At 38.7% G+C, this 69,364-nt stretch overlaps 1 protein-coding gene and 1 long non-coding RNA gene across 8 annotated transcripts; one reads left to right on the top strand and one right to left on the bottom strand.

Moving 5' to 3' along the window:
* Positions 1–10,050: 10,050 nt before the first annotated feature.
* SPART (spartin) lies at positions 10,051–40,362 on the bottom strand. Of its 6 annotated transcripts, none has more exons than XM_035003541.1 (10): positions 39,869–40,060; positions 39,250–39,349; positions 35,608–36,419; positions 30,215–30,412; positions 28,078–28,254; positions 24,344–24,467; positions 19,467–19,661; positions 18,294–18,452; positions 18,126–18,216; positions 10,052–11,554 (listed from the first exon to the last, which is right to left on the bottom strand). In XM_035003541.1, the coding sequence occupies exons 2-10, from the start codon at positions 39,308–39,310 to the stop codon at positions 11,287–11,289; spliced, it is 2,085 nt and encodes a 694-aa protein (XP_034859432.1). In that variant the 5' UTR covers positions 39,311–39,349; positions 39,869–40,060; the 3' UTR covers positions 10,052–11,286. The 6 variants fall into 6 exon arrangements, with proteins under 6 accessions (XP_034859436.1, XP_034859432.1, XP_034859433.1 ...); XM_035003542.1 differs by having other exon boundaries at positions 28,087–28,254; XM_035003545.1 differs by lacking the exons at positions 39,250–39,349; positions 39,869–40,060 and adding an exon at positions 38,089–38,131 and having other exon boundaries at positions 10,051–11,554.
* A 69-nt stretch (positions 40,363–40,431) lies between these two features.
* On the top strand, positions 40,432–68,415 carry LOC118009509. Of its 2 annotated transcripts, XR_004678955.1 has the most exons (5): positions 40,432–40,590; positions 54,195–54,283; positions 65,509–65,635; positions 68,034–68,084; positions 68,248–68,415. It is a non-coding gene; the product is annotated as an uncharacterized LOC118009509 (long non-coding RNA). The 2 variants fall into 2 exon arrangements; XR_004678954.1 differs by lacking the exons at positions 68,034–68,084; positions 68,248–68,415 and having other exon boundaries at positions 65,509–67,546.
* The last annotated feature ends 949 nt before the right edge of the window (positions 68,416–69,364 follow it).

The raw sequence follows: 69,364 nt of genomic DNA, 5'->3' as shown, positions 1-69,364 counted from the left end.
ATTTTTTGTGTATAAGTGGTTCAGTTACATTCTTTTGTATTGTAGCTGTCCAATTTTCCCAGCACAATTTGTTGAAGAGACTGTTCTTTTCCCCATTGCATATACTTGCTTCGTTTGTCAAATATTGCCCGTGTAATCATGAGTTTATTTCTGGGCTCTCAATTCTATGCCACTGAGTTATGTGTCTGTTTTTGTGCCAGTACCATACTATTTTGATTATTACAACTTTGTAGTATATCTTGAAATCTGAGACTGTGATACCAGTTTTCTTTTTCAAGGTTGCTTGGCTATTTAGGGTTTTTTGTGGTTCCATACAAACTTTACGATTATTTGTTCTAGTTCTGTGAAAAATGCTGTTGGTATTTTGATAGGGATTGCATCAGATCTGTAGATTTCTTTGGGTAGTATGGACATTTTAACAGTATTTGTTCTTCCAATCCATGAGCATGGAATATCTTTCCATTTGTTTGTGTCATCTTCAATTTCTTTCAATGTTACAGTTTTCAGAGTACAGATCTTTCACCTCCTTGGTTAAGTATATTCCTAGGTATTTTATTTTTGGTGCAATTATAAATGGCATGCATTCCTGATGTAACAACTCTCCTTGTTTCTACCTAGAGAGCTCACAGTCATTCCTTGTCTATGAACTTGGACATTAAAAGTGCTCTTTCCACTGAAAGTTGTGCCCATAACCGTGCCCTTCAACTTGCAACTCTCATCGCTTTAATCTCCATTCCACTTTCACGGCTATAAATACCCTGAGTCCTGTCACCAGAGTGGCTTTAGCTCAGAAAACTTCAGTTCAAAAACTGCCCTCTACCAAAACATCATTCTTTCAGCTCCCAATTCAGTTACTCCCTAAACAGCAATGTTTTATTAACTATTAAGCAATGTTTTATGTGGAGCTTCTTAAACCTGCAAAGGCTGGGAACCTATCCCCCCCCTTTTTTTTTAAATTTGGAAATATGTCTTTATATTTTTTAATGAACATATAATGTATTATTTGTTTCAGTTGTACAGGTCTGTGACTAATCGGTCTTACACAATTCACAGCGCTCACCAGAGCACATACCCTCCCCAGTGTCCATCACCCAACCACCCCATCCCTCCCCCACCCTCCACTCCAGCAACCCTCAGTTTGTTTCCTGAGATTAAGAGTCTCTTATGGTTTGTCTCCCTCCCTGGTTTTATCTTGTTTCATTTTTCCCTCCCTTCCCCTATGATCCTCTGTCTTGTTTCTCAAATTCCTCATATCAGTGAGATCATATGATACTTGTCTTTCTCTGATTGACTTATTTCACTTAGCATAATACCCTCCAGTTCTATCCACGTCATTGCAAATGGCAAGATTTCATTTTTTCATGGCTGCATAATATTCCATTGTGTGTGTATATATATATATATATATATATATACCATATCTTCTTTATCCATTTATCTGTTGATGGACATCTTGGCTCTTTCCATAGTTTGGCTATTGTGAACATTGCTGCTATAAACATTGGGGTGCATGTGCCCCTTCAGATCACTACATTTGTATCTTTGGGGTAAATACCCAGTAGTGCAACTGCTGGATCGTAGGGTAGCTCTATTTTCAACTTTTTGAGGAAACTCCATACTATTTTTCAGAGTGGCTGTGCCAGCTTGCATTCCCACCAACAATGTAGGAGGGTTCCCCTTTCTCTGCATCCTCGCCAACATCTGTCATTTCCTGACTTGTTAATTTTAGCCATTCTGACTGGTGTGAGGTGGTATCTCATTGAGGTTTTGATGGATTTCCCTGATGCTGAGTGATGTTGAGCACTTTTTCATGTGGCTATTGGCCATTTGGATGTTTTCTTTGCAGAAATGTCTGTTCATGTCTTCTGACCATTTCTTGATTGGATTATTTGTTCTTTGGGTGTTGAGTTTGATAAGTTCTTTATAGATTTTGGATACTAGCCCTTTATCTGATATGTCATTCGCAAATATCTTCTCCCATTCTATCGGCTGTCTTTTGGTTTTGTTGACTGTTTCCTTTGCTTTGCAAAAGCTTTTTATCTTGATGAAGTCCCAAGAGTTCATTTTTGCCCTTGCTTCCCTTGCCTTCGGCAATGTTTCTAGGAAGAAGTTGCTGCAGCTGAGGTCGAAGAGGTTGCTGCCTGTGTTCTCCTTCAGGATTTTGATGGATTCCTGTCTCACATTTAGGTCTTTCAACCATTTTGAGTCTATTTTTGTGTGTGGTGTAAAGAAATGGTCCAGTTTCATTCTTCAGCATGTGGCAGGCCAATTTTCCCAACACCATTTGTTGAAGAGACTGTCTTTTTTCCATTGGACATTCTTTCCTGCTCTGTCAAAGATGGTTGACCATAGAGTTGAGGGTCCATTTCTGGGCTCTCTATTCTGTTCCATTGATCTATGTGTCTGTTTTTGTGCCAGTACCATACTGTCTTGATGATGACAGCTTTGTAATAGAGCTGGAAGTCTGGAATTGTGATGCCGCCAGCTTTGCTTTTCTTTTTCAATATTCCTCTGGCTATGCGGGATCTTTTCTGGTTCCATACAAATTTTAGGATTATTTGTTCCATTTCTTTGAAAAAAGTGGATGGTATTTTGATGGGGATTGCATTGAATGTGTAGATTGCTCTAGGTAGCATTGACATCTTCACAATATTTGTTCTTCCAATCCATGAGCATGGAACGTTTTTCCATTTCTTTGTGTCTTCCTCAATTTCATTCGTAAGTATTCTATAGTTTTCTGAGTACAGATCCTTTGCCTCTTTGGTTAGATTTATTCCTAGGTATTGTATGGTTTTGGGTGCAATTGTAAATGGGATCAACTCCTTAATTTCTCTTTCTTCTGTCTTGTTGTTGGTGTATAGGAATGCCACTGATTTCTGTGCATTGATTTTATATCCTGCCACTTTACTGAATTCCTCCTGTATGAGTTCTAGCAGTTTTGAGGTGGAGTCTTTTGGGTTTTCCACATAAAGTATCATATCACCTGCAAACAGTGAGAGTTTGACTTCTTCTTTGCCAATTCAGATGCCTTTTATTTCTTTTTTGTTGTCTGATTGCTGAGGCTAGGACTTCTAGTACTATGTTGAACAGCAGTGGTGATAGTGGACATCCCTGCCACGTTCCTGACCTTAGGGGAAAAGCTCTCAGTTTTTCCCCTTGAGAATGATATTCGCTGTGGGTTTTTCATAGATGGCTTTTATGATATTGAGGTATGTGCCCTCTATCCCTACACTCTGAAAAGTTTAATGAAGAAAGGATGCTGTATTTTATCAAATACTTTTTCTGCATCTATTGAGAGGATCATATGGTTCTTGTTCTTTCTTTTTTAATGTATTGTATCACATTGATTTGCAGATGTTGAACCAACCTTGCAGCCTAGGAATAAATCCCACTTGGTCGTGGTGAATAATCCTTTTAATGTACTGTTGGATCCTATTGGCTAGTATTTTGGCGAGAATTTTTGCATCCATGTTCATCAGGGATATTGGTCTGTAGTTCTCCTTTTTGATGGGGTCTTTGGTTTTGGGATCAAGGTAATGCTGGCCTCGTAAAATGAGTTTGGAAATTTTCCTTCCATTTCTATTCTTTGAAACAGCTTCAGTAGAATAGGTATTAATTCTTCTTTAAATGTTTGGTAGAATTCTGCTGGGAAGCCATCTGGCGCTGGGCTCTTGTTTGTTGGGAGATTTTGATTATTGCTTCAATTTCCTTACTGGTTATGGGTCTGTTCAGGTTTTCTATTTCTTCCTGGTTCAGTTTTGGTAGTTTATATGTCTCTAGGAATGCATCCATTTCTTCCAAATTATCTAATTTGCTGGCATTTAGTTGCTCATTTTATGTTCTTATAATTGTTTGTATTTCTTTGGTGTTGGCTGTGATCTCTCCTCTTTCATTCATGATTTTATTTATTTGGGTCTTTTCTCTTTTCTATTTCATAAGTCTGGGCAGCGGTTTATCAATCTTATTTATTCTTTCAAAGAAGCAACTCCTATTTTCATTATCTGTTTTACTGTTCTGTTGGTTTCTATTTCATTGATTTTTGCTCTGATATTTATTATTTCTCTTTTCCTGCTGGGTTTAGGCTTTATTTGCTGTTCTTTCTCCAGCTCCTTTAGGTGTAGGGTTAGGTTCTGTATTTGAGGCCTTTGTTTCTTCAAAAAGGCTTGTATTGCTATATACTTTCCTCTTAGGACTGCCTTTGCTGCATCCCAAAGATTTTGAACAGTTGTGTTTTCATTTCCCTTTGTTTCCATGAATTTTTAAAATTCTTCTTTGATTTTCTGATTGACCCATTCATTCTTTAGTAGGATGGTTTTTACCCTCCATGTATTTTAGTTCTTTCCGACTTTCCTCTTGTGATTGCATTCTAGTTTCAAAACATTGTGGCCCAAAAATATGCAAGGAATAATCCCAATCTTTTGGTACCAGTTGAGACCTGATTTGTGACCCAGGATGTGATCTATTCTGGAAAATATTCCATGGGCACTAGAGAAGAATGTGTATTCTGTTGCTTTGGGATGGAATGTTCTGAATATATCTGTGAAGTCCATTTGGTCCAATGTGTCATTTAAAGCCTTTATTTCCCTGTTGATCTTTTGCTTAGAGGATCTGTTCATTTCAATGAGGGAGCTGTTAAAGTCCCCTATTATTGTCAATGTGTTTCTTTGATTTTGTTATTAATTGCCTTATATAAGTGGCTGCTCCCATGTTAGGGGCATAGATATTTAAAATTGTTACATCTTCTTGTTGAATAGACCCTTTAAGTATGACATAGTGTCCCTCCTCATCTCTTTATTATAGTCTTTGGTTTAAAATCTAATTTGTCTGATATAAGGATTGCCACCCCAGCTTTCTTTTGATGTCCATTAGTATGGTAAATGGCTTTGTACCCCCTCACTTTAAGCCTGGGGGTGTCTTTGGGTCTAAAATGAGTCTCTTGCACACAGCATATCGATGGGTCTTATTTTTTTATCCAATCTGATACCCTGTGTCTTTTGATTGGGGCATTAGCCCATTTACATTCAGGGTAACTATTGAAAGATATGAATTTAGTGCCATTGTATTGCCTATAAGGTTACTGTATATTGTTTCTGTTCCTTTCTGGTCTGTTACTATTAAGCTCTTTCTTTGCTTAGAGGACCCCTTTCAATATTTCTTGTAGGGCTAGTTTGGTGTTTGCAAATTTTTTTAGTTTTTGTTTGTCCTGGAAGCTTTTTCTCTCTCCTTCTACTTTCAATGACTGTCTAGCTGGATATAGTATTCTTGGCTGCATAGTTTTCTCGTTTAGTGCTCTGAATATGTCATGCCAATCCTTTCTGGCCTGCCAGGTTTCTGTGGATAGGTCTGCTGCCAATGTAGTTTCTACCATTGTAGGTTACAGACCTCTTGTCCCGAGCTGCTTTCTGGATTTTCTCATTGTCTCTGAGACTTGTTGAGTTTTACTATTAGATGTTGGGGTGTTGATCTATTTTTTATTTTGGGGGGGTTCTCTGGGCCTCCTGGATTTTGATGCCTGTTTCCTTAATTTCCAAATTAGAGAAGTTCTCTGCTATAATTTGCTCCGATATACCTTCTGCCCCTCTCTCTTTTTTCTTCTTCTGGGATCCCAATTATTCTAATGTTTTGCTTTATGGTATCACCTATCTCTTGAATTCTCCCCTCGTGACCCAGTTTATCTTTTTCTCAGCTTCTTTATTCTCCATCATTTGGTCTTCCATATCACTAATTCTCTCATCTGCCTCATTTATCCTAGCAGTTAGAGCCTCCATATTTTATTGCACCTCATTAATAGCCTTTTTATTTTGACTTGGTTAGATTTCTTTTATTTCCCCAGAAAGGGATTCTCTAGTATCTTCTATGCTTTTTTCAAGCCCTGGTAGTATCTTTATAATTGTCACTCTGAACTCTAGTTCCGACACCTCACTAATGTCTGTATTGATTAGGTCCCTGTACTGCCTCTTGCTTTTTTGGAGGTGAGTTTTTCTGTCTTGTCATTTTGTCCAGAGGAGAATAGATGAATGAGAGAACAAAATGCTAAGAAAAATGCTAAGAAGGTAACAATGACCCCAGAAAAATATATAGTAAACAAATCAGAAGAGAGCTGAAACCAGGGGGAAAAGAAAAGGGTTAAAAAAAAAAAAAAAAAAAAAGAATACAATGAGGCTGGTGGAACTAACAGAGCCACACAGTAAATTTGGGGTGTATTTTGGTCTGTTAGAAGAAATTCCTCCCAAAATTTTAAAGAAAGAAAAACATGTATATATAAAAATAAGGGCAAATACAATGAAGGGATGGAATATGACTGTAAAGATGAAAATTAAAAAAGATTTAAAAAAAGGAATTGATAAGAAGTTGGTTGAAAAAAATGAAAAAAATATTTTAAAAAAGAATGTGATCAGGTGGGAGACTAGGACAACGTCATACACTAGATTTAGGGTATATCTTGGTCTGTTAGAAGAAACTGTATCCCAAAGTTTTAAAGAAAGATAAACTTACATATATATATACACAAAATAAGGTTAAATACAATGAAGAGGTAGAATATGATTATAAAAATGAAAAACTAAAAAAGATTTTAAAAAAGGAATTGATAAGAAGTTGGTTGAAAAAGGAAAGAAGAAAAATTCAACTAAAAAAATAGAAAAAGTAAAAAATAAAATTTATAAAATTAACTGAAAGACTAACGAATCATTGGGAAAAAGCCATGAATTCTATGTGCTGTATTCCCCTAGTGCTGGAGTTCTGTGATTCTCATTGATGGGTAAACTTGGTCTTGGCTGGCTGTTTTTGCTGGTCTTCTGGGGGAGGGGCCTGTTTCAGTGGTTCTCAAAGGTCTTTGCCTGAGGCAGAAGTGCCCCGCCCTTGCCAGGAGCCAGGCTAGATAATAGGCTCAGGTTTGCTCTGGGTAGCTTTTGTTCCCTGAAAGCTTTCCGTACAGCTTGGGAGGACGAGAGTGAAAATGGCAGACTCCCAATCTCCGCCCCTGAGGAGCCAAGAGCTCAGGGCCCCACTCCTCGGTGAGCCCTCAGAGAAAAGCAATTACTCCTGTCTCCTGGGTCTCCGGCCACACTCCGTGCTCACCCGGCCTCTGGCCAAGCGTTTCTCTCTCTGGCACACAACCCCATTTGGTCTCCAAACCCAGCAGATTCCTGTGGTACGTTCCCACGCCACTCTTCCCAGGGGAGGAAAGGCAGTCTCCCTGGATTTGCCGCTTGTTGGTTCCCTGCTCGAAGAGTAGTGGCCCGGCTGTGCTGCAGATCACCGTTTATGGCAACCCCGAGCTGAGAGCCCACTCCTCGGCTCTGTCTTTCCAGCTGGCTTCCCCACTCCAATACCTGGGAGCTCTGCCACACTCACGCACCCCTGGTCTTTCTGTGACCCCGAGGGTCCTGAGACCACACTGTCCCCCCAAGGATTCCACCTCCTGCTAGCCATTGGAGCGATGTCCCTCAGTGGAGATTTCTAAAGTTTCCAATTTTGTGCTCTGCTGCTCTATCACTTTCTAGTAGCCAGCTGACGGAGGCTCTCTCCCTCCGTCGTTCCAAGTATCGCCTGGGATTAATTTCTCTGCACATCCTTCCAGAAAATGGTCGCTTTTTTGTTTATAGAATTGCTGTTCTTTTCTTCAACCTCCTGTTAAGTTTGTAGGTGTTCAGAATGGTTTGATAACTATCTAGCTGAATTCCTGGGACCAGATGAAATTTAGGTCTCCTCCTCCTCCCCTTGGACCCTATCCTGTATCACAGAGATCTTGCTTCCTTGACAGAACACTCTAGCAATTTGCTCCTCAGCTGGCTTCCAAATCTGGACAAAATGGATTGTGTGTGTGTGTGTACCTGTGTAGAGGACACTTGCCATTAGTCACGGTTTCCTCCAATGAATAGCTTCCAGGGTGATCAAACTATTTCTTCACATGTGACAACTTTTTGCATAGAATACATCTGAAGATATTATTTGGTGCCTTTTCCCCCCCACCTAATCTATGTTCTTAAAGATTTTTTTTTTAATTCATCTTATCTTTAAAGATGAATAGAAAAAAAATCTGAAGAAAAGCTATTCAGAAACAACACAATGTTTTAAGTACTTCTATTGCTAAACTAAGTACAAAATGGCAAAATCCTTTAGGAAGTTTGCTTAAACTTGAGTTTGGCCAGAATAGTTCAGAGAACTAGTTTCTGTTTGAGCAGAGCTTTATTCAGGCTTACCTAAAAAGTGAAATATAAAATGATTTCTGGCTAACAAGCCCTAAGCTTCGCTTTTCTTTGCTTGCCCTCAAATACCTGTGAATACGGAGAAAAAGACAAAAGCTCACACTATCACCAAAATCTAGGACTGATGACCTATTTGCTAAGACCTTCGGCAATTTTCTACCAACTATCAAGCCAGTGGAATGGTAATAAAACAAAACTAGCATTAAGCAGCTGGAAGTACAGGATTATCTATAAACGCCATATATCCTTCTTTACCTCTGTTTAAGAAAAATGTCTGGCCTAACAATCACTCTACTGTGTGGGTCCCTCCTTTTTTGAGGCTAGTATAGGACTTCTTTCATACTGTTCTCTTCGATGTTAGGAAAGATCCAAGGGAACAATAACCTCTCTTTAACCTCTCTGTATCTGTTTCCTATTCTGTAAAATGAAGCTTATAATAGTATGTAAATCATAGAATGTTATGAGGTTAAAATGAATTAATCTACATAAGAGCACTCAGAACACTAATGCTTCACAGTGAGCACTACATAAACATTAGCTATCATTATTTCTAGACAGCTGGTGCCTGGAGGTGCTCCCGGGAAACTATCCCATACAGCATGATGGAGGGACAGTCCGTAGAGGCAAAATGAGGCAAAACCCTGGTAGCAGTAAATATTGAGAACTGCTTTATACACTCTATCTATTGAGTATCAAAGAGCCAAGCAGAGCTTGGTAAAAGGCTTCTATACAATGAAAACTGGACCAAGCAGCTGTGATGGTTAATTTTTTTAGTTTGGGCTACAAGGTGTACACACCCTTGGCCAAGTATTATTTTGGATGTGTCTGTGAGGTGTTTCTGGATGATACTAACATTTTAATCAGTGTACCCAGTAAAGCTGATTGCCCTCCCAAAGGCAGTGGACCTCATCCAATCGACTGAAGATCTGAGTACATAAAAAGTGTAAGATGGAACTCCTCCTACCTGTTTTAGTTGGTATATTGGTCTTTTCTGGCCTTTATTCTCAGACTGAAATGGGCTCTTCTTGGGTCTGGAGCTTGCAGGTTTTCAGACTGGAACTTACACCATCTGCTCACCTGGTTCTCAGACCCTCAGAATGGACTAAAACAGTAACACATCAGCTCTCCTGGGTCTCCAGCTCACTGAATGGCTATCTTGGGAATTATGGGGGCTTGCCATAATTTCGCGAGTCAATTCCTTGTAATAAATCTCTTTATACACACACATATGCGCACATGTATATTTATCTCCCCTAATGGTTCTGTTTCCCTGGAACACTATAATACAGAAGCTATACTTATAAAGATTGTGTCTAACTATTAATCTAAAAAAGCAACCCATAACCAAGTGAGCAGAGCAGAATGAAGTGAAATGGACAACTAAATACAAATCCAATTTTGACAAATCCAATTTTGCGGACCTCTGCTCTAAGTTAACTTTGTAAACTTTAGGGTCCATTACCTGCCATTCCACTTCTCAAACTTAAGACAGAGATTAACTAGAAGCTATTTATTTACTAGCTATTAAAAAAAAATTTTTTTTTTAATTTTTTTTTTTTTTAAGATTTTATTTATTTGCGAGAGAGAGAATGAGAGACAGAGAGCATGAGAGGGAGGAGGGTCAGAGGGAGAAGCAGACTCCCTGCTGAGCAGGGAGCCCGATGCGGGACTCGATCCCAGGACTCCAGGATCATGACCTGAGCTGAAGGCAGTCGCTTAACCAACTGAGCCACCCAGGCACCCCCAATTCAATTTTATCTCCACATTATCCTTAGCCTTAGAGAAAGGATCCATTAATTCTAGGTGTTCCCAAAATACAATCCTGTGTATACATTTGAGGCCAAGTAATTAAGAAATAGTTTATTCATAAAGGGTATTTTTAAGACAGTTTCAAATAAAGTCTAATTAAACGAAGTAGCCATTAAAGGTTCAGAATATCATTTATAATCAGTAAATAAAAATAAAATGCCATTAAGTATTTACTTATGTATTTGTACCTTATAGGTCTGTGAATATCCTATCTTCTGCCAGAGTGGAAACTGTTATACCTCACCCACCATGGATTAAGCCTAAAGCCTTCACATTCTTTACCATGATTATAAATAGAAGCTTTTCTTTCTAATAATTTATTGGCTTTAACATATACAATTCCAATGACTAAATCCCAAAATAAAAATATATTTACCAACCAAAAAATTCTGGGTTTTTTTTTTTACAAAAATTTAGCCTCCTGGAATAACTTAAAGAAGTAGATATGGTAAAATGATTTCTTAAAGTACTTTTTTGTCCAATTAAGATGATGATAATCACTTCAAATTTTAACACAATATCAATCATACACCAAAATTTCCTAGGCTCCTAGTAGATCAATACCAGTCTAGATCCAGAAGACTTAAAAATCTCTTTGTATTCATTCTAAATCAGAAAGACCATCCCCCTTCCTAACAAAGAGATAAGCTACCAAATAATTTTAGAGAACCTCATCTTACTGTTCATGATTAGCTTATTCCCTGTATTGAAAAAGTCTTTTAAATGTTATCTGAGAATTCTATTAGTTTAGGATTACAGTTGTTTTTAGCTTACACACTGAAATTCTGAAAAGCACCTAGAAAAAAAAAATCCACAATTAGTGCAAAGCCAGCAGACAATATTTTAAGTCATTCTTCCAAATACAACTAGAGCTAAGGTTACTAAATGCCAAATTTTATGTAAATATATAATTTCCTACCTTGCTTTCTGAAAGACAGTAAATACAAAAATAGTTTAACATTAGGTTTGATGAAGTTTATAGCACATGTATTATTAGTCTTATTTTAACTGCAAAAATATTTTAGCCACATTTAGAAAAAATAAACTTGAGAATATAACCCTATATTTTGAAAGGCCAGATGCAAGAATACTGATTCTTTTCCTTGTAAGCAGAATACATGCCATAAAGCTTATGAAACAGTCACTTCATAGGAATGAATGCATTTTTAAAACACTGGTTAATCTGTGGGGAATTCCACATTTGCCTATTTAACAAAAATACATCCACCTTGTAAGGCTTTGGTATAGGTGATTCACAGCATTTCCATCATTTCTCTTTCTTCTTTGCCTCACTCTTCTCCAGTTCCTTTGTCTGCTCACCCTTCTCCCTTTTCATGTTTACATTTGCTCTTCCTTCTTGATTTCTCCCCTTATCAATTATTTTATAGTCTTCAAGGAGTGTTTGTCCTGTTTCTTTTGCAGTTTTCTTCACCATTGCTTTGATACCAATGTTGTCAATATTATAGGCAGTTACACCAACATTGATGGCAGAATCTACTGCATCATGTGTAGCTTCTCCTGCAGTATGCCCATATCTTTAAAAGATTAGAAAAAAGTGTAATGAAATTATAAATACAAATTAAGATCTTCTGATTTAGTATTAAATAAGTCCCATGTTTAGTATGTTATTCCTGAAAGCAAAATAAAAGGTTATGTTTTAATTTAATTAATAACTTAAAACACAGTAAAGAATAAAATCAAACTCTGCCAAGGCTGTATTTCTCCTTTAGCAAAGACTGTGAAAATAAACTCAGGCTAGCTGAGATTAATGTAATAAAGACTGTTTATGTTGAAGAATAAAATGTAAATTATAATAAAGATTGTTCATCAGTCATTATTTCCTTTTTTAACCCACCCCTTCTGGAAATAGAAAATTTTCAATGAAGCAACTATAGGACACAAAGAATCTATAGTCACTAGAGTTTCGAGTTCTACCTTAACTAGACTTTGGTTAGGTCTTTTGTTTTACTTTTTTTTAAGGAGAGAACGGGGGTGGGATGAGAGAGGTGAGGAGCAGAAGGAGAGGGAGAGAGAGAATCTTAAGCAGGCTCCATGCCCAGGGCAGAGCCCAAGAGGGGGCTTGATCTCACGACCCTGAGTGAAATCATTACCTGAGCCAAAATCAAGAGTCAGATGCTTAACCGACTAAGCCACCCAGGCTAGGCCTTTTGAAGTATCAGAATCGGAGATTGTCTTTAAGAAAGATTCTACAACACTTTCTCCCTCACTCCACTCTGCTGCAGACTCACTGGCCTTCTTACGTTCTTTGAACCCATCAAACACACATGTGCCACCTTAAGACCTTTGTACTGGCTGGTATCCACCTAAACTATTCTCACCCCAGGTATTCACATGTCTCACTGCCTCACCTTCTTCATATCAGCTAATTATTATCTTCTCACTATCTCACCTATTTCAACTGCCTTACTCCACATGCTCCACCCCACTGCCCATCAATCCATCCATAAGCTGCTCTTTCTTATTCTATAACTTACCACCTGCTACATGCTATAGAACTTATTAACTCCCATTGTTTTTGCTTTGCTTATTGTCTTGCTAGAATATAAACCCTATCAGAAAAAGGACTCTGCCATGTTCATTAATGTATCCTATGCACTGAGAACACTGCCTAACATTTAATATTTGTTGAATGAATAAAATGATTAATTCCTGCCCTATCCACCACACAGTTTCTATAGCATCAAATGTATAGCAAAGTGTTTGGGAAATTATAAAAGCACTATACAAAAGTAGTTATTATTGACAATTACCAATATGTGTTTAATACCATTTCTATAAGAAAATACAAGTAAAAGGCTTACACAAAGATACTAAAAATTATCTCACTGCTTTTTCTCTTTACCCTTTTAAAAGCACCAGGTTTTTTCTTGCTTAGCAAGCATAAACTTAAACAAAAAAAAGGCAACATTTTACAATTTTCTCCAGGACACACTGAAGTTTCCTAGGTGCTTTGTGGCCTGTATCTGGACATTTTATACTAATACTGGATCTGTTCTTCGAATTCACAAGTCCTCTATCACCATTAGTCTGGCCTGGAACAGTGGACTGTGATCCTACTAGCTTGTTCATGCTTGTGTGTTTTTTTTTCCCAATCTCAGTGCTAGAAGTGTGAATCTTATTATGTTCCTGAATGAGGATTCCATTCTGTCCTGTGCCTAATGTTAATAATTAGAACCAGAAGATGACAGAACCTACAATTTGTCAAACCGTACATCTATACCACTCTTTTTAAAAAAGATTTATTATTTATTTGAGAAAGAGAAAGCACATGTGATTCGGGGAAGGGGCAGACAGAAAGGGAGCGAGAGAATACTGAAGCAGACTCCTGAGTGCAGAGCCAGACACAGGGCTCAATTCCAGGACCCCAAGATCATGACCTGAGCCAAAATCAAGGGTCAGACGCTTAACCAATTGAGCAACCCAGGCACCCCTATACCACTCTTGACTGGGGCTTTCTCACCAGTTACCAGACATCAAAACTTCTTAACTGCCGTCTGCCAGTCCCTGTTGCTTTGCAACCCCTCGGCATTCCATAGCATTTGCTGATTTTTTTTTTTTTTTTTAAGATTTTATTTATTTTTTAGAGAGCGAGCGAGAGGGAAACAGCATGAGAGGGGAGAGGGTCAGAGGGAGAAGCAGGCTCCCCGCTGAGCTGGGAGCCCGATGTGGGACTCGATCCCAGGACCCTGGGATCATGACCTGAGCCGAAGGCAGATGCTTAACCATCTGAGCCACCCAGGCGCCGCATTTGCTGATTTTGCAGAAGACATGGAAGCTTCTGTCAATCAAGCCCCCACAAATACTATCATCAGGTGGCAATGGCTAAGGTTAAATGAGAGGAAGGGGCGGTAGCAGTTTCAGCACTGGAAGAGTGAGCCTAAGTCTTGGTTGAGCAGGTTTCTCTTAGGGCTTTTCTTTTCCAGGTCTGTGTAAAGGATCTGGAAACCATACTATGTATGAAATTGTTAAAGGAACTGGGAGTATTTAGAAGACAAGAAAAAGTACATGAAGACATGATGATAATGCTTAAATACTTGTATAGTTACCATATGGAAAAGAGAAGACTGATCTTATATAGCTCCTGAACAGATGCTATATAGAACTGGTTTTGGGTAATATGACATCTGCCAAAAGAATTACCTTCAATGAATTTGAATTTGCCCCTTCACCTGGTGCAAATTTAAGGGGGAATTTTAATTAAAATTCACTAAACAAACCAATAAAATACTGTACCTTAAAAAGGTAAATTCCTTATAGAAAAACAATTTTACTAAGTTTATTCTTCAGAAAAATGTAGAACACACTGTATCTTAGAACAAGATAAAATTTTAATGAGGGGAAAACAAAAATGGATCTAACTTACTAAATTTATAGGATTTTCCTCTAAGCAATTTATTATTATTTTTTTTAGTTTATTTTTTTTTTAGTAATCTCTATACCCAGTGTGGGGCTCAAATATAGGACCACAAGATCAAGAGTCACACCCTCTTCTGACTGAGTCAGCCAGGCACCCCATCCTCTAAACAATTTCAAATGGGAAAAAAAAAGAAGCTTAAAGGTGAAATTGAAACTATGTAGATAAGTGATGAATTATTGCAATACTGCAATTAAATATAGCAGATTTGAAGTTATTGATTTTTATTGTTCCTGTAGGTCTCATGTTCCTAAACTTAAAATAAGACAAAAGCATTAACGTAACTGACAAAAACAGTCTTAATGAATAGTTCCTACACATTTACCTAAATATTTTAAGAATTATACAGATCTTTAGATAAACCATTAATAATCAAGGAACATAATCTGGAATCATAATCAAAACCATGAAAGGTATAAACACTGTATTTCTCTAACACAATCTGCTTTTAAATATGCCTAAATGAAAAGATAATCTTCTGTATTGGCTTGTAACACCAGAAATCAGATAAGGAAGTATATATAACACATTTGTTTTTCTCCTAGGCATAATACATATAATTAGGCAGATTCAAAACAACTTGGGAAAATAACTTATCATAGGCAATAAGAATATAGATTTTATTATACTATCATCAGTTGGATTTGAAGAGAAAAACGCAAATGCTTACCCTATCAAATACTTTTTTGAAGTGTAAACAAATGTAATTTCATAACTATAAAAATATCAATTTATTACATTTACATTCATAAATGTAAATTTATGTAAATAAATGAGAACTAAAATGAAATAACTAGCTCTTCCATTTCTTCAGTGACAATATCATTAAGTTATTACTGGTTTAATACTTACAGTTTCTTCTTTTAAAAGACAATTTCTACTTCTGGGCCAGACTATTCATAAGTGAGGAAACAGTTATTACAAAACCCTTTAACATCCCCACTGCCACTCACAATTTTCCAAGGTTCTAATTAAATTACTGCTGAGACCAAAGCAGCTATTTTATAGTTAGAAATACAAACCTACTTAACTAAATTCTCACCTGTTTTTTCACTCCATGAATCTTTGGAGTAAAGGATAAAGAGCACAGCAATACATACCATAATTAAAATAAATTAGCTCAGAACCGCTATTAAAATGTCCTTTTCATCATATTAAGATCTCCTCACTAATCTACACCAAAACCTTGCTAGTTATGTTAATCCCAAACCTTTAATAAAGCTCTACTTAATTGTACTTAGATAAGCATTTTTTTTTTCACTAAAGTAGGAAATGGGCAAAGCCACTGGAAGCATTTACTACTTTCTAACATGACTGTCTACTTATTTCTGCTAACAAATGATACTGGTAATATAAAAATAATTCACTTTTGGCCTAAAAGGCACTTCTGACTTTTTTGGGCTCCTGCATCAAAAGAAAAAACTATTTTTCTAATTACGACTGATCCACCAAAGTAACCTCACACCCATAAACCAAAGAGTATTAGAGATCAAGGCTTTAAGTACCAAGAGGTAGTAAGCTGGAAGACTTGGTTTTTATATTTCCACCAAAAGAATTTCAGATCTATTCTGTATTTTCTTTGCCAAATCTTTTGGTCAAAATTGACACTCCCAAGATGTTATGTTGCTTTGACTCAAAAGGTATGCATACCCCAGATGGAGATCAAATCAACTCAGACTGGAAATTAATTAGTTTTTCCCAAGCCACAGGTAATTTACTATAGTGGCAGGGAATGTAAATGCATAATAGATAGTGGTTTCTAACTCTAGATACTAAACTTGCACAGATGTCTCATCAAGGACAGGGTTGGTCCAGTACTGTTCTTTCACACCGCATGACACAAAAAGACCTGACTTACATCCCAGCTCTACCACTTACTAGGGCTATAATCTTCAACAAGGTATTTAACAGCTCTATGCTTTGGCTTCCTCATTTGTAAAATGGAGATAATAGTGTTAAAAGATTTCTGCTAACAAATGATACTGATAATCTAAAAATAATTCACTTTTGGCCTAAAAGGCACTTCTGACTTTCTTGGGCTCCTGCAACAAAAGAAAAAACTATTTTTCTAATTACGAGTGATCCCCCAAAGTGGGTGGCTCAGTCGGTTAAGCATCTGACTCTTGATTTTGGCTGGGGTCATGATCTCAGGGTTGTGAGATGGAGCCCCACATTGGGCTCTGTGCTGGGCATGAAGCCTGCTGAAGATTCTCTCTCTCTCTCCCCCCCTCAAAAAAAGAAATACTGGGGGCGCCTGGGTGGCTCAGTCGTTAAGCGTCTGCCTTCGGCTCAGGTCATGATCCCAAGGTCCTGGGATCGAGTCCCACATTGGGCTCCCTGCTCGGCGGGAAGCCTGCTTCTCCCTCTCCCACTCCCCCTGCTTGTGTTCCCTCTCTCACTGTGTATCTCTCTGTCAAATAAATAAATAAAATCTTTAAAAAATAAAAAAAAATAAAAAAAAGAAATACTGTTAAAGATTAAATGTATATATTGAAAAGCACTGAACACAATGTCTGATACATAAGTATGAACTCAAATGTTGTGAGTAGATAATTAATACAAACAACTGAGAGTTGAGAATACCATTAGTATTACTTTTTGGTTTCTATTTTTTTTTTAATGTTTTATTTATTTATTCATGAGAGTCAGAGAGAGAGAGAGAGGCAGAGGCAGAGGGAGAAGCAGGCTCCCCACTGAGCAGGAAGCCCGATGCGGGGGCTCGATCCCAGGACCCTGGGATCATGACCTGAGCCGAAGGCAGACGCTTAACCATCTGAGCCACCCAGGTGCCCTACTTTTTGGTTTCTAAATAAAAATTTAATATTAGGCTTTAAACTAATTCAAACTCGGGTCCTTCTACTAGATTTAATTTTTAGACCTAGATTCCTCTAGGACTTATAAAGAATAAAGAGCTAAAATCAGATGATCCTGTTTTAAGTCTCACCTTTAACAGTTATCAGATTAGCTTGGGCAGATCACTCATTTCTATGTTTGCCCACTTCTTAATATATGAAATAGATGACATACCATCTGTCCATTCCAGTAAGAATGAACAATGGTAGAGTCAAATAAGATGTGACAATATTTAACATTCTTTGTATACAGAAGGGGCTAATGTTAACAAGGTAAAATAGATTAATTATAATTCAAGTTTTTCCCATCAAAACTACCAGCAAACATCACCCATCAAGAACATGCAGTTAATAAGGTATTCAGAAGGGGCGCCTGGGTGGCTCAGTTGGTTAAGCGACTGCCTTCGGCTCAGGTCATGGTCCCGGAGTCCTGGGATCGAGTCCCACATCGGGCTCCCGGCTCAGCAGGGAGCCTGCTTCTCCCTCTGACCCTCTCCCCTCTCGTGCTGTTTCTCTCTCTCTCTCAAATAAATAAATAAATAAAATCTTTAAAAAAAAAAAAAAAAGGTATTCAGAAACTACAGGCTTTTTTTTCATTAAACTTATTCTTTGCATTAATGATGAACAAATATAACCATTAGTAATATAAGGCAAAGTCACAGTAATTCTATTAATTTGCCTAAAATATTATTAAGAAAAACAGAGTAAAAAAATTTTGTTTCATCAGGTATTCAATAATGACACAATCATTTTAACTGTCCTGAATTTTTGCAAATGCTGTAAGAGATTTAGTCATTAAAATGATAAAACTCAACTTACTTGTATTTGACAGTTTGTACAGTTTCTGCTGAAACATTGTTAACAATACATCTGGCTGCACATTCCAATCCCTGCCAGACAGTTGAAAATCCTGCAAATATATTTAAAAGTAAGTAAAACTACAGCTAAACAAATGGACCTTCCTAGTCAAATTTATGGGTCTGTTACCTTGAACACTACTTGCTGCTACGACCATAGCACCATCCAAGGGAGACTTCCCATTTCTGTCTTTTCTAAGAGATTCTGGAACAAGTTTGCTTCCATGCTTCTTAACGTGTGGAGCTAGTTCCTTTCCAACACAATTTGCTACAGTGCAAACTCCGTCAACTAATATAACCATAAAAAAAGGAAACACTTAGAAAAAATTTATTCTTCCCTTGATTTTACCACTCTTACTTAGCAAAATTCTTACATGAGCATCTAAAGTTGTTTTATTGCATAACTTAGCATTTCTATATAAGGATGAGAACCACGGCTGGCTAGTTTTTAAACAAAGGCTATTATCTGGTTTAAAGATATGTTTACAGAACCTAATGATTAAAACCTTGCCTCTTAAATATAATGTTCTTTTTGGTAATTTGCTTAAAAGAAAACCAAGACTGCTGCAATGCAAGACTTGTAGGTCCATCTTTCATGTTGTCCAGCTATGTGTACTTCTATGTTTTCTCCATACTGACAAATATTTCACTGAAATAGTAATAAAGTATTTAAGTCTATATAAAAGTAAACAAACCAAAATCTGATTCAAAGAATAATGAATACCAAAAGATAATCTTACTAAATCTAATGATAATTCATTAAGGAGTGATCTGGCCATCTTAAAATACCAAACTTTAGATCTGTAATTCTCAAAGGAGAAGGAATTAGAAGCATATTACTTGGGAAGGCTGACACCAGAATCACTGGATCAGCTTAATTCAAACAATACATACCTCCCACTTGATCCCAACTACTAAGCAGTGAGCTGTCCTTAAAAGAATGTGTCATATTCAAGGATAGCAAATACATTCAGAGCCATTCCTTTTCAAACGCACAGACACTCCCCTGACACATCAAAATAACCCTTTAACCAATGTTTCTCAAAGTAATATGCAAATAACAATCACCTAGGGATCTTGTTTCTGAATCAGTAATGTGTACCAAGTACCTGAAATATTTCTAAGGCTCTTGGATAGGCTGATGTTGCTATAGATCCCACTATGAGTAGCAAGGTGATCCTGCTTTGTCCTAATCCTTTACTCTTAAGGTTAAACCATCTAAATGAACATTTAGATTAACCTGAATTGAGAGATCGTTTTTTAATTTAACTGAAAGAAGTAAAGTCCTCCAAAGTTACTTTACCCAGGAATTGACTGACTTTCGCTGCTCCTCCTGTAGCCTGCTTTGCTATATAAAGTCCCCTGGTCACAGCTGGACTAACTTCCACTGGTTTTTCTTCTGGTTGGATCCGTTCACGGAGTTTAGAAGCACCCTTCTGGATTGCTTTGCCGGTAAATTCAGCACCTTTGACCAAACCCCAGCTCACCCAGGAAGCACCTTTTTACAGGAAAATTTAAAAGTGCACAATATTAGAGCTGATTATACCTATAAACCCTTTAATAAATCAAAAGGAAAACAACCAAGGAATTTAATGTTCAGATCCCAAACATACCATAAACTTTGAAGCCAACTTTACAATTACAATTTTCTGCCTAGAATACACTTTTTCTAAGTAAGTTCATCTTTCAGTACTTAGGTCACAGATCACTCAATAACATAGTTCTGTATTACCCTATGCTGCTACTACAACTTGTAGGTATCTTCTACATGTTACTTACCACATATTACTATCATTAGGGACTAATTTTGCGTTTTGGTGCCAATAATACAGTATTTGGCTTAAGGACTCAGGTATCCTTGTTCTCGCCTTAGTCCAGGTACCACTTTTACTTTGTAAAGTACTGAGGGGTTTAGACACAAATAATGCAAATTGGAAAACCAATAAATCTAGATCTCAAACACCAAGGCAGAACTCTTGCTTGCTTGCTTTAAACAAAAGGCTAAGGCAGGGGGTCCTGTTCCTCCCTCAATCCCAAACCCAAATCCCATGATCTCAGCACCTTTTAGTTTATAACATAAACCTGAATGACAAAGACAGAAGAATACTCAAAAAATACACGAGAAGATCTAAGAAGAAAACTAGAAAGCCTAGATGGTTTAGCCATTTCTCATGAGAGTAGTTCCCAGCCCTTTGCTTTGCTCAATGCTTCTTACAGCATGCATGAAAAATGAAACTGTCAAGAGAGGAAGCATGATAGCATAGACTTCTCTAGTGAAAAGGCCCTGTGCACACATAAGGAAAGGAGAAGTGGGAAGGAGATGGGAAAAGCAAGAAAAAATACCAAGTAGAATAGTTTCCCTTAAGAGGAAGAATTAAGTGTTACCCTGCTTTGGAGAGCTTATAATTTTAAATATTTCCTTTTTGGCTATACCCTGAAAAAACAAGCTTTTAAAGCTAGACAAGTAAAATACCTTAGTATATTCTCCAAAGGTCTGTGGCATGGTTTTTAGGTAATTACCTTGGTCTATGAATGACTAGGCATCCAGTGATCATGTGAAAATCCTGTTTATTTAAAAATGCTAACAACTGGGGTGCCTGGGTGGCTCAATTGTTAGGCGTCTGGTCATGATCCAGGGTCCTGGGATTGAGCCCCAAATCGGGCTCCCTGCTCAGCGACAAGCCTGCTTCTCCCTCTCCTATTCCCCCTGCTTGTGTTCCCTCTCTCGCTGTCTCTCTCTCTGTGTCAAATAAATAAATAGTCTTCAAAAATAAATAAATAAGTAAAAACGCTAACAATGAAAAATAAAGTGCCAAGTGGTAACTGATTAGAAAAATTTTGTGGGGGGAAAAAAAAAGAAAAACTGTTGTGTTTCTCCTCCTGTTTTAGTCAACATGTCCACCTCTAGCTCAAACACTACCCCACTGTCTGACCCGTGGGGGAGGACCAGGTCTCAAACCCAGACAAATACCTTCCAGCCAGAAGTTCCCATAACAATAAAGGGATTGAAGACCTCTATTAAAAATATACATTTGGGGTTTAGAGTTAACTTACAGGTTGAAAAGATTTGAGAAGTAAATAGGCTGAACTTGAAGAAAGACTGAGAAATCATAAATGACAATGAAACAAAGGAAACAAAGGAAAGTTTAAATAGACTATACTCCTGCAATGAAACAAACAAGAGGGAGAGAGTCCATTGATGACTTAGAATAAATGGAAATTAGAAAAATGAAAAGTCATAGGACTGATAAAGAGAAATACTAGATGCAAATTATAAAGAAGCTATCACATGACAGAGTGTGTAATAGATAAAGATATTACAATAGAAGATCAGGAAATGTAATATTTTATTGGTAGCTATTAAGATCTTTTAAATGGCATGTTTAGTGCCAGATATAGATTTATTCTATCCATATTTGTATTATATGCATCCATTTAATGCTGAGATAGAGCAGGCAATGAATGTTTCCTGAATAAATGAGAAGTTGCCAGATGACTTAAAATGATCTCACTCAAATCTAACCCAATGGGGGGCACTCTAATCAGTCTATTGTCACAGATCCTCTATCTCTTCCCAAATTAGCTTACTAAACTCTCCATCTAAAATGTTTGGCAGCTGCCTTCTTAAAAGTGTAATTCTAGCCTTCCCAAGCCAATATTCATCCCTGGCAAATTTTAAGCAGTTACTTCATGTTTTTTCACCTTTTATATCCATGAAGCACAATACTGTAGCTTTTACTGATCTTTACTGATCTTCAGACACTGGACAAGAACCAATCACAGGTTAAAGTGAATAAGCTCAATTTAGATCCCTGATTACTTATCTTTGTATAGAGCCTGCATGAGTCAGGTAGAAACAGTCTCTTGACAGATCAGATCATTTTCCCTGGAGTAAATCTTGGATATTTTCCGCCACTTTCTTTGTTACTTGTACCTTAAGTATTTGGTGAGCTAGCTGGTTTTCATTCTACCTATTAAAAAGCACGTAAAGGGGGCGCCTGGATGGCTCAGATGGAGCGTCTGCCTTCGGCTCAGGTCATGATCCCAGGGTCCTGGGATCGAGCCCCACATCGACTCCCTGCTCAGCGGGAGGCCTGCTTCTCCCTCTCCCACTCTCCCTGCCTGCGTTCCTTCTCTCGCTGTGTCTTTCTCTGTCAAATAAATAAATAAAATCTTTTAGAAAATAAAAAATAAAAAAAAATAAAAAGCACATAAAGAGATATGTACCCTGATTGGCAGTTAAATAATTTTAATGTAACCAACTATTAGGGCTATTGCTAGAACTGAGGAGATAAGATGAAAAGAGTTACTAAAGTCAAGTAGTAAAGCAGGCCCCTAAGAGTTATCATAGTGTAGTTTTTGCTCATTTTCAAATGATGCACTGCTGAGAGTTTTTCTGAAACCTCTGAAGAGATCTGTCCCCAGGATTAGCTGATTCTAAGGATGCTCTACCTCTCTGAATAGAACCAGTACGTGGAATCTGTGTGGTACCTAAAAGGCCTAAGATTTAGTGGCATACAATAGTTTCCAAAGGTAGCCAAACAGTATCACCTGTTTCACATGTTCTTTCAACATGACCTTGACATTCCTCCCACTGAGATGTGGGTAGGTCTGTCACATCCCCTTAAATCTGAGGTTTGTTATTTTCTTGTAATGAGTGATACTGGAAATTTCCAAGAATATGTTAGAAAGGGTATGTAGCTTCTGCCTGTTTGCTATATTATCCATGCTTGGAACCCTGAGTCACCATGTAGAAGCCCGACTAGCTTAAGGGTGCTAAACTGTCAAACACAAGGAGACCATGTCTAGGCACTCTATTTGGCAGTCCTAGATTTTGAGCTCTTCCAACCCAGACACCAGATTTGTGAGTGAAGGAGACTTCAGATGATTCCAGCCCCCAGCTACTGAGTCACTAGTCAGTCTCTGAGTCTTCCTAGCTGAGGTCCTGCCATCATGAAGCAGATACAAGCCATCCCTGTTGTGACCTTCTGGAATACCTGGCCCACAGTACTCCTAAGTATAAATAAATGTTTGTTGTTTTATACCAGTAAGTTTGGGATGGTTTATTTCACAGCAATAGTAAATAGAACAATCTTGAGCAGTATGAATTCAAAAAACTTAAGAAAATAACCTTTGAAATTAGTTATCTACATATGTGTGAATTTAGGCAAGTTTTTTGAATGCTGACCTAACGGTCTAGCAATCTGTAAAGTTATGGGGCAGGGTAGTAAGAGTGATTTTTCTTTAGAACGTCTTTGAAAATCCTTTTCAAGGCTCAATTTTAACTGTTAAAATTATAACTGAAAAATTTGGCTTTGTCTTTTCTTATCTCTAGCAGCTCTCTGACATGGGCAAAATATGATGTTAGTTCCTAGTTAATTAATTTTCACTTATTTTAGCTTGTTGGTTTTTCATGTTGAAGGTTTCCTCTGCTTTAGACATCTTTATTGTTTTAATGGGTTTTTAGTACAGTGATGGAAATCTGTACTGACAGTCTTTTAAATGACTGGTCAAGATCCCTTTATAGGGTCATGAATTTGGCTTACTAAAGAGTGACTGGCAATGTTTTCTAAAAACAAAACAGAAAGTCTAAATCTGAGAGCTATAATAGTTGAAAAGCTAAAATGTTAACCAATGAAAGTGGAAAGACATATGTCAGTAATGATCATTCTGGTTTAAAATAACTGATCTGATGCCCTTTCTAACCAGAATTAAATAGTAGGGCCTACATCCCATCCCAATAGCTAAGCTATAATCCTCAGGTCTCTTCATTCCTCCATTGCAGTGTGTTTAGGAGTGCAACTTTGCTTCCAAAGATGGGAAGAGTATCTTACCATTTTTTTAGAGGAAGAGGAAGGGGGAGAAGGGGAGAAAAGAAAAGGATTAAAGGGGAATTACAAAGGGGAAAGGAAAATAATTTATGTTCAGAGAGCTATCCTGAAAGTTTGGGGATTCCTGAAGCTTTTCACTATCAATTTTCCCAAGAGTGAAACAGAAAATAGGCATGAAGAACTTATACCTATATGATAATATGTAATGTTCTAAAAGACTAGTTCCTTCTGTTTTTGTTTAAGTATTTATCAAATGATCATTTAAAACCAAAATACAAAATACTAAGTATTCTCTTATGGATTCCAAAGGTTTCACATTATAGGGAAAAGATTAACATTACTGTAATACCTGACAAAATATTTTGAGCCACTTTCTCACTCCATTCAGGTAATTCCTTTGCTTTTTCTTCTGAAACTGGCTCATAGGGTACAATGTGACTCAGATTAACTTCTTCACTTGAAGTGTCTTTAACCTAGTAAAAATGTTTCAAAATGTAAAACAATAAAAAAACTTAGATGGGGAAAAATTATAAGCATTATGTAATAAAATAATAAGTCAACAAATACTAGATATTAATAAAAATCTCCAGCCAACATAGTTACCAGTACATTTTATAATATAAAGCAAAATACCACAACTGCCATAAAGCTTAAAACTGTACTGATCTTAAATAAGGTCCCCCTGGTAAGTAAGGTTTAAATACCAACATACCTCCAATACAGCATTTATCAAATCATATTTAAACTGATGTGACTATGAGTTCTTTCATAAACCTATCAACCCCTTGATGATAGTATGTGCATGATACTAAGATTTAAAAGATTTGTTAAATGACTCAATCATTAAGGAAGGATATATCCAAATAAACTGGTTTTGATAGAAATCAAGTAAAAGCAAGTAAAAATATAAAAGCACAGAAGAATCTGCTATTCCATCTAAATGGAAATGGGGACACAGATATACCTGTATTTTGCTAATTAAACAGCTGTTATAAGAACTAGGGCCAACACTTAAAATGTCAAAGCTAAATTTATTCATTCTAAGAACTTAACAGCAGGCTAACTCAGACCTCATAATACTATAAAGTTACTTGAAAATCAAACTTCCCAATAGAAACACGAAGAGAACTTCACTTAAAATAAAAAAACAACACAAAAACTTCTATGGGGGGAGGGGAAGCCATTCATAATTAAAACCCAAAGACAAACTGAACATAATATTAGCAACTTCTATCTTTAATAATGAGCCAATGTCCTAATATATAAAGAGCCCCTGGAAATTGAGAAGAAAAAGACTAGCTAGTCTTTTTGTAATAAAAAATGGACAAAGGACAAGAATAGACATCACACAGGAAACAAAGTGTCCTGTATTTTTTTTTTATTTGATAATAAATTCCAGGGATCTTTCAATGTTAATAAATGGAGAACCCTCTCAATTCTTTTTATAGCTACCTTACTATATATAGTAATATATAGCTATATTACTATAGCTAAATTTTTTAAAAATGGAAGTTTTAAAAAAAATGGACAAAGGACAAGAATAGACATCACACAGGAAACAAAATTCAAGGAACCCTTAAGCAGATACACAACAGCACTCATAATAAAATCAATGCAAATTAAGATATTCCAATACATCATTTCTCATCTATCAGACTGCCAAAATACAGAAAGGCTGTTCACCCACTTTGTGGACTAAGCTATGAAGAAATAGGTCTACAATGCTGGTGGGAGTGTTAAAGAGTATAGTCCTTAGGGAAGGCAACTTAACAAAAACTATCAAAATTACAAAAAAGCATTTATTTACTGATTCAGTAACCCCACTACTAAAAATTTATCTGATGAATTACCTGCAAATGTATGAAATGGATCTACAAATCCATCCAAATGGAGCAGCTACAAAGCTACTCACTGAAGCACTGGTTTCTAACAGCAAAAGCCTAGAATCATCCAAATACTCAATAATAGATTGGTTAAAGGAAACTATCATAAATCCATACAATGAAATACGAGGTAGCTATAAAAAGAATTGAGAGGGTTCTCCATTTATTAACATTGAAAGATCCCTGGAATTTATTATCAAATAAAAAAAAATACAGGACACTCTATGATGTTAAGTTTCATATAAGAATGGGAGAGAAATCTGTTCTTATTTGCTTTTACCTGCCTCAAGAAACCTAGGGAAGAAACACAAGATCTTGATAAAAAGTGATTACCTACTGTGGCAGGGAAAATGGTATGGACAAAGGTGGGAAAAAAGTTTTTCAATGTATATACCTGTTTATATAATTTGATTTTTTTAGTTAACAAATTAAATTTTTTAAAAATGGAAGTTTTAAATGATGTGAAAAATTTCCAAACATATTAAGTAAAAAAGAAAGGAGCAACACAGTATGTCTCCCATGCTTCCATTTGTATTATTATGTGAATGTGTGCATATACGTGTATAATCACACACAAAATAAATGTGTATGTATAGATGTTTGAATATATCTGCAAGGATAATCTAGCAATAATGTATCTGGAGCAGGGAGCTAGGTGGCTGAGGGATAGGAATGGGAGGCAGACTTACTTTTCACTAAGTATCTTTTGTATCTTTTAGATTTGCTTTTTGTATATTAACTTAAAAATTTTTTAATAAATATATTTCTTGGAACCATCCTGGACTCCCAATGTCCTCCATAAAGCTGGCCTAAGACGTTCTACACAATCCACAAATAAATGTAGAATACTCAAGAGGTACTTGGGTGGCTTAGTTGGTTAAGTGTCTGCCTTCAGCTCAGGTCATGATCCCAGGGTCCTGGGGTCTAGCCCCGTGTCGGGCTCCCTGTTTGGCAGGAGTCTGCTTCTCCTTCTCCCTCTGCCCCCACCCTGCTTGTGCTCTCTCTCTCTCAAATAAATACAATCTTTAAAAAAAAATTTTAAATGTAGAATATTCAAGTGGTATCAATTAATTCTTCTAAGATAATTATCGAGCACTTATAATATATACAACAACAAACAATATAAAACTGTAATTCAATACTCACACAATGCTATTTTCTTTCTTCATATATTTGCTTATATTACTACTTCTGCCTAGAATCCCCTTCAATCTGCTATATGTATGGCCAATTTTGTTTCACCTTCAGGACTCATTTTAGCCATAATGCCCTCTCAAAAGCCTTCCTTACTGCTTCCCACACCACCATAGGCCCATACTTATTGATGAGGCTAGGTTGTACATTAGATGGTGCAATCTAGCTTACTATATAACCTATGTACCTTCATCTAATGATCACACTGGCTAGAAATGCTCTTTGCTAATCTGTCCTCCCCACTAGACAATAAATTTCTTGAGATAAGAAATTTAACTTTTCCACTATGCTCCCCATTCTTGCACTAAATACTTACTGAACTTACTACCACTCGGAGCATATCATATACTCAGGATCTAAGAAATAAAAAACTACTAAGATTTTTAAGATTTATTTATTAAAGAGTGAGTGCTCAAGTGCGGGGAGGAAGGGTTGATGGAGAGGGAGAGAGAGTCCCAAGCAGACTCTGTGCTGAGTGCGAAGCCGGATGTGGAGCTCAATCCCAGGACCCCAAGATCTAGACCTGAGCTGAAACCAAAAGTCAGATGTTCAAATGACTGTGCCACCAAGGCACCCCACTACTAAACGTATTTTTAAAAAACTCTTTCTCTTTCCTGATGACCATCCATAAAGAAACAAGGGACTGAATAAAAATGGTAGTGTAAGGAAAAGCATATCTAGCCCCAAGATCCTGGTGTATAAAGGAAGGTAGAGAAAAACACAACACGAAACAAAAAGATATGCATTAATGCAAGTACAAAAATCTTTCCAATACTTCAAAAAAAGCTATCCCCCAAAACACAGAATTTGTTTTAAAACAGTTTAAGTAACACTGTAAAGGAAAATATTAAAGCTGATTCTAATTATTTTTGCCAGTGATCACTTTGTGACTCTGAAAGTTGCTCTGCTTTAGTAAACAGGGATAAGATCTTACAAATAATTGAAACTGGTGAAAGGTACCATTAGAATAGGATACATACACATACCTTATTGCTTTTTTACTTACTTTACTTACTTTTTTCCCCCTTTTTCCTTTATGACGAACGTCCTTATTGTCTTGGTCCAATGAAGGACCCAACTGTCGCACATCAGTGCCACTGGCTTCCTTCAGTTGGTCAGAGGAGCATCTAGCTCTTCCAGGGATTTGGAATTCATTTTTTCCTTCTGCCCGGTTCCAGTTGGCCTAGGGGGTAGACTAAACCTTAGATCAAACCTTGGTATTTTATCTCATCACCAAACCTCAACCTCTTGAGTTCTTTAGTTCACAGCATACTAAACCAAATTTCTAAAGATAAAGCATAAAAGATAAACTTACAGAAGTTGTTAGTGTAAGTTATCATTAAGTCAGATGTAGCTACATTTCAATTTAATTAAATAACAAATGGTAAGTTTTAGGAAACGTGTAAAACTAAATGAGTTTAAAGGCAATGAACAAAACTCATGTCCAGCTTAACCACTCTGCATTATTGGAAGACTGATTTTGTTTTCTGTTTGTTTTGCACTTAATACTGAAGGTATTCTGCTCGCATATACTTTGCTGAATGAATACTTAAGAGTAAAGACAAGTCAAAATTATAGCTAGTAACTAACTTTTGTTTACAGTTGGGAGTTCTGGGACAACAGAGCAAACTAAAAACGATGCACAACCAAAAAGTAAACATATAAAAGTTGGTTTAATTTCTTTCCTAAAGCCCAGTAATATAGGTCCAATGAATGTAGGGGTGAAGGGAGAAACTGCTCCATGATAGGTCTGAAATAATTAAGAATGTCACTTCATTCAGCTAGTAAACAGCAAAGCTAAGACTTGAACTCTTATCCATTTGACCATGTTTCTGCCTTTGTCAACTACTCTCCATGAGCAACACTGAGGCTACACACACTTCTGTAAGGGTACATGTTTTGTTACCATAGCTTAAATGTTTAGCATTGGTCATGCTAAAGTATATGTTCATCACCAGGTCATTGTCATATATTGTTCATACAACCTAAAGCTATAGAGGACTCTGATCTTTTGCTTAGCTAGTCTGCTCCTGTCACCTGTGATCTTTTCAATATAGGTATGGAATGAAAGTATATTCTACTTCCTGAGAAAACAGGAACAGAGCTTTTAAGACTGAACTCAAAGGAAACTATTTTGTAAAACATTCCCTGATATCCTTTCTGAACTGTGTGTATACTTTTATTTTATCACTTATCATCCTGTGCCTGAGAATAGGAGCTGTTAAATAGTATCTTTATAGTCAGTCTCTTGTTCTGTCTTCCCACACATCATTTAACACACCTAGTTAAATAATGGATTCCAAATATACACTGACTGAAGTAGAGAATAAGAGAGTAAACTATCATGCTGTCAATCTCCTTCAACTTCAGAAAACTGTCAATATTCACAATCAAAAATATTCCCCCCCTCCCTTGTCCTACGTCAGGATGGGCAAGAACACCTGAAGAGCACCTCTCCTTAATACTCTATATTTTAACTCCTATGACAGATCAACACGTGGGCAGAAAAAAAACAGGCTTAGTAAGGCAAGTTCATAGGATGACAGACCATATTCTAAATTGTACTTTATTTTCTCTTTATTTAGCTTTATTTATCATGAGAAAAAAAGACAATTCCCTCAACTAAGACATGTTTCTTCCTCAAAATGCCAATCATGCCCCTAAAATGTCCAACATAACCCATCCACTAATGCCAAAATTGCCTTTACTTCACCATTTAGTCCCATTGGGCTATTTTTCCAACTGAGCAGGAAGGCTGTGGTGATAACAATTCACAGAACATTACTATTTGCCAGCACTGATACAAGATAGTTAATGTATTAACCTTTAATCTTCACCACAGCCCAAAGAAGTAGATATTATTCCCATTTTATGATAAAGAAACTAAAAAGAAGATCAATAACTTGAGTAAAACAGCTATTAAGTGCAAGAGTTCAAATTCAAATCCAGGTAATTTGACCCCAGAGCCCACGATCTTAATCACTATTTACGGCCAATTTCCAGCTAGTATTTGTGAACACACAGCAAATTATATATTCTCAGTTTTCTAACTTTGATCATATTAGACCCTATTACAATTTCTTTAAAAGTGTAAGTGCTTACGTTAAAGTAGATTTCATCCTAAAGATGATCACACAAGTTACCTGAAGCCGAAGGTCAGACATCTGTCTTAATAAATCCTCAAAGAGTTCTCTATCATCTTCTGGTAATTCAGAAGACAAGACAACCCCCACAAAGCATCCTGATGCTTGTAACATGGTATCAGGAAACATGTAGGCTCCCACAGTACATTTAAGAACTGGAGATCTATCAGGAACTAGAGGATACAACCAGTCACAAACCTGAAAGGATTAGTTAGGAAAAAAAAAAAAAATCAATGAATACAACTAGGTTTTCACTGGTTTTAGAATTGTTATACCAGAAAATAAACATTTCAAAATTCTAAATGCATTTTACATGGCTTTACAGAATCATTAGCATCAACAAATCCCCACTAAAAATTAGGCATTTGCTAGTCTAATCTTTGTTTATATATCACCCACAAGAACTGTCCTGAAAATGTTATTGCTCCACTAACTATACAGTCTTCAAATTAGTGGCCTTAGATAGCCCACAAATAACCAATGAGTTAGTTTTAAATAAATAACAAAGTAAATTAAGACTTTCTTTATAATTCAAATTAGACATGCTTTAGTGGAAATAAAATCAAACCATTTTCAAGTACATGTATTTACTGATTTAATCTTCACAATTCCGTGAAGTTAGATATTGTCATTTTACATATAAGAAAGAGGCACAGAGAGGTTAATTAAGTTGCTCAGAGTCTGTGAAAAAAGTGGAGCTAGGATTTAGACACAAGTAATCTGGCACCAGAGAAGCCAAACAATTCCTTTAATTAGAAACACAGCATTCACAGGGGCATTTGGGTGGCTGAGTTGGCTAAACACCTGACTTGATTTTGGCTCAGGTCATGATCTCGGGGTCATGAGATAAAACGGAGTCTGCTTTGAGATTCTCTCTCTCCTCTCCCTCTGCCCCTTCCCCCACAGTACGCTCTCTTAATAATAAAATCTTATTAAAAAAAAAAAAACCAGCATTCACAATGCTGCTTAATTTTTTTTTTTACTAAGTCTGAAAACCTGACATGACATAGCTAGAATAGAACATTATGTTTATGGATTTACCATCTACTAATAAGTTCAATCAAAACAACACAAAGCTGCCCTGCAATATCATCAGATTGTCCATACACTAAGACTTAAGCTCACTTTCTGGAGATATAAATTCATAAGAGACTAATTTTAAATCATAATATCCAAATGTATTCATTTCCATTGAGATTACATTCTTTGAGCATGAAGATTTTTTTTTTAAGATTTTACTTATTTATTTGACAGAGAAAGACACAGCAAGAGAGGGAACACAAGCAGGGGGAGTGAGAGAGGGAGAAGCAGGCTTCCCGCTGAGCAGGGAGCCCGATGTGGGGCTCAGTCCCAGAACCCTGGGATCATGACCTGAGCCGAAGGCAGACGCATAACAACTGAGCCACCCAGGCGCCCAAGAAGAATATTGTAATTGTGCTGCTCATCCAGGACACACTGTTTTCCTAGTTATTAAGAAACTTGGGAGAACAATCTATTATCAAAATATTTTGCAAATGAGTCAGAGCATGAAAGATTTCATATAAAAAATGGAAAATTCTGGTACACTGCCATCATCTCTGACCAACAGAATATAAACCTAAAAGGATCAGAGTATCCAAGTCTGATTCTTTCCTGGAAAATCCTTAACAAACCTTTTCAAATTCTTCTTTTATAGATTCTCTTTTTTAGTCACCTCAAATGCCACTCTCCATCTTTTATAAGTCAAACTTTAGAGAAGTCATAATAAAACTGATTACTGTGTCTTCCAAATTATGATATATTACCATGAGTGGTATATGAAATGACCTTAAGTAATATACCAGATTATTTAAATTTGAATAGTAATGTATTTCAATGTATTAGGAAAAAATACATCTGTCCCTCAATTTCACAGTTGTTACTGGTTGGGATGATAAAATTAACAAATGAGACATCTATCTATCTATCTACCTACATATTTATTTATTTAAGAGAGGGGAGGTAGGGCAGAGGGAGAGGGGGAATCTTGACCCTGAGATCATGACCTGAGCTGAAATCAAGAATTGGACACTTAACCGACTGAGCCATCCAGGAACCCAACAATGAGACATTTAAATTGAAATATTAAGAAAGTAATAATAGCAGAAGTATGAAACTGACCAAAAAAAAGTTGCAAAGGTTGTACTTAAATAAAATTTGGAAAGTTTTCTTTTATTGTCATGATTTCTCTAAGACTACATTCTGGACACCTTGATTGAACTGGAGTATCTCCAAATCTTCTGAAATGAAACTTTACAGACCTTTCTCAGGGTAGATCATTACAGACTGGAAGGCTTATCCACTACAGGCTTATTTCTCCCAGATTCACTTTCAGAAAGAAACCTTATGTCTAAGTTCTAATGAACTGACTACAAATTTAATAGGTTTAAAAAGGCTATTAAACTAAAACCTAGAGAAAAATAGTTTTTAGAAACCCTAGAATTCTATGCCTGCCTACTTAAGACCAAATGAATTTCCAATTTCATGAACAGACCTACAGTGAGTTTTGCAATATAAGAAGTTATATTTTAAAAAAATTATATTTAACTTCTAATACTCAGTTGATTTAGTGTTTGTTTTTCAGAACAGAGACATTCAGTAAACACATGTTAACTGCATTTTAGGTCACTGTTACAAATATCTGAATACATGCAAATGAGAAATCCCTTCAAGAGACTCAAATTAAACTTTGGGTGAAATTTTACTTATTATTTACAACCAAAAATAGGAGATACTAGAAAGATTAAAAACACTTTATTTAAAGCACTCAAACAGGATAAATTTTTACTACAGAACAAGTCATTTTATTGGTTGAGCTCATGTAACCAAATAGAGTTTCTTTTTTTTTTTTTTTTAGTCTTGGCTGTGATTTTTTTTTTATTCTTATGTTAATCCCCATACATTACATCATTAGTTTTAGATGAAGTGTTCCATGATTCATTGTTTGTGCATAACACCCAGTGCTCCATGCAGAATGTGCCCTCCTCAATACCCACCACCAGGCTAACCCATCCTCCCACCCCCCTCCCTTCTAGAACCCTCAGTTTGTTTTTCAGAGTCCATCATCTCTCATGGTTCGTCTACCCCTCCGATTTCCCCCGCTTCATTCTTCCCCTCCCGCTACCTTCTTCTTTTTTTTTTTCTTAACATATATTGCATTATTTGTTTCAGAGGTACAGATTTGAGATTCAACAGTCTTGCACAATTCACAGCGCTTACCAGAGCACATACCCTCCCCAATGTCTATCACCCAGTCACCCCATCCCTCCCACCCCCCCCAATAGAGTGTTTCTGATATTCATTTTCCATATCTCCAGTAGCCTGAGCCCCAAAGGTTTATTTTTTATTGTTTTTTATTGTATGTATGTATGTATTTATTTATTTATGGGTTTTTTTTTGGGCGGGGGACAGAGGGAGAAGGAGAGAGAGAATCTTAAGCAGGCTCCATGCCCAACATGGAGCCTTGCTTGATATCACAACCCTGAGATCGTGACCTACGCTGAAATCAAGAGTCTGACAACTAACTGAGCCATCCAGGCACCCCCCCCCTCCCCAAAGGTTTTAAATTCCACTCTTACAACACAGCTCTATTACCAGGTCACCAAAAAGTATTACAGCTTTTATCAGCCTCTTCACAATCCCAATCAATATGCCTACTCTTTCTATCTCAAGGATTCTTTCTTAAAATAACCTACGGGATACAAAATATTCTTCCTATCCAATAATGAAGTATTTTTTTTTTCAGCAATGCCCCCAAATAACTCCTTCGTACACACTTAGTAAGTCTCCAACTACCTTTAAACAACTTTCAAGTTGATTCCACGTAAAAGCTGCATAAGAATCAAAAGTGGAGTATACCAGGGCGCCTGGGTGGCTCAGTTGGTTAAGCGACTGCCTTCGGCTCAGGTCATGATCTTGGAGTCCCGGGATCGAGTCCCGCATCGGGCTCTCTGCTCGGTAGGGAGCCTGCTTCTCCCTCTGACCCTCCCCCCTCTCATGTGCTCTCTCTCTCTCTCTCTCTCTCATTCTCTCTGTCTCAAATAAATAAATAAAATCTTAAAAAAAAAAAAAAGTGGAGTATACCAAAAGACAAAATCCATCTAGGTAACTAGTGCTGTAACTAAACCAACTGCATCATCTGGACTCTGGACAAAAAGACCTGCTTTGTTCAAATAGTCATCTTCCTTACATGCATGCAAACTTCTCTGTTATACCCAGTGTAAATGGAGTCCTCATTTCTAGAACCCAACTCCCTATACTGACGTCCAATCTTTTAAAAACAGATTTTTATTACATCACCTTCAAAATATTGCCTTTAGAATATTTCATTAATTCCACAGCAGTGCCCTAACAACACCAGTTGTTATTTAGCACCAGTCTTTACCCTTGGACCAAGGGCATTTCCGATAAATTTATCTGCTTGGAATGTTAGAAATGCATCTTAAATTATCATCACAATCTCTACTTCTAAACCAAAGCTTCTTAACCTCTGCATGACTAGCATTTTGGGTTAGATAATATTGATTGATGAAGTGATCCTGTTTAGAAGTTTAGCAGTCGTCCCCCCACACCCGGCCTCTACCTACTATATGCCAGTAGCAGTAGCACAACCCACCCCCCAGCTGTGACAACCAAAATGTCTCCAGACATTGTCAAAATGTCCGTGGGTTGGAGAGTGGCGGGGATCATCCCTGGTTGAGAACCACTGTTCTACATACTGGGCTGGGTCTAGCCCAGATCAATCCCTCAGATGGGGCTTGACAACATTTGTGGAAATTTACAGTAACACATCCACATGAGTTACATAAATCCCTTTTGAAATTGAAGTTACTAGGTTTCTTCTTCAATAAAGAATTAAAATTTTAAGGATGAATGCTCCGATGCCCCTCAGATCTTGTCATCACAATTTTAATACTAACACAGAGTTTTGAAAAAAATAAAACAAAACAGTATTTTGTATCTTTAAAAAAAGAATCTAGGGCGCCTGGGTGGCTCAGTTGGTTAAGCGACTGCCTTCGGCTCAGGTCGTGATCCTGGATTCCCGGGATCGAGTCCCGCATCGGGCTCCCTGCTCAACAGGGAGTCTGCTTCTCCCTCTGACCCTCCCCCCTCTCATGTGCTCTCTCTCTCTCATTCTCTCTCTCTCAAATAAATAAATAAAATCTTTAAAAATAAATAAATAAATAAATAAATAAAAATAAATAAATAAAGAATCTATTAAACACATAGATATTTAAGGCTCATAAATTTCACAGAATATATTAATAAGGAACTAGAATGATCTTTTTGCACTTATTGTCCTGGACATACTGACAAACAAAAATGATGTATTCTATACGTATTTCAAATCATGTTTACATTTTTCTTTGGCTTACCTGAAGAAACCCAGGAGGACGGTTTAGAACAGTATCAAGAGAATTATCCAAGAACCTCACAATTCGAAGGTACCCTGGATATGAAGGTGCACTAACCTCCCCTGCAGGATTTACAAAAAAAATCTGTACTCCATTTGGTATCAAAATCAACTCATCTGCATCTAGCCCTAAGGTCTCAAGAGGAGGTGGCTGAGAATGATTCCTATAAAAGTCTTCTCCAACTGATGAAAATTCCCCAGATTCTGTTCCATAGGATACAGTGTAATGACCCTCAGCAGCCTGAGGAGTATAAGCAGGAGGTGCTTCTGCTGGATGACTCTGAGATGGTAAGGATAAAGAACTAGGTGCAGGAACCAACCCTGTACTTGTCGTTGAAGTGTTTCCATTTACTTCAGTGTGCTGAGGAGGTGAACTAAAGGACTGAGGCTCTGGTGACTTTTCAGGCATGTCTTTAGGTGGAAATTCTGGATATAACTTGGGCACCTCCTGAAGATCATTCCGTAGAGAAGTGGCAAGACCCTTCTCCAGAATTTCCAACCTGGTACGTACATTCTGTAGTGTTTCTTTCATTTTCTGTTGCATCTGCCTAGCAGATTCCCACCCAGCACCTGTGTGTTCAGGCTCTGTCGATGATATGCTGATTCCTCTGAGCAGGTGTCCTATTCCTTGCTTATAGTAGTTCTTTGCTTCTTCCTTCTGACCTAATTCATCTGTATTCAGTCCCTTATTAACAAATAAAAAGGCCTTCTTGTATGCTTCCTTGATGATCTTAATTTCAGCAGGCTCTCCATTTTGTGGCTCTTGCTCCATTTCTGCCAAACAGAAAATATTATCTTTAATTATCTAATTTAACTATTTGTTTACTGAATTATATTATCAATTTCCCCTACCTAAATATATTTCAACAAGACAGGAGCCTTGCTGGTCTGTCTTGTTCACTATTGTATTTTCTAACCCTATTATTAGATCTGACATAGAGAATGCATTCAATATGTATTTGCTGAATAGATAAATAATACTCTTGTTCCTAAATATCATTTTAATTAAAAACAGAAGAGAAAAAGTCAGAATATATCTATTGAATAATTTTCTTGTTACAGTTTCTTATAATAAATAAATGTTTCCTACCATGTATCTAATGTTGGAACCAAAGAGCCTCATTCTAAAATTCATTATAATATAAATCCAGATTATATCCAGCTAATTAAAAATGAGGTTGAAGGGTGCCTGGGTGGCTCTCTCAGTCAACCATCCGACTCTTGATTTCAGCTCAGGTCATGATCTCAGGGTCGTGAGATTAAGCCCTGAGTCAGGCTCTGTGCTGAGCAAGGAGTCTGCTTTGGATTCTCTCTTCCTCTCTCGCTGCCCCTCCTGCTCATGCCCACACTCTCTCTCAAATAAATAAACAAATCTTAATGAGGTTGAATCACTGGAGAGGACAGAAATGAGAAAAAATTATCTGGATGAAGTTTGAATCATTGGAGAGGACAAAAATGAGAAAAAATTACCTGGACGAAGCTTTAAAGTTACCCAATTCCACTTAAAGGTGGCAGGTTACTCACATAGAGTTAGCCCTGTTCCCTCCCAAAACTCCATTAAAATAACTCTAGCAAGATTAAAAAGGCATAACCTCTTATTCTTGCTAATGAGAAAAAAACATGAACAGGTACTTCACAAAAGAGGATCTTTAAATGGCACATGAAAAGGTGTTCAACACCTGATCTTGTATATACCTACATTTCAAAGCTTATGTTACATAGTGTGCTGAAAGATTTCCTGAAATAATGTGTCACTGGAGGAAACGGGCTGCCTACTGAAAAGGAAAGTGTGTGTAGGGATCCTGGGGGAGTGGTGATGGTGGTATAATTCCATGGGTCAGTTGCTGAATAGTATTTCTTAATGGCATCTCCATCTTGGGAGAGAAAAAAAGTTTAGCAGGGAAAAAAAACCTGGAAATCAGGTGAAATGTAGTTGGGAATTTCTGCACAGAAAGTAAAAGTTTGTACTAAAATACTGTATTTTTAATTTGGGATTTATTCCAGGATTTGATATATTCTCAGCAGTCTCTGAGAAAATGCACTTCACAGGGGTAAGAACTGCAAAATAGTACCTTAAAAAACAAAAAATAAAAAAATATAAATAATACCTGTCATACCCCTAATTACAGTTAAGACCTTATCAAGTGGCTTGAAAAGACAAAAACCATTATTACATGATTCCACATACTTTAATTTTTATTCTTAAAATTTCTTTTAGGGGCGCCTGGGTGGCTCATTCGTTAAGTGTCTGCCTTCGGCTCAGGTCATGATCCCAGGGTCCTGGGATCGAGCCCCGCATCAGGCTCCCTGCTCACTAGGAAGCCTGCTTCTCCCTCTCCCACTCCCTCTGCTTGTGCTCCCTCTCTCGCTGTGTCTCTCTCTCTGTCAAATAAATAAATAAAATCTTTTTAAAAAAATTTTTCTTTTAAAGATCAAGAGGCACCTGAGTCCTTCAGTCAGTTAAGCGTCTGCCTTCAGCTCAGGTCATGATCCTGGGGTCCTGGGACGGAGCAGCATCAGGCTCTCTGCTCAGCGGGGAGCTTGCTTCTCCCTCTCCTCTCTCTCCCAACTTCTGCCCTCTCTCTTTCTCTCAAATAAATAAAATCTTTAAAAAAGGAAAAAAAAAAAGATTGATTTTATTTATTTAAGGTGGGGAGGGGCACAGAGAGAGGGAGAGAGAGTCTAAAGGAGACTCCAGCTGGGCATGGAGCTGGAGGCCGGGCTCTATCTCACCACCCGAGCCGAAACCAAGAGTTGGCAGCTTAACCAACTGTGCCACCCAGGCGCCCCTCACATACGTTCATTTTTAAAGTTGAGAACAGGAAGTTTTGGAATGTCAATCTATAGTATTAAATAAAACAGTACCCACACCAGTATAATCGTCTTAAATCCCTACCCAAACCCTGGTTCCAGACACAAATAGCGCATTTATTTTTTGACACGTTCTAGTAAAAGAAGTAAAACGTGTTTGTTTCAGACATAACTATGAGTGTGTGTGCATATGTGTAAGCTTTAAAAAAAATCTCAGGAGAAAAGGTAAAATTCTGAATCAAACCCCTGACAACTTAGTTCAATCCCATAAACCCTAAAAGCAGTAACAATCAAGCTAAGGTCAACATCACAAGTAGTCTCTAACACAAAAAGTGCTCTAATGCCTGCCCACCTGGCCCTTCAAAAAAAGACGGAACTTTTTCAAATACTTGTATGCAACTCCCTGCAATAGCATCCCACCCATTCTTGTCAGGGGAACTACACATACGGCGTTTCAGAAAGCCCACAGGTGAGAAAGAACCAACATAAAACCTTCCTGTTTCAAACAGGTTTCCTATAAAGTCACCAAATGGGGTCTGTTATTGCAAGGAGAGCAATACAAAAGTAGCTCCGTTCGTAACTGGGGACATTCTTACATTCCCTTTTTCTTGGTTTTGCCTTTGGAAATTTCAAAGAAAACTTGCTGAATTCTTAAATATTTAAACCAGTATTTCAGAAACAGCAAGAATCTTGAACGCAAATCCGTTAAATTAAAATGCAATAAAGTAAATTTCGAGGATCCTTAAGTGAAAGAGTAAAACCATTCATTAGCGGGAAAATGGGCCAACCCTACCGTAACGCAATAATGCCGTGTCACGAAACTGCACATTCCAAGAGCAACTTTTTCCAGACATAGAAATTAGGTCGGAGAGAGCCTATGCGATGCTCGATCCCTAATGAACATGAACAAATGTATTCGAAAAAGCAAAATCCGTGCGCTATCCATTCCCAATACAATTGCTATTGGTTGCTGACATTTTGTAAAGACTACGGAACTTTCACGAAGCTGTAAGGGCGCAAAACCACAGCCATTTTCGAAGCCAAGTAAACATCGCGTATGAGGCAGCAAGAATGGTCGACCGGGATGTTCCAAGTGCACGATCAAAGGGGTGGGAGTGGGAGGCAGCGTCAAGCCAGTAAATGGGAGTGAGGGCGTAGGGAGCGCGCAGCTCGAAGGTTAGGTTCCATAAATATAAAATGGGGGCTAAGAGAACAACTTCTCAAACTATTCTCTCGAAATTGCTTCCTTCAACGAAAGTTTCATGCCCGATACTCGGATGAGGGCTCCGGGCCTTCTCTGCCCTGCCCCTCCCCCGGCCCCGCCAGGCGCTCACGCGACCCGCCCGCCTCCGGGTCGGGGGGGTGGGAGCCCGCGCCAAGGACAAGTCCTTCCCCGCCGGCCGCCGCCCCACCTGTGCCTTCCAGACCTCGGGCGCTTCGGCGCCACGTCAGGAGTTCCCCGCCCGGCTGCCGGCTGCCGGCTGCCGCAGCCCAGCGACCTGCTCCCTCAGACGCCGCGCCGCTCCGAAGCGCTAGGCCGAGACCGTTCCCGAGGTTCTCAGCGCCTCGCACGCGCGCGCGCGACCCGACGCTGGGGCTCACAAAGCGTTCCAAGTCGCGCGCTCCAGAGCGCGCCACGTCGCGCGGCCGCGCCGCCCGGCCCCCCAGCCCTCGCTCCCGCGGCCGGAACCAGCAGGTCGGGTTTCGCCTGACGCCCACTCGAGTGGCTTAGCCTCCGCCCGCCCAACCTGAGTCCTTCCCACGCTGACCTTCTAAATGGTGTGTGAGGAGACGTCAGCCAGCTTCGAATCCTGGAGTCAAGGTGAAACTCTGTGAGGAGAAAAGGACGAGGGCGGAAGGCTCCCAGAGAATCACGTGAACCAGCCGCTCAACGCGGACCCCCAACCCTGGTCTTCGCGGCCACGTCGTCAGCCCCCGCGCTTGCGCAATAGCTTTCTCCCGAGCGGAACCAAGGCCGCTGGAGGGGCTCGGAAAGAGTGATGGCCAGTGAGAGCGGTCACGGCTAGAGGGAGCCCTGGACACAGTGCACGTGGGAGAACAAAGGCTGATTCTCCCAACTCTTCTGGAACCTAATCTTTGTTACTAATGTATTCTAAGACCGTTACCTCCAATGGTAAACGTCTGGGGGGGAGGGTGTGTGTGGGTGTGTGTGTGGGTGTGTGTGTAGCGGTATGGTCAAAGTGTGTGTGTAGCGGTATGGTCAATCTGTGTGTGTCAAAGTCTCGAGGTGTGTGTGTGTGTGTAGCATTATGGTCAAAGTCTCGAGGTGTGTGTGTGTGTGTGTAGCATTATGGTCAAAGTCTCGAGGGGTGTGTGTGTGTGTGTGTGCACAGCAGTATGGTCAATGTTAAATTCCTGACTCCTCAGGATAAAGAGCAACTGTGCTAATACCATTTATGATTATGAGAGGCTAAAAAGGGAAAATCAAAGTGAACATACCTTACCTTTCCCCAAAACTTCTTTAAAATTACTAAAATGCAATAGATGACATTTTATATTCTTCAATAGACTTGCCTTTAAAAAATTATACATATAGTGCCCTAAGCATTTACGCCTAGCTAAGTGACTTGTTGAGGGATGGCAGTGACTTAATTCTAGATGAATTATTTACCTCAATCAAAATTAATTAATGATGAGGACTGTTGTGTGATCACTGGGTGAGGCTTTTAACTTAGGGGCCATTTGGGAATTTCCCCAAATCGAAGAAAGGTAACAGTCATCCCAAAGAGAAAAACCTGTTAGGGAGGTATGCGTTAATACAAGGGTTTAAATGATTTTGCTCTTGTTCTCCCTAAAAGAATTCTGGAAAAATGTGACTGTACCTTTTCTTTCATTTTTAGATAGACCATACATAAAAATTTTGATCTGATTTAAATAGTTGCAAAAGATGCAAATTGTTCTATAGTAAATTGACATTTTTAAAATACAACTGCTACATAACCCTTCTAAATGTAGCCAGTGGAACCTAAATACCAGGCAATTTGATAGCCTCCATCAATTTTTATAACTACATGAACAAGCTTTTCTTTAATAAGAAATTTTACATGATTCCTTTTCTTCCTGAACCTGTATTTCCATAGTTCTTCATGAAAATTTATTATATTATCATATAATATTTCTTTATTCTGGAAAGTCTTTTCTTGATCACCTATCAAACTTCTTTGCATCATAGGTACATAAATTTAAATCTAATTTTAAAATTTTGCAATAGCCATAAAAGTTAAAGTGTTTAAAAACTTGAAATTTCTAAATACAACGTTATTATATATAGAAAACCGTAGGGGCACCTGTGTGGCTCAGTTGGTTAAGCGACTGCCTTCGGCTCAGGTCATGATCCTGGAGTCCCGGGATCGAGTCCTGCATCCGGCTCCCTGCTCAGCGGGGAGCCTGCTTCTCCCTCTGACCTTCCCCCCTCTCATGCTCTCTCTCTCTATCTCATTCTCTCTCTCAAATAAATAAATCTTTAAAAAAAAAAAAAAACGTAAAATTTACTACAAAGCTACTAAGTACATCAAAGTTGCAGGATAAAAGATCAACATACAAAAATCAATAGTATTTCTAAACACTAGCAATGAACGCTCCAAATATGAAATTAAGAATGTTATTGAGAATACTATCAAGAACAAAATACTTGGGAATAAATTTAACAAAATAAGTGCAAGACTTGTACACCAAAAACTACAAAACATTGCTGAGAGTGTTTATAGAAGACCTAAATGAATGGAAAGACATTCCATATTCGCAGACCGATTTAATATTGTCATAATCTCAATATTCCCCAAATTGATCTACAGATGGAACATAATCCCTAAGAAAATCCCAGACGACTATTTTGCAGAAATTGTCAAGCTAATCCTAAACTCACATGGAAATGCAAGGGAGCCAGAATAGCCAAAACAATCTTGAAAAAGAACAAAGGTGAAGGACATTTTTGTTTGTTTTGTTTTGTTTCTTTTGCTTTTTGAGTTTTTATTTAAATTTCCATTAGTTTTCTTTTTTTTTTTTAAATTTATTTATTTGAAGAGAGAGACACAGCGAGAGAGGGAACACAAGCAGGGGGAGTGGCAGAGGGAGAAGCAGGCTTCCCGCCGAGCAGGGAGCCCGATGCGTGGCTCGATCCCAGAACCCTGGGATCACGACCTGAGCCGAAGGCAGACGCTTAACGACTGAGCCACCCAGGCGCCCCTAAATTTCCATTAGTTAACATACAGTGATTCATCACTTTCATATAACACCCAGGGCTCATCACTACAAATGCCCTCCATAACCATCACCCATTTTACCCATCCGCCTGCCCACTTCTGCTCCAGGAACCCTCGGTTTGTTCCTTATAGTTGAGTCTGTTTCCTGGTTTGCCTCTCTCTCTTTTTTCCCCATAGGTTCATCTGTTTTGTTTCTTAAATTCCACATATGAAATCATATAGTATTTGTCTTTCTCTGCCTAACCTATTTTGCTTAGCATAATGCTCTCTGGCTCTATCCACGTCGTTGCAAATGGCAAGATTTCATTCTTTCTGGTGGCTGTGTAATATTCCATTATATGTATAAATATATATATATGTATATATATGTATATATATCTATATATCTTCTTTATCCATTCATCCGTTGATGTACATTTGGGCTCTTTCCATAATTTGGCTATTGTTGATAATGCTGCTATAAACATCAGGGTGCATCTATCCCTTTGAATCAGTATATTTTTTTAATCTTTTGGGTAAATACCTAGTGCAATTGCTGGATTGTAGGGTAGTTCTATTTTTAACTTTTTGGGAAACCTCCATACTATTTTCCAGAGCGGCTGCTCCCGTTTGCATTCCCACCAACAGTCCAAGAGGGTTCCCCTTTTTCTGCATCCTGGCCAATGTCCGTTGTTTCCTGAGTTGTTAATTTTAGCCGTTCTGACTGGTGTGAGGTAGTATCTCATTGTGGTTTTGATTTGTATTTCCCTGATGATGAGTGCTGTTGAGCATCTTTTCCTGTGTCTGTTAGCTATCTATATGTCTTCTTTGGAAAAATGTCTATGTCATCTGCCCATTTTTTTAACTGGATTATTTGTTTTTTGGGCGCTCAGTTTTATAAGTTCTTTATATATTTTGGATACTAACCGTTTATCAGCTATGTCACTTGCAAATATCTTCTCCCATTCCATAGATTACCTTTTAGTTTTGTTGATTGCTTCCTTTGCTGTGCAGAAGCTTTTTATTTTGATGAAATCCCAATAGTTTATTTTTGCTTTTGTTTCCTTTGCCTCGGGAGACATATCTAGTAAGAATTTGCTATGACCAGGTTAGGTTATTGCCTGTGTTCTCCTCTAGGATTTTGATGGTTTCCTATCTTATATTTAGGTTTTTCATCCATTTTGAATTTATTTTTGTGTATGGTGTGTAAGAAAGTGGTCCAGTTTCATTCTTTTGCATGTTGCTGTCCATTTTTCCCAACACCATTTGTTGAAAACACTCTTTTTTTAAATTAACATGTAATGTATTGTTTCAGGGGTACAGGTCTGTGATTCATCAGTCTTACACAATTCACAGCACTCACCATAGCACATACCCTCCCCAATGTCCATCACCCAGCCACCCCATCCCTCCCACCCCCTTCCACTCCAGCAACCCTCAGTTTGTTTCCTGAGATTAAGAGTACCTTATGGTTTGGAAGACACTCTTTCCCATTGGATATTCTTTCCTGCTTTGTTGAAGATTACTTGACCATATAATTGTGGGTCCATTTCTGGGTTTTGTATTCTGTTTCATTGATCTATGTGTCTGTTTTTGTGCCAGTACCATACTGTTTTAATCACTACAGCTTTGTTATATAACTTGAACTCCAGAATTGTGATGCTTCCAGCTTTGCTTTTCTTTGTCAAGATCGTTTTTGGCTGTTCTGGGTCTTTTGTGGTTCCATACAAATTTTAGGATTGTTTGTTCTGGCTCTGTGAAAAATGCTGGTAGTATTTTGATAGGGATTATATTAAATGTGTAGATTGTCTTGGGCAGTATAGACATTTTTACAATATTGTTTTTCCAATCCATGAGCATGGAATGTTTTTCCATTTCTTTGTGTCATCTTCAATTTCTTTCATCAGCATCCTGTAGTTTTCAGAGTTCAGATCTTTTACCTTTTTGGTTAGGTTTATTCCTAAGTATCTTATGGTTTTTGTTGCAATTGTAAATGGGATTGATTCCTTAATTTCTCTTTCTGCTACTTCATTATTTTTGTATAGAAATGCCATGGATTTCTGTACATTGATTTTCTATCCTGTGACCTTACTGAATTTGTGTATCAGTTCTAGCAGTTGTTTGGTGGAGTCTTTGGGTTTTCTATATAAAGTATCATGTCATCTGCAAATAGTGAAAGTTTGACTTTTTCCTTGCCAGTTTGGATGCCTTTTATTTTTTGTTGTTGTCTGATTGCTGAGGCTAGGACTTCCAGTACTATGTTAAATAACAGTGGTCAGAGTGGACATCTGTGTCTTGTTCCTGACTGTAGAGGAAAAGCTCTCAGTGTTTCCCCATTGAAGATGATATTAGCTGTGGGTTTTTCATATATGGCCTTTAGGATGTTGAGGTATGTTCCCTCTATCCCTACTTTGATGAGGGTTTTTATCATGAACGAATGTTGTACTTTGTCAAATGCTTTTTCTGCATCTATTGAGAGGATCATATGGCTCTTATCTGTTCTTTTATTAATGTGGTATATCACGTTGATTGATTTGCAAATATTAAACCACCCTTGCAGCCCAGGAATAAATGCCACTTGATGGTGGTAAATGATTCTTTTAATGTACTGTTGGATTTGATGTGCCAGTATTTTGTTGAGAATTTTTGCATCTATGTTTGCATCTATGTTCATCAGGGATATTGACCTGTAGTTCTCTTTTTTTAGTGGAGTTTTTGTCTGGTTTTGGAATCAGGGTAATGCTGGCCTCACAGAACGAGTTTGGAAGTTTTCTTTCCATTTCTGTTTTTTGGAACAGTTTGAGAGGAATAGGTATTAACTCTTCTTTAACTGTTTGGTAGAATTCCCCTGTGAAATCATCTGGACTGGACTTTTATTTGTTGGGAGATTTTTGATTACTGATTCAATTTCTTTGCTGGCTATTGGTCTGTTCAATTTTTCTATTTCTTCTTGTTTCAGTTTTGGTAATTTATGTATTTCTAGGAATTTATCCATTTCTTTCAGATTGTCCAATTTGTTGGCATATAATTTTTCATAATATTCTCTTTGTACTTCTGTGGTGGTGTTATTTCTCCCCTCTCACTTGTGATTTTATTTATTTGGGTCCTTTCTCTTTTCTTTTTGATAAGTCTGGCTAGGGGTTTATCAATTTTATTAATTTTTCCAAAGAACCAGCTCCTAGTTTCATTAATCTGGTTTTTTTTAAGCTTGTATATAATTTATTTCTGCTCTAATCTGTATTATTTCCCTTCTTCTGCTGGCTTTAGGCTTTGTTTGTTATTCTTTTTCTAGCTCCTTTAGATTTAAGGTTAGGTTGTTTCTTTGAGATTTTTCTTCAGGTAGGCCTGTATTACAATATACTTCCTCTTATGACCGCTTTTGATACATCCCAAAGGTTTTGAACCATTGTGTTTTCATTTTCATTTGTTTCCATGTATTTTTTTTTATTTTTCTTTAGTTTCCTGGTTGACCCATTTATTCTTTAGTAGCATGTTGTTTAACCTCCATGTATTTGTCATCTTTCCAAATTTTTTCTTGTGGTTGACTTCAAGTTTCATAGCATTTTGGTCAGAAAATATGTATGGTATGATTTCAATCTTTTTGTACTTGTTGAGCACTGATTTGTGACCTACTATGTGATCTATTCTGGAGAATGTCCCATGTGCACTTGAAAAGAATGTGTATTCTGCTACTTTAGGATGAAATGTTCTGAATATATATGTTAGGTCCATATGGTCCAGTTTGTCATTCAAAGCCATTATTTCCCTGTTGATTTTCTGCTTAGATGATCTGTCCCTTGTTGGAAATGGGGTGTTAAAGTCCCCTACTATTATTGTGTTTTTATCAATGAATTCCTTTATGTTTGTTATTGTTTCATATATATATTTGGGTGCTCCCAAGGGGCATAGATATTTACAATTCTTAGATCTTGTTGGATAGTCCCCTTTATTATGACATAGTGCCCTTCTTCATCTCTTTTTACAGTCTTTGGTTTAAAATCTAGTTTGTCTGATATAAGTATTGCTACTCTGGCTCTCTTTTGATGTCCGTTTGCATGATAAATGCTTCTCCATCCCCTCACTTTCAATCTGCATATGTCTTTAGGTCTAAAATGAGTCTTACAGGCAGCATATAGGTGGGTCTTGTTTTTTATCCATTCTGACACCCTATGTCTTTTGAAGATTTTATTTATTTATTCATGAGAGACAGGGAGAGAGAGAGAGAAAGAGAGAGGGAGAGAGGCAGAGGCAGAGGGAGAAGCAGGCTCCCTGCTGAGCAGGTAGCCCGATGCGGGACTTGATCCCAGGACCCTGGGATCATGACCTGAGCTGAAAGCAGACGCTTAACCATCTGAGCCACCCAGGCGCCCCACCCTATGTCTTTTGATTGGAGCATTTAGCCCATTTACATTTAGAGTAATTATTGATTGATATATATTTAGTGCCATTTTATTACTTGTTTTGTCATTGTTTCTGGAGATTTTCTCTGTTCCTTTCTAGTCCTTGTTACTTTTGGTCTTTCCTTCCCACTCAAAGTGTCCTTTTTAATATATTTTTGTAGGGCTGGTTTAGTGGTCACAAATTGCTTTAGTTTTTGTTTGTCTGGGAAACTCTTTATTTCTTCTTCTGTTCTGAATGTTAGCCTTGCTGGATAGAGTATTCTTGGCTGCAGATTTTTCCCATTCAGCAGGTTGAATATATTATGTCACTCTCTTCTGGCTTGCCAGGTTTCTGTTGAGAGATCTGCCAGTAGATTATGGGTTTTCCCTTGCAAGTTAGGGAAATGTCTTGATGCTTCTAGGATTTTTTTCTTTATCACTATATTTTGCAAATTTAACTACAGTGTCTTAATGTTGGCCTGCTTTTGTTGATTTTGATGGGAGTTCTCTGTGCCTTGTGGATTTGGATCTCTGTTTCCTTCCCCTGATTAGGTAAGTTTTCAGCTATTACTTCCTCAAATAAACCTTCAGCTCCCTTTTGTCTCTCTTATTCTTCTGGGACTCCTATGATACAAATGTTACTACTTTTGATATGGTCACTGAGTTCTCTAAGTCTGCTCTTGTGATCCGTAGTTTTTCTTTCTCTCTTTTGTTCAGCTTCATTATTTTCCATAATTCTGTCTTCTATATCACTTATTTGTTCCTCTGCTTCTTCCATCCTTTAGGTCATTATATCCAGTTGGTTTCAAATTTCAGTTATTGCATTTTTAATTTCTAATTGTTTTTTAGCTCCTTTATCTCTGTGGTAAGGGTCTTTCCAGCTTTTCTCAAGTCCAGTGAATATCCTTATGATTGTTGCTTTAAATTCTCCATCAGGCATATTACTTATATCTGTTTCCATTAGATCTCTGCCTGTGACCTTGTTCTTTCTTTTGGAATGAATTCCTCTGTCTTGGCATTTTGTCTAGGTCTCTGTCTTCTTCTATGCATTAGAAAAGTTATATCTCCTGTTCCTGAGAGTAATGGCCTTAAAAAGGGGAGGCCATATAGTGTCCAGGGCTTGGTGCTCCAAGGAGTGTCTCTGGTCTGTGCTGTTTATACTCTGCTGCTATGTTTTGGCTGCTCTTTCCCTCAGGTCAGTCATCTGCAGAGGTTCTCCTTGCCCGCAGTGGGCAGTGTTTGGACCTTGGCCAGAGTGAGGTGAGTTTTAACTAGGTGTGCTGTGGTCTGCTTGTTAAATGAAACCTGATGCTACTTCTAGAACTGAAGCCTGTAGAACTTTGTGGTTGGTAGACATGGTGCGTTCAGGATTTTGTGCTGGTCTTCTGGGGAAAGGGCCTGCTGTGCTGGTCCTTAGGCACACCTGCCCAAGAAAAGCAGTACCAGCAGAGTGCAAGGAGGTGGGAATTGGTGTAAGCAGGTTAGGCAGCCAGCGTTGGCACTGTGCTGTTTAGTGAAGTTGGTTTATGCTGAGGGGTGGGGAAGGGAAATGACACCAGACAGTTTCTTTGTCCCCAGAGAGGGGACTCAATGCTTGCTGCTCTTAGAGAAGCACTCCCAGAAGAGCGAATAATTTCTCTAGTGCATCCCAGGCATTTTTCAGATTGCTGTTTTCATGCTGTCTGTCTCCAGGGTGCTTGCCCGCCTGGAGCAATGCATTGCACTTTGGGCTCTATCCCAGCCAAATCTGCTGACTTTTAAAAACTCCAAACTTTAAGGACCTGGTGAGCTGGGAACCTGCACTGGTCTTCCAGGGGAAGGTCTTGCCATGCTGGGACTGATGCAAGTTTGACTGAGAAGGGCAATCACACTAGAACACAGAGGTGTGGAATTTGGAGCAAAGCAGGCTAAAGCTCCAGTATTTGGGTTAGCCACCCTCAGCAGGTATCTCTGTGCCTATGCTGAGGGGTGGGGGCGGGAAATGGTGTCCACTGGATCTTTTGTCACCTGAGAGGGAACACTGCAAATGTCACCTCTCACAGATGCACTCTAAGAAGAATGAACAGTCTCTCCCCATGAGCCTTTGGTGATGCTCAGATTGTGCCATCCACCCCAGGATTGCTTGCATGCCTTCTCTCCTGGAGTAGGGGACTGCCGTCAGGACTCTATCCCAGCCAAGCCTGTGGACTTCTAAAACTCCAGTTTTTGAGCCCCACTGGTTGCAAAAACTCATGAAAATCAGCCCCTCTTGTTTACCCAGCCAATGGCTTTGGGGAAGTGTTCCCCTTGTGCATATCCCTGTGTGCTCCACTCTTTCTTGCCTGTTTCTGCAACCAGGGCTCCCTCCCCTCTGCAGCACCCATGATCCATTTCTCCCCTAAAGCCCATCTCCACACTTCCTACCTTCCTCAATATGGCCTCTTCTTTCCTTCTAGTTGTGCAGTTTGTCAGTCCGCAGGTCAATTTCTTGGGTATTCAGAATGATTTGATAGTTATCTAGCTATGTTTGAGGGACAAGGTAAGCCTAGGGTCTTCCCACTATGCCACCATCTTAGTTCCCCCCACACTTTATGATATAAAAATTTTACTACAGAGCTTCAGTAATCAATTCAGTTTGGTACTAGCATAAGGACAAACATACGTAGGATAGAATTGAACAATGGAACAGAATTAAGAACCCATAAATAAGCCCCTTTACAGTTAACTGGTTTTCAACAAAAGTGCCAAGAAAATCTGATGGGAAAGAAATATGCTTTTCAACAAATGGAACAATTGGAAATTCATTCAAGAAAGGTGAATTTGGACCCTTATCTCATAACATACTAAAAAATTAACACAAAATGGATCAAAGACTTAACTGTAAGAACTAAAACTATAAAACCCTTAGAAGAAAACATGAGTAAATCTTCATAAACTTGGGTGAAGCAATGATTTCTTAGTTATCACCCCCAAAATATAAGCAATAAAATTTGGTAAATTGTACATCATCAAAATTAAAACCTTTTGCTCTTCAAAAGACACCATCAAGAAATTGAAAATACAACCCACAGACTATGAGAAATTATTTGCAAATTATTATATCTGACTTGTATTTAGAATATATAAAGAACTATTATAACTTAATAACTAAAAAGGTATGTAATATAATTTTAAAATGGGCAAAGGATTTGAATAGACATTTCTCCAAAGATCTACAAATGGCCAGAAAGCATATGAAAATATGTTCAATGTAATTAGTCTTTAGAAAAATGGAAATAAAAAACACAATATGTCATTATTTACCCACTAGCATATCTGTAATAAAAAAAGATAGATACTAACAAGTGTTGACAAGGATTTGGAGAAATTCAAACCCTCATGTATTACTGGTACAATGTAAAATGATGCAGCCATATTTTGGTAATCAATTTGACTGTTTCTTAAAAAGTTATATGTAGACTTACTTTATGACCTGCAATTTCTATCAGAGGTGAAGTTGTGTACATGTTTTCATATCTCTTGGTTCAAAAAAATCAAGTGATGCTGCTGTTATAAAATTCCTTCCACTTCTCTTTATTTAGTTTAGGTGAATAGAGATTCTCAGCTTTCTCATCGATAAATGTTAAAATTGAGATAGAATTGGTGCTGAATCCTGCCTTATTCTGGAAATAGAACACCTATAATACATATAATACAAACAATACAAATACTGGTACACATATACAAAGTGTCCAGGTATACTTGACAGAAATGTTCATAGCAATGAACACTTACAGCATTTTGTAATAGTACATTAGAAGTGAGCAGACTGGCAGCAGGTGGAGTGGGGAATGCGGGGCAGTGAAAACTGAGAAGGTAGGAAAAGCAACATGGTAGATTGACAAAGGGCTCAGAAGAAAAAAGTTGTATGATTCTGCATTTGAAGTTGTTTTTGCTATTGTGATGTAAGAAGCCTAAGTTTCCTGAATCCTTCAGTGTAGTTTTCAAAAAATTCTTTGTGTTCTGTTTTTGTTTTGGTGAGAAATTTAGAAAAGAGGCTCAATACCCATTTTGTTTACATGGTCCAGAACAAGACAAATATATGAATAATGCTGAGAGAATCCATGAACTGAATTAGGGAAAGTAAAAGCCTAGACTCAGAGGTGTCCTTGAGACTGTAAAACCCTTGGGAATTTTTGGACATCTCGAAGACAGCATCAGATTTTCTACAAGAGGTAAAAATGGAGCTCAAAGAAAATATAAATGCCCTTCAGTCAGAGATCACCAAGAATACACCTGAAGTTTGAACTTCTGTTTAAACTCTGCTTGTCTTTTTATAGAAGAAACCTGTAAGTGGAATGTCAAGGAACCCCTTGATAAAACACCAAAGTGGTTACATCTTCAACATTATTAAAATGGTGGTTATATTTAAGTATCCCATGTAGACTTATAAAGGTTTTTCAAGTTCCATGTAATTAGGGGTTATAAGAATAAAGACTCTTAAGAAGGTATCTTTAGGGCTGGCTGGCTGTGGTAACTAGTTAGACACTAGCCCCTTCCCCTCTTCAGTATGTCACTTATTAGGGAAGCTAAGAAGAAAAATGTGTGATGACTTGCTGGTAAAATCCACCGAACACTAGGAATTCATTATTGGATATCCTGATTGTGTTGGAGGGATTCCCATTGCAGAACAGCTAATACTTTTCTGGCAATATCCAGGCAATTTCAGTGGAAAGATCTAGGTCTAGAAATCCCTTCTTCAGCACTCTCAGTTCTTGGAGCTGGCCCATCCCAGCCTGACTGCCCAAATAAACTGATGTTATAGCAGATAACCAGGAACACAATACTCAACAAAACACAGATTTGAATGCATAAGTTCATATAGAGTTCATAAGCAAAGATGTTCATGAAATTAAAAAAGAAAGAAAAACAAAAGCCTGCTAATTTTGTAACACTTTATAAAAATATACCATGGTTACATTTTCATAGTTAAAACTTTTCAAGCAATTCTTTCCAGAAATTCTTCATCATTCAATCATATTTATTTTCTGAACAGTTTATGTTTCTTAGTCTTCTTTTTTTTTGGTCAGTTTGGATTTCTAATTGAAGCTGTTTCTTTAAAAATAAAGTCTCTCTTCCTACAGCAACACAAACTTTAAAAAACACTCGTCCACCTAATATAGCTGCAAAGACTTGGTGCCATATGAAGATGAGAAATCAAATAAATTTGAATTTATTTTTTTCTATAGGCTCAGTCTGTTTAGAACAATTCGTATTGTTATTACCAACAAAGAGGTTATTGGCTATTAAAAAATCACATTCAGGACAGAGGTGGAACTTGAAAATACTTGTTTCTTTTTAAAAGAATCAGTTCTGTCATCCAAAAAAATTCTTTAATTTACATATAGACAAGTTCCTATGGTGTCAGATCACAGCATAGCTAAGCATCACTGAACTGTATTTAGTCACAAGCCTTGCTTGTAACAGTGGGGTGCTTCCTATGCACTACCGAAGTGATAGAAATCAAAATGCTAACAATACCCAGTTTTCAACAGCCCACAGAAACTACATATGTATTAAGCCTACTCTCAGAGTCTATAAATTACTCCATCAGGATATATTAACTAAGGACTTTGGAATTTAACTCTTTCAGATGAAAACAGTTTCCATTAAATTTTCTGAAAAGTCAAATTTGGGGTCATAGTAGTATCAATTTTTTGAAGCCCAACTGTGTGAAAGGTCCTTGACTAGTCATTTTACCTCCCTCATTTTATTTCAGCCCCCAATAAACCAATAAAGAGGCTATTGTCAGATGAAGAAATGGAAGCTCAGGAAGTTTAATATATTCCAAACAATACAGCAAACACCTAACAAAGCCAAGATTCCCAAAGATTGTTTTCAGAATCGCTATTTTGTCAAAATTAATGTTTTGTTGAATAACTATTACTGTATGCTCAGTATGAATAGTTTCCATATATTATCTTTGAATTCCCCCTCTCTCCAAACCATACAGAATGAAGTTTGTTAACACTAAGTAACATGATCAAAATCTCACAAATGGTAAGTGGTAGAACTATAATTTAAACTGGAGTTTTTGGCTTTAAAACCTTTGCGTTTTTCTACTGTAACACAGTATCTTAAGGTTGGTTATCCAGTTCCCAAAAGGTAACATACTTTGGAAGAATCTGAAACATCCGAGGACAGAGAAAATTTTGCCAAGACTACAAATTTGCTGGTTTCTTTGATTTGGCTCTAAAAATAAATATATACTAGAATCATGGACTATCAAATGAATTTATGTTTGAATCCTAGCAGTCTTACCTACTGCCTACATAAATTTGGGCAATTTCCTCTCAGTGCTTCAGTTCTCTCTTTTGTATAATTCAGGTAACAAGAGCTACTTCATAAGATGACACTGGGGATTAAATAAGATAACGTATGCAGTGCTCTGTACCTCACAAAAGGCAGCCGATTAGAGTGGTCAAGAGCACAGACCTTAAAACCAGCTGCCAAATTCTCAATCTGCCACTGATCGCCTTCGTGATCTTGGGCAAATTTACTTTACCTATCTGTGCCACCGTTTCCTCACGGTAAAACAAGGTCATGATAATAACTATTTCATGAATCAGTCCGTGTTAAAATGCTTAGGATAAAAATTGTTTCCATTAAATCAAATGTGCCTGGCACATTGTAAGTACTATTTAAGAGGTTGTTAAATTTCAAAAATACCCTTTGAACATAGCAGATGCTGAATAAATGGTAGCTATTTTACTTTGCAATCACTTGGGTGATTTTAAAATGATATATGCGTATATATTTCTACTGGTATTTAAATGTTTTATCTTTGGAGAAAATTCCTCCATTGCCAATAAAATAACGTGTAGGACTGAATCTGCAGCCCAGAATGGTTAGTCCTAGAGCTATCCTAATAGGTTCCCTGAAGTTTGGGAGCGGGGAGGGGAGGTGGAGAGAGAGGAGGATGTGAGGGTGTCTTTCAGATTTGGGGTTAAGCAACTGGACATGCCTCTAGATGCTATTTACTGAGATGGGAGACACTGGAGGTGATTGTACATATGTACAAACTAACAATTGTTTAGTATCTCCCAGGTCCCGAGCATTATGCTGGGGCACTTTGTGTCCATTTTACCTCATTTTACTCTCAGAAACACCCTATGGGTATTACTCTCTCTGTTTCACAGATCTGTGAAGATCTCTGAAGAAGTGTGTTGCTCCAGAGAGGCAAGCGAGTTCAACTTATGAACTGTCAACTAAAAGTTTTTTGCATAAGGTGGTAAGAATTTTTTTTAGCCCCCGCTCCCTCCCCTACCCTTTTTTCTTTTTTAAAAAAGATTTTATTTACTTATTTGACAGAGAGAGACACAGCGAGATAGGGAACACAAGCAGGGGGAGTGGGGGAGGGAGAAGCAGACTTTCCCCGGATCAGGGACCCTGATGCAGGGAGCCTGATGCGGGGCTCGATCCAAGGACCCTGGGATCATGACCTGAGCCGATGGCAAGACACTTAACGACTGAGCCACCCAGACGCCCCGCCCCCTACTTTTGCCTAAGTCTTACTCCATCTGTTTTTAATGCTGTTAATATTTTTTTTTTAAAGATTTTATTTATTTATTTGAGACAGACTGAGAGAGAGAGAGCACATGAGAGGGGGGAGGGTCAGAGGGAGAAGCAGACTCCCTGCTGAGCAGGGAGCCGGATGCGGAACTCGATCCCGGGACTCCAGGATCATGACCTGAGCCGAAGGCAGTCACAACCAACTGAGCCACCCAGGTGCCCCAAGAGCTGCATTCTTTTTTTTTTTTTTTAAAGATTTTATTTATTTATTTGACAGAGAGAGACACAGCGAGAGAGGGAACACAAGCAGGGGGAGTGGGAGAGGGAGAAGCAGGCTTCCCGCTGAGCAGGGAGCCTGATGCGGGGCTCGATCCCAGGACTCTGGGATCATGGCCTGAGCCGAAGGCAGATGCTTAACGACTGAGCCACCCAGGCGCCCAGCCCTCCCTCCCCTTCCCTTAAGTTCTGAATGTTTACATTGGTGTGTTAACATAGCCACCACCTTCAACCCAAAGTGACACTTTCCTATTCCCTGTAGTCCTTTAATACCTCCATGGACAAAGAACCTTTTGAGATGCCAGGCAGGCTCTGAAAGTTCAGTTATAACTTGGAAATCTGTAATAGATAGATTACTCTGCCCAGAAATGTCATGAGAGTTGTTGTCTGTCTCCAATACTTACATTAGGCACAGACATACTATCATAGAGCTAAAATTCAGTGTAACGATATTGCCCATTAACCTAGTAATGTCTGTATCGATTTCACCACTGATAAAAGGTAATTGGTTCCAACTGGAAGCAAATCAAAGTATATACGTTTCTATTCCAATCTTCTGAATAATGCATGCCATCTGTATTACCTCAAACTTTGGGGAACAAAATGCTAAGCAGAACCTCAAATGGTTAAAAGAATGTCTTTTTAAGGGTGGTATTTCTGAACTCTCTAACAACAACAACAACAAAGTTCTGCATCATAGAATCCATGACGTTTTCAACCAAAACCATCACGAAAGCAAATTTCCCATGTTTTTCAAATTTACCATAATGCAAATATTGGATGGAACCATATTAAAATGTGGATACAAGCACTTTCACGTGGTTCCACCTAATAGATTACCAAGAGCATAGTTCATAAATCTCGAGGAACATTAACTACCATAGTTATTTTTAAAATTCCTGCATTCTTTAAAAGCCCTCTTTTTATTCTAATGGAAAGCCAAAACTGAAAACTCACTAAACTTCACTATTTATGGCTACTACTTACTTTTCATATTACAATATTCCTATAACCAAGCTATACTAATTACAGCAGATATATTTACAGTTGATATTTTTGCTCTTTGGTTTTCAGATCAACTCTTGTCATTGTGAGTATCAATGATAAAAATATTTTATGCTTGTATGATGCTACACAGTTGTCAGCGGGCTTGTGCAGATACTATGTTGTGCAATCCCTATGACCCTTCCTTTTAGGCTGGCATTTATTATCACTCCAACCTTCACACCAAACATGGGCAAATATGACCCATGTATTATGGAAGAAGAAACAGAGGTTCAGTGAGGTGACCTGTCCTGGAGGGGCTTGGCTAACCCCATATCTCCTGGGTCATAACCGAGTGCAATGGATTCACTGTATCTCTGTCAAACAACCTGTCCAGTAGTGAGCCCGTCATTGAACAAAACAGGCATTCCAATATCACACTCAGAAGGAAGCACTGCTGTTGGAGAGGGACATACCTCAGGATGTAGGATCCCTACTGGCTCTCTCCTCTCTGGCTCTTTCTGAGCTCCAGCCCCTCGCAGGCAGCCTCCACACTACGGGGAGGAGAAAGCTCCCGGCCTTGGCAGGTGGAAGCTGTAGGGGCCACAAGTGTGGGCCCTTCCCTCTACCAAGCTCAGCCATCACAGGGGTTGCTTGGCACCTGCAAAGGACCCCTCAGCCCGCTGCCTCTCAGCTGCTAACCCAAAGCCAGCAGAAGAAAGCAGAGCAGCACATGGAATAGGAAGATTTTTTAAAAAATGAGATCTTTGTGGGACTTCTGGGTGGCTCAGTTGGTTAAATGGCTTCCTCCGGCCTAGGTCGTGATCCCACAGTCCTGGGATGGAGTCCCAAGTTGGGCTCCCTGCTCAGCGGGGGGTCTGCTTCTCCCTCTGCCCCTCACTCCTGCTTGGGCACTCTCTCTCTGACAAATAAATCAATAATTTTTTTTTTAAATGAGATATTGTTCATAGTGAATTTAAAAATTAGTATCTTACTCCATGGATCTTTTCGGTGATGTGAGGTTATCTTCCCAACTTCTGGCAATAATTGTCCTCTTTATTAAATTTCTGTTGGTGATAATGAATGTGGTGGAAACGCAGGATTGGCAAGACCAGGGCTTTGCGTTCTTTAATGTGCATACACATCCTCTGAATACTTTGAAAAATACAGATTCATCTTCAGTAGGTCTGGGGTGGGGCCTGAGAGTCTATATTTCTGGCAAGCCCCCACAGGATGCCAATGTTGCCAGCATCCGCAGACCAAATTTTGAGTAGCATGGAACCAAATCACTTCAAATAGTCCTTCCATCCCCCAGGATCTATGAGAAGAGGAAAATCTAAAGATTATTAATGGTTTTATTTTTTCTCAAAGCAACCACCAAAAAAATCTAGCTGATTTTATTTTTCCTTTATTAATTTTTCTGTGGAAGTATGTGAATGAAACAGAATTTGTTTTCCGAGTGTCTTGGGAATAAGTCAGGTGTTGGGTTGAATAGGCATTTCTCCCTCTCTTTGATCCCTGGTGCCACAGAGAAATGCTGAGCTGCTCCCTGTTGGTTCACCCCCTTCTCAGAATTTTCCTGTCTAGTCTTCTCTGCCTCTGCCTGATTTTTTCCCCTATAAAGATTTAGGGTTCTTATGGACCAGAGACAAATTATAGCAGGAATGTCGCAGTTGTTTTAGCTTGTGCAGTTGGTTGCATTCTTCTGAAATTAGCCTGAAATTAGATCACTGCTCAAGAGAGCCATAAAAATAATATCAGCACACAATATCTTACTCTAAATTATTTGGCTGCTTTGGGTCAGCCCAATCCAAATGCTACAGCCTTGTTTTTATTTTTAACTTTTAACTTCAATTATTTATTTTTAACTTTTAACTTTTTAACTTTTAACTTATTTTTAACTTTAACTCAGAAAAAGATGCAAGAATAGTGGTCTCATGTACCCGTCAGCCAGCTTTCCCCAAGGATAACATCTTACAAAACCATCATACAGTATTAAAAACAGGAAATCTACACCAGCACAGTACAGTTAACTACAAGACTTACTCGGATTTCACCAGTTTTTACAAGTGCTCTTTTTTGGAGGGCAGGGGAGTATACAGGACCATGAAATTATATAGATTCAGGTAACCACCACCACAATCTGATTGTTAAAGTCTGGTGTCCCCCAGGATTCAGCCCTGAGCCCTATTCAGTTCTCATTCTTCACACTGGCCCCGAACCTTCTCAATCATAATTGTGGCATTACTATCTTTTGCATTTGGATAATTCCCAAATTGATAACTCTAACCTCTCTCTTGAGCTCTGTTCCTAACCATTTCACGGCCATTTCTGGATACCCACTGAATATTTTATCTGCACTTCACACTTCAACATATTCAGAATTGAACCAGGATTCCTTCATTTTTAAACAAGTCTGTCTATGGGCGCGTGGCACCCCGTAGCCCCAGCCAGAATGCCCAGGGATCATCCTAGATGTATCCATCAGCCATATCTCACCTCCACGGAACAAAAAGAGCTGACACTCCTCTGGCAGGTACTGTGCACCACACACTCAGTGCAAATTAGCTCATTTCATCCTGAGAGCAATCCTAAGCATTGTCCGAAATGGCTCCAAGTTCCCTGAAGCCTAAAACGTATACAGTTTTAGGGTTCCTTTTGAAGAAAAAGAACAGAAAAAATACAAATGTCAGGAAATCTTGCAGTATGCTACAACATGGATGAACCTTGAAGAAAGACATTGTGCCAAGTGAACAAAGCCGGTCACAAAAGGACAAATACTGCATGATTCCACATATATGAGATACTTGAAATAGTTAAACTCCTAGACTCAGAGGCTAGAGTGGTGGTTACCAGGGGCTGGCAGCAGAGGGAGATGGGGAGTTGCTCATCAATGGATATAAAGTTTGAATTACACAAGATGAGTAAGTTCTAGAGATCTGCTTTGCAACATAGTGCCATAGTTAACAACACTGTATTGCACACTTACATTTTTTTGAATTTAGATCTCATGGTAAGTGTTCTTATCACAAGAAAATTAAGTAAAATAAAATAAAATTACAAATATCAAAATTAGTACTTACAAAAATAAATACCTGGACGGGCACAAGTGATAGGTCCTGAAAACTGACCTTCATTAGTTTCAGGACATATCCGCCCTCAAGGCAGGTGCTATTCTTACTTCTGTCTTACTATGAGACAACTGAGGCACGGAAAGTTTGCATACTTAACTTGACCAACGTCAAGTTCCAGAACAAACTATGCTTTCTACACACTCTGCTTTCTAGATCTATCTCAAATGCCACAACTGCCCTCAAGAGGAAACTCGTCCTCTCCCTCCACCAAAATGATCCCACTCCTCTCCCCACCATCAGCCCCACCGGCGCCACCACGACCACCCTTGCCTCGGATACCTCCCTTGAAGTCTCTGGACTTCCTCATTATTTTGAAGCGAATCTTATATTTCTCTCACCTTTCCATCTTCCTGCCTGGATAGGAATTCTGGTTCAGCAATTTCAAAAAAACAGTCAAATATCTGAGTATCTGTTATGTACGAAGCACTGACACCATTTCTGATCCTCAGTTTCCAGCTGAAATTTTGAGCACAGCTGAGTTCTGAAAATATATTAATTATAAAAGGCTAGAAGCCTATGTGCACTTTTTTTGTGGTTTTAAAATAGTGTAATTTGAGCTCCTCTTAGAGCAGGGCATCTGAGAACAAATGGGGAGGTAGATGTCCGTGTTTTGTCAGCCTTGTTAGTTACAGAGGCAAAGGAGAAGCAGAACTTCTGCTTCCCTGGTGACACCTTCTCACTTACCAGTGTGATCGTATTAGGCTCAACCTAAAGAATTTTTGGTTCAAACATAACAATAGACACATATATTAAAATTACTTTTATTAAGCTTTAAAAAATAATACATTCTCTGAATAAGTATGAATAAGCATTTACCTCAACAAATTTACAGTCCATAATTTATTTGTGCACTCCCTGTTCTTGCTGCAACATGCTTAAAGTCTAAATATTACAAACAAGAAAAGGATTCAAGGCATGTATATGACTATTCATAAACTCTAAAATGATCATGGCTACAAAATTTTAAAGCTCATTGTTTTTCTTTCAAGGAAATGGTCAGTTTAAGATATTTTAGACATGTCGGGCACCTGGGTGGCTCAGTTGGTTAAGCGACTGCCTTCAGCTCAGGTCATGATCCTGGAGTCCCGGGATTGAGTCCCACATCGGGTTCCCTGCTCAGCAGGGGATCTGCTTCTCCTTCTGACCCTCCTCCCTCTCATGCTCTCTGTCTCTCATTCTCTCCCTCGCAAATAAATAAATAAAATCTAAAAAAAAAAAAAAAATTAAAAAAAAAAGATATTTTAAACATGTCAACAAAAAAATACTGTTTGGTTGCTTCCTATCTCCCTTCCATTTTACCCACATGAGTCAGGAACTTCATTAGCTGCTGGGGATGCAGGAATTAACCACACAGTCATGTCCTCTCCCCTCACGGGGCTCACATGAGCTTCCAAATAAACAAAAACCGATCCAGAAAGCTTTTGAGGAAGAAGGGTCATCCAAAACAAAACAGAGAGAATTTCAGCATTCAGGTCATATTTATCAATCACTGAACTACAATATGACTTCCCCACAATCTCCATGATTCCCAGCCAAGATGTTTTTATTCCTCCTAACTTTAAAAAAATTGCCAATAGGGAAGTTATTTCTAATACGTCATTTCTATGCCTTTCCTAATAGAGTTGCAAGCTAAGGTGTTAGAACCTAAAACATCTTGTCAACTTATTCAGTTCGTTACTGTGTGTGTCAAATTCAATATTTAGAGAAGTCAAGCTATCTACATATTTAGATGTTTGTTTTATATTTTCCAATCAATTTTTACTAAAGTGAAAATTTAAAACCTTAATGTATCAAACCATAAGTTTCTTGAGCATAAATATAATGTTTCAAAAAAACAAATTGCAGGGTTTTTTCTTCAAATACTTCCATTTTTCTCTAAACTAAATCAGCTATTGATTTGCCACCAAGGTCATTGTCCCATCTTTTTTTCTTCCAAGTGTCAACATCTTGTTCATGTCACTGTTTATTAAGACTTTAAATAGCAAAAGGCTCAGACAGAATAAAAAAAAACATTAATTCATTTAGTCACTTAAAATCTAGTGCAGAAGCTGTAGTAGGAAAAAAAATAGAATTATTAGGAGTATTGCGATGGAGAGTTTATCTGACATTCTAGTTTGATACTCCTCAGGATAACTGATATCACAGTATTAGCAGATACCTGAGTTAAATGACAGATATCAATTTGTCTCCAAATCTCGGTATGATTTCACCATTGCTTTTTTGGGTTAACTCTGGGTTTTCATTTTCATTTGGAAACATAACTTATCCCAGTTGTGAAGACTGCCTGGACTCTGGTTTGGAATGTTTCCCAACCAAGGCATTACCCTCTTAGAAAATACTCTTTTCCCAGACTTGGAAATACATAAGGATCTGGGTTGCCATGCTTGACTTCAAGGTGACCCTAACACAACTTTGTGTCCTCTTACTATCTTTACTCCTAAAGGTAAAGCAAAAACCAAAGGATTCAGTTCTCAGGAATTGTCCCTCTCGTCTGGCAAATGGGAAATTTCCCCTCTGCTTTCCATTGCCGGTTTCCCGCTTTCCTCTCTCACACTCATTCAGTAATTCGTCAGATATCCACAGAGCCCTTAGTGTGTGCAAGGCAAACAACCCAGCACTGCAGGAAGCACTGAGACATGGAGCCAGGGCTGACTCTATCCCCTTGCCTTCTGAGGATGTTGAGGCCTGGTAGAGGATGGGACAGACATCCAGCCCTTAAACAACAAAGTGGTCCCTTAAATGCCTTCTCAAAGGAGGGATACAGTGCATAAGTAAAATAATAGTGATTAGTAATTATCATAAAGTTTATTCCTTTACTCACGAGCAATCCTCCCTGGGCAAGTCGCCTACGATTTCCCTCTAGAATTGAAGCATGCATTCGCAGAAGGAAGGCGGGGCCACTGCTGGTGCTGGGCCTGGCATGGGGGCACAAAGAAGCAGGGAGTGAAAAGACTCTTTCATTCCTCTGGCAAAGGCAGCCTTGCAGCTGGGGCCATGGTCTGCTCCGCTGAGCCTTGGCCTCCTGAGAGAGATGTGTTCCTCTCTTGATCCGAGTCTTAGCCACCAGCCGCGGGTAGCAGCCAGGAGATGGGGAGGACAGTTAAACGACCCATTTAATTTTACAAAACGTGCATAAACGTTTTATTTTTCCCTCGCAATCAAGAATAGCCACTGAATTTAAACTTTTACCTGTAATCCCTCTGCTTAGAATTAGGATGGTGAATTTCCAATTAACGTGGGCTTGTCGGTATGTCCTTACCCCATCGGCTTCCTCATCTGTAAAACCAGAAAGTGGTAACAGAGGTTCCTAAGGTTCCTCCCAAATCAAAACAAATATGATGTTTAAGTCAAGAGAATTTCAGGTGACTCACACTTGCCTGTTAAGGAAAATAATATAAAAACAAAAAAGTATTTGCCTATTTTCGCCTTTTTCTATCATTTTAGATTACTTATTGTAACTTAGCGACTCCACTTTGTGTTTATTGTTCCTCCACTAACATCCCCGGCTTAAAATAAGAAAAATGTAAAGGTTTCTATTCCGAACCAAAATTCTAAACATCGACGCGCACACATGCCCCCGGACGCAGCATGGAAATGAGAGCCCAGCTGAAACCTAACTCCGTGGTTCCTAAACCAGCGGGCATTAGAATCGCCTTGCTAATTTGGTAGGGAAAGCGAGGCCAAGAGTTAATGGTTTTAAGTTCTAAGTAAGTAAGACTGATGCTGTTGGTCCAGGTGAAAATAACCATTGCTTTTAGCAGAATTCCTTGGAGACCTATCCCCAGCTTCGATTCTCTTCAAATCCCTTCAAGTCAGAACGGGCCTCAGGCAATGGCTTCTCCCCTCTGCTGTTTGTCGACTGTCAGCAAGTCCTGATAATGGTGTTTTTCTTCATGTCAAAGCACTTCCCACCTATTCCTAACCGATTGCCCACCGATTTCTCTGTTCCCTTGGCAGGATTTCAAGCCCCGGTAAAGCTTGCATTTTAATACCCAGCATGACCGTTTTCCTTTTGTTTGCTTTTATTTTGGCAGCCGATTAAGAAGTATTTCTCGCGCATATCCCTTTTTAATTCCTCGGCCACTGTGGTCCAAAACTCTGCCAAAAGTTCCGTGCTGCCCAGAACGCAAAATAAATGGAAGAATGCGAGGCCAGTCAAGCGAGGGTAGCGAGGCCGAACGTTCGCAGCGCGTTCAGCTAACGCGCATAGAGGGGCAGTAGCCAGTCTGTGGTACCAAGTGCTCATCTTTGCAGGATGTGAGCCTAAGATTGTGGAAGGAAGGGTTCTTCTGTTTAAAATTTTTATTTTATGGTATTTAGTAGATAGTCTTTAGTAACAGAGAAACAGCTTTATACCCCTAATCACAGGAAATGCTTTTCAATAAACGCTTCTTTATAATCAGTGTGTTCTCAGGTCCCTATCTCCAAAGAGGGGTCTTGAGAATAAATGATGCTGGAAGTCTATGGTGTAGCAATAAAGAGGAAGAAGGGGTGTTTATTTGTATGAGATAAAAACCATAATTTCTTAAGGTACTTATATGACTTAATTTCTTAAAATGCTGATACCTTACGCTAGAGGTATAGTTACATACCCTATTCTCTTTTTATCTGCCAATAGGAGGAATCAAACCTGATCTCTTGTTAGAGCCTGATATCCAGCATTTAAACAAAACAAAACAATCCTAGAGGCTTATTTAGCAGCCCTCTTTTTTTTTAAGTAAACTCTACCCTCAACGTGGGGCTCAAACTCATAACTCTGAGATCAAGGGTCACATGCCTTTTTTTTCTTTTTTAAAGATGAGACCTGTATTTTTTTAAAAGATTTTATTTATTTGACACAGAGAGAGAGACAGCGAGAGAGGGAACACAAGCAGGGGGAGTGGGAGAGCAAAAAGCAGGCTTCCAGCAGAGCAGGGAGCCCGATGCGGGGCTCGATCCCAGGACTCTGGGATCATGACCTGAGCCGAAGGCAGACGCTTACCGACTGAGCCACCCAGGCGCCCCAGGGTCACATGCCTTATTAGCTGAGCCAGCCAGGTGCTCCATTAGTGGCCTTCTTTCAAGCTGATAAGGCAAGCTCCACTCTTCTGTTACCTGCCCCTCCTTCCCACTTCCCTTCCGGCTCAGACAGTTTTGGCACTTGGCAGGAAGAGGAGTGAGTCAGGGGGAGGCCAGTGGGAACAGATGAAGCAGAGGGGCTGCTGCTGGTGGTGATTGCATGGGGGGGGGGGGGGGGGGATTTCGCCCCAGTACTAAAAAGATCCAAGTTGCACTTGTAGACAAGCTTGTTGAAGCCAGCCACTCATCCCAGCCCTTCCCAGTTCTGCCCACCCAATGGCCCTCCCAGGTACTAAGGCATCTCTTTTCCATTCATGGCCATTATGACTAATTTTAAAAATTACATGTATGTTTTTAGTATGTGCTGTGTGTATGTAAAGGTGAGAGTAAGGCTTACTATGCTTCAGGCTTCACTATTCTAGCCATTGCCCTGCATCTCAAGAATTCCAAACTTCTTTTCTTTCTTTTTTTTTTTTTTAAAGATTTTATTTATTCATTTGAGACATAGAGATACACAGAGAGAGAGAGAGCATGAGCAGGGAGAGAGGCAGAGGGAGAGGGAGAAGCAGGCTCCCCGCTGAGCCAGGAGCCCGATGCGGGGCTTGATCCCAGGACTCTGGGATCATGACCTGAGCCGAAGGCAGACACTTAACCATCTGAGCCACCCAGGTGCCCCGCCAAACTTCTTTTCATCTAATGCTTCTGAATTAGAACTTTCTGCTAAATTTAATCAATTCAATAGAACTTCAAGCTTCCCTTTAAAATGGCTTAAATATATGAAATAATTTCTTTTTTGAAAGCTACTCACTCAATGACATCTTTGACTACTTCACATTTCCAGAAACATCTATCATATTTTACTAAAGAGATCCCAATGTCACACAAAACTTATCAACACAATGCCTTGACTCTTGTGGCCGTGTCATGAATTATTACTGTGGGCAGAAGCTATTGTATTACTCCATGACTTTTATCAGTACACATTGGTGGTGACTTAAACAGTTCCTTTTTCTAGATGTTTTATATTTTTTTCGTCTTTTTTTTTTAAAGATTTTATTTATTTGAGAGAGAGAGAATGAGAGAGAGCACATGAGAGGGGGGAGGGTCAGAGGGAGAAGCAGACTCCCCGCCGAGCAGGGAGCCCGACGCGGGACTCGATCCAGGGACTCCAGGATCATGACCTGAGCCGAAGGCAGTCGCTTAACCAACTGAGCCACCCAGGCGCCCCTTTTTCGTCTTTAATTAGACTGAGGTACTGGAGTGGCCATTGCTTTTGTAAGTGAATATTCTCAGTTCTACTGCTATTCATGATGCAAAGATGGATACTTGCCAATTATTTACTCTGGCCAGGGGCATTATTTATTTACAGAGCTGGTAATGTTTTACGACTCGCGTGAACTGGTCTACATCCATGGTTCTGCTCTTGTTCTAAATTTTGCTTTCCATTTCATTGTAAACTTGAGTTAATACAGATATTGTTTGTTTTTAGCTTTTCACTAGGTATTCAGGTCAAGAAGATAACAGATCTCTGGCTTGAACTCTGAAAGCAGAAGTCCTTGAGAAGCCTTTAAGAATTGGATCCCTTCAAGGCTGAAACTGCTGTTCTCATCAGCTTGGTAAATCTAGATTAGACTTTTTGTGATTTGTGATACAGTTATATACACTTACTGTAGAGTTGCTGAGACAATAAAAGTTAATGACTGCCACCTCCCCCCCACCCCCCGCCATGGGGGCCCGGGGAAGTGGCCTGGGGAGAGAAGAGCTGTCAAGTCCTTGCCTTGCCTTTGCTTCTCATGGAGACAACAGCATTCTCCAGAAGCACCCCTTCCCCCCCAAGATTAAGTGAGTCCCACCACCAGTAAGCACAGACATGCTCAGGTTTCTAGAGAGAGGCTACTTGGTGACTGACCTAATTCAACCAGCGGGAGACCCTGGCACAGCAGATGACCAGGGGAAAAGCTTGGTACACCCTTTTGAAAGGCAGTCGGATCAGTGTAAACCAGAACATTCTTTCTGAATAGAAAAATGCTATTAGTCATGAAAATGATTTCACTCCTCATACTGTCATCTCAAGTCTATGAATAAGTACGTGATAATACTAATAAAGTTGATGATGATGGCTTAATTCCTATGCATCTAGGGATCCACATTGTTTGCAGAGCAAAATCACGTTCCAGAGGCAGAATCAGCAGCCACAAATTTTATAAAGTGTTTACATTCTTTATTTTTATTCACTGAAGAACATTAGAGAGATATGATTCCTAATCTGGGGCAACACCTTTTAAAAGCGCCTTCCTCCACTCTCCGATTTTCCTGTACGCTCTGGGCTCTCTCCTGTATCAATGCTCTGACACTGTCCCTCCAGGCTCTGTCTGTTTTACACTGAACTCTTCCTCTTCTTTCTTGCTCTCTTTTTTTTTAAGATTTTTTGTTTATTTTATTTGAGAGAGAGACATTTGAGCTTCAGAGAGGATTATTAATATTCCCACGGGCATGTTGCCTAAAAGTGGAAAAGTCCAGTTCTGAATTCAAATCTTTATTCCTCCAGCGTCTACACATCTGCCACATCTGTCACTATGCTGTTATCCTAAATAATTAATTCAAGGGAAACAAGTCATTTGTACACAACATTTAGATTAGATATGGGCCAAAGCGTCAAAGCACAAAAATATGATTAGGTAAATTATTATCCAGCAACTTAATATTAATAGACTTATGTGGCCATTGAAGCATTATACAATAGATTGATAAAAAAATAAATGAAGTTTGGTATACATAAATCATAATCATTTAAAATTAAGCATACAGAATTAAAAATCATAAAAGTCATGAAGATTGCAAGATATGTCTATTAAGGTGAAGGGAAAGGGGTCATGTGTTTCTCTAAGATTAAACTTTAAATGACTTCTGCTTGTCCTTTGAAAGAAAGATTGTCATTCCCGATGTCCTGATTCTGTTGACTACAAACTTGCCGAGCTCAGAGTCAAGCTGGGAAAGCTAATATCCCATATCTGGTAGATCGAGACATTTCATATTTTTTCAGCTTCTTATCTATCCCGTTTCTACCCAAATAGTGAAATAACCTAGAACAAAGCCAGCCAAACCTCTGCTCTCCTCCCTGCAGGGGGCACTGTGGGCCTGTCTAAATGGAAGACTGGCAGCCACCCGCCCAGGTCAAGTGGTCCATCGACAGTTCAGCTTAACTGCTCAGCCCAGTCAGGACTGTTCCTCTGATACCTGGCACTGGATGTTCCCTATTCTCCCTTTCCCTGCTCCCCTAGACCACTCTGCTAGTTGTCCAAGGATCAAAGAGCTGCTGCATGTGAAGTGTGACTTGGGGAGATTTTGTGCGTCAAATCTCAAAGCCTTGCTCCTAAGGGAATTGTAGACCCTAGGCTGAGGGGAATTTGGCAGCGAAGATAGATTTGAAGGCAGGCTCTCTCGGCAGCTCAAAATTGCCTTTCTGCTGGTGGGAAGACTGCCTTTCTGAGGGCCTGGATCCTCAGAGGGAAATAATCTATTTTTTTTCTTTTAATGTTCTTTTTTTTTTTTTTTTTTTTAAGATTTATTTATTCATTTGAGAGAGCAAGAATGAGAGAGAGTACATGAGAGGGGGGAGGGTCAGAGGGAGAAGCAGACTCCCTGTTGAGCAGGGAGCCCGATGCGGGACTCGATCCCGGGACTCCAGGATCATGACCTGAGCCGAAGGCAGTCGCTTAACCAACTGAGCCACCCAGGTGCCCTATTTTTTTTCTTTTAAATAATCATTCTGGTGATTATCACTTTCATGAAAGAGCAGAGTTTGAAAAAGAGACTGACCAGAGCATATAAAATAGTCCTGCTGTGCTCACAGGTCAATTCAGGCATGCTCTCTAAAGAAGTATCTCTTTATTCTAGAGGTGCGTGTGGATTCTCTCTTACTAGACAAATGGCGTGAAAGGTCAGGATTCAACAACTCTACCATTCTCTTTAGCAGGTTTATTTTAAATTGAGTTGTTTTCTTTTATGGTTCAGCATAGGAGGCCTCACTTTGCTCCAAACGCTCAGACGCTGAGCTCCCAGAAGGTAAGGCATTCTGTGTCTGGGCAAGAGCTTGTGGTTGCTGGTGTGTGATTCATCCATCCGTAGATGCTTAGGCTGCTTCCGTATCTTGACTATTGTAAAAAAATGCTGCAAGGAACATAAGGGTGCATATGTCTTTTTTAATTGGTGTTTTTGTTTTCTTCAGACTAATAGAAGTGGAATTGCTGCATCACATGATAGTTCTATTTTTAATCTTTTGAGGAACCTCCATCCTGCTTTCTGCAGTGCTGCACCGATTTCTATTCCCACCAACAGTGCACGAGGGTTCCCTTTTCTCCACATCCTCGCCAACACTTATTTCTTGTCTTTTTGATGATAGCCATTCTAACAGGTGTGAGGTCATCTCTCATTATGGTTTTGATTAGCATTTTCCTGATGACTAGGGATGTTGAGCACCTTTTCACATACCTTTTGGCCATTTGTATGTCTTCTTAGTAAAAATATCTATTCAGATCTTCTGATTTTTTAAAAAGATTTTATTTATTTATTTGAGAGAGCGAGTGAGTACAAGCAGGGTGAGCAGCAGAGGGAGAAGCAGGCTCTCTGCTGAGCAGGGAGCCCGATGCGGGGCTCAGTCCCAGGGCCCTGGGACCATGACCTGGGCTGAAGGCAGACGCTTAACTGACTGAGCCACCCAGGCACCCCTCTTCTGCTGATTTTTAATCAGATATATATATATGTATATGTATATATGTATATGTATATATATATTTGCTATTGAGTTGTAGGAGTTCTTTATATATTTTGGATATTAACTCCTCATATATGATTTGAAGATATTTTCTCCCATTTGATAGGTTGCTTTTTCATCTTTTTGATGGTTTCCTTTGCTGTGCAGAAGCTTTTTAATTTGATGTAGTCCCACATGTTTATTTTTGCTTTTGTTACCTTTGCTTTTGGTGTCAAATGATTGTGAATGCTCCAAATGCCCCTGAATTATACACTTAAAAATAATTAAGATGGCAAACTTTATGGTTTGCCTGTTTTATCACAATAAAAAAACCCCACAAAACTAAGATCAACTTTGTGTCTTCCTATAGATCGGCTTGCCACTTAAAACCTAAAATGCCCTTCCTGATATTTGTTCCTAACCATTGCCCTTGCCTCTGTCTTGAACTCTACGCAGCCACCTGGACTCTGCTTGTGCCAGAATCACACTTGAGCCCATTGCTGCCTGACCAGTCCCTCCCTCTTCAACTGGCTTTACCCAGCTCCCTGGAATGTCACCTTGCCTGAGATTTGCACATTCCATTTATGCCCTT

Source organism: Mirounga leonina, unplaced genomic scaffold, assembly GCF_011800145.1.
Source record: "Mirounga leonina isolate KUSES-001 unplaced genomic scaffold, KU_Mleo_1.0 Mir_127, whole genome shotgun sequence".
Classification (NCBI taxonomy): domain Eukaryota; kingdom Metazoa; phylum Chordata; class Mammalia; order Carnivora; family Phocidae; genus Mirounga; species Mirounga leonina.
Note: the sequence above shows the minus strand (reverse complement) of the source record. Positions and strands in the feature narration are given on the sequence as shown.

What these genes read in the sequence shown, in the direction of transcription:
- SPART (XM_035003541.1), bottom strand. Translation starts at nt 39,310, where the DNA reads ATGTCTGGAAAAAGTTGCTCTTGGAATGTGCAGTTTCGTGACACGGCA. An exon ending in CACGGCATTATTGCGTTACG is followed by an intron (nt 36,420 to 39,249) that starts GTAGGGTTGGCC and finishes TCTGTTTGGCAG; the next exon opens with AAATGGAGCAAGAGCCACAA. An exon ending in GAAAGTCAGTCAATTCCTGG is followed by an intron (nt 18,453 to 19,466) that starts GTAAAGTAACTT and finishes TGGTTATATTAG; the next exon opens with TTGACGGAGTTTGCACTGTA.